The 56,303-nt window shown below is 28.6% G+C and overlaps 4 protein-coding genes and 1 non-coding gene across 6 annotated transcripts; 3 read left to right on the top strand and 2 right to left on the bottom strand.

The window, feature by feature from the left end:
• Positions 1-33,337: 33,337 nt before the first annotated feature.
• LOC148566400 (protein DETOXIFICATION 35-like) lies at positions 33,338-38,833 on the top strand. The gene is made up of 7 exons (XM_088486199.1): positions 33,338-33,759; positions 35,136-35,761; positions 36,431-36,487; positions 36,869-37,107; positions 37,207-37,325; positions 38,238-38,324; positions 38,630-38,833. The coding sequence occupies exons 1-7, from the start codon at positions 33,490-33,492 to the stop codon at positions 38,693-38,695; spliced, it is 1,464 nt and encodes a 487-aa protein (XP_088342325.1). The 5' UTR covers positions 33,338-33,489; the 3' UTR covers positions 38,696-38,833.
• A 1,003-nt stretch (positions 38,834-39,836) lies between these two features.
• LOC107644870 (protein DETOXIFICATION 34) lies at positions 39,837-43,748 on the top strand. Of its 2 annotated transcripts, none has more exons than XM_021103253.2 (7): positions 39,837-40,174; positions 40,784-41,409; positions 42,258-42,314; positions 42,432-42,670; positions 43,075-43,193; positions 43,266-43,352; positions 43,452-43,748. In XM_021103253.2, exons 1-7 carry the CDS (start codon positions 39,908-39,910, stop codon positions 43,515-43,517), a joined length of 1,461 nt encoding a protein of 486 aa, XP_020958912.1. In that variant the 5' UTR covers positions 39,837-39,907; the 3' UTR covers positions 43,518-43,748. The 2 variants fall into 2 exon arrangements, with proteins under 2 accessions (XP_020958912.1, XP_088344099.1); XM_088487973.1 differs by having other exon boundaries at positions 39,855-40,174; positions 43,051-43,193.
• Positions 43,749-47,236: 3,488 nt separating this feature from the next.
• LOC107644869 (protein DETOXIFICATION 35) lies at positions 47,237-52,686 on the top strand. The gene is made up of 8 exons (XM_016348816.3): positions 47,237-47,629; positions 48,430-49,055; positions 49,652-49,708; positions 50,068-50,306; positions 50,459-50,577; positions 50,871-50,957; positions 51,214-51,432; positions 52,629-52,686. Exons 1-7 carry the CDS (start codon positions 47,324-47,326, stop codon positions 51,277-51,279), a joined length of 1,500 nt encoding a protein of 499 aa, XP_016204302.1. The 5' UTR covers positions 47,237-47,323; the 3' UTR covers positions 51,280-51,432; positions 52,629-52,686.
• Positions 52,687-52,993: 307 nt separating this feature from the next.
• Positions 52,994-55,881, bottom strand: LOC107644868 (rRNA 2'-O-methyltransferase fibrillarin 2). Its single transcript, XM_016348815.3, has 7 exons — positions 55,722-55,881; positions 55,316-55,611; positions 54,992-55,087; positions 54,806-54,883; positions 54,535-54,711; positions 53,655-53,723; positions 52,994-53,384 (listed from the first exon to the last, which is right to left on the bottom strand). The coding sequence occupies exons 1-7, from the start codon at positions 55,735-55,737 to the stop codon at positions 53,208-53,210; spliced, it is 909 nt and encodes a 302-aa protein (XP_016204301.1). The 5' UTR covers positions 55,738-55,881; the 3' UTR covers positions 52,994-53,207.
• LOC148566399 (small nucleolar RNA snoR60) lies at positions 53,996-54,068 on the bottom strand. Its single transcript, XR_015885270.1, has one exon. It is a non-coding gene; the product is annotated as a small nucleolar RNA snoR60 (small nucleolar RNA).
• Positions 55,882-56,303: the final 422 nt, after the last annotated feature.

The following is a 56,303-nucleotide window of genomic DNA, read 5'->3' as shown; positions in this document are numbered from 1 at the left end:
AAATAGATAAAAATTAATATAATTTACAGAATTAAATATTAAAAACTAACGAGCTAATTTATTTTAATTAAAAACTAAAATATTTGGTCTAAAATTTATTCGAAACTAAAATAGATAAATGCTCTAAAACTTAAAAATTGAAAACAAACGATTAAATTGTGGTGATTGAAAGGAGGAAAATATCTAAAAGAAATAGGAGGGGTTAGGGAGGAATAAAATAAAAGTGCGGAATGTTTTGGCATCAGAGTTTGTAAGCATTGAGATCAGGGCCGTTGGTAGGAATAAGATTCGAGATATGAAGGGGAGATTCAGGGAGAATGGACGGTGATTAGAGGATGACAGCCGAAAACGCACTCGTCCTTTTTGTGTTGGTGTTATTGGTTATTTAATAACGAACCTGAATTGTTGGCAATCCAAGGACTCTGGTGAGGTAAGGCATGCGCTCACGCTCCCTCCACACGCGCCTTGAGCGTGCGCATTGCATTTGCCTTTTCAAATTACATTTTTTTTTAGAAAAAGTCTAGAGTCAGTAATTTTGTTAAAGTCTGCCAAGCATATAACCAGTAAAAAAAAGTGAATCATTGGATGAAATTTCACACCAAGTTCACACCATTAAAACCATCATTGATGGCTATTTGATAACTACAAATCACAAAAATTGTTGGCCCCGTAATATTCCTTTTTTTTTATTGTTAGCATTGATCTAATTAATTATTTATTGTCAAAATATTAAAAATAATTACTTTTTAATTAATTTTATAAAATAAAATTTTATATTATATATATATATATATATTATTATCTCATTTAATTAAGAGAATCTATTCTCTTTGTCTTTTTTCTTGTAAAACTTACCAATATTAATATGTGACTTGGATTGAAATTAGCTATAGAGTGTTGATTAAGACAAATATTGCCTTAATCTCTGTTTTCATTCTATTTTAAGTTGGTAATGCAAAATTTCCTTTTTAATATAAACTTTAAGAAATTTATGTCATTTATTGTTATTAGAAATTTTAGAAAAAACTTATTTTACTATGAAATTATTATTTTACATTATATTTGAATTAATATCAATTAATTCTCTATTTTTCTAAATTGAAAGTATTAACTCCTTCACATTTTCATTTTATAATAGTAAGTAACTAAGTGAAGTATCTTATTATTGTGACAATAGTCACAATACAAGCTTGATTGAGCTTTTTTGGGTCAAACAAACTTTAATCAAAGTTCGAAAAAAAGAAGTTCAAATTAAATCCTTTTGTACACTCTTGACGTAAGACATTAATTATTCTTTTCAGTTCTCCTATCAAGAAGAGAGGGAATTTCATATTTTATTAAGGTAGTACCAATTAGTTTCTTAAAATTATTATTCAAGAAAACAAAAAATAATTATTTTAAATTTTATGTTATTAAAATTTTTAAATAATGATAAATTTTTAACTAATATTTTTAGGATATTTATATCAATTTTAAATAATATTTGTAAAACTGGTATGTCAACAAATATTTATAAAATTTAACAAATAAAAATATTTTTATCCAAAATATGTGATAGGCATCTAATTAAGGGTAGAAAAGACTAGGCAGCTTGCTTGAAATCTTCGAATTAGTTTCATACTTTCATATGAAAGAAAAGGAAAAATATAAGTATCAATGAAAATAGAGGAATGTTAGAGAATCAGTCATTTTTGTGATTTATAACCATTAAATAGTTATTAATGATGATTTTAATGGTGTGAGATTTCATCCAATGGTGTGGGATTACTCACTTTTCTTTTGTTGGTTACATGCTGGCCAAAATTTAATAAAGTTGTTGGTTCCTAGACTTTTCATGAAGATATTAAACAATGTGAACAATGAATGTATTGAATGTTTATTTCACTAAATGTATGGATGGTTATTCTAATATTGAGATTTAGGTGGATAATTTAAAGGTGTAATATATTTTTATTTGATTGGTAGTTATTCAAATTGTTCAAAAAAAATCATTGATTACCTAGTATAACTCGAAAAAAAAATCCGGCCCCAAGTTATTTTAAAAGTCTAATAAGCCAAATACATGCTTATAAAATAGTCTATTAAGATATATAAATACATAACTTTATTATATTAAAATATATAATAGTAAGAGTTTAAAATGTCTAATATAAACATAATTTTATTACTTAAGAGGTGTTTTGAAATGTCTATATAATCATTTTTAAAATGATTGATTATGTTATGATAATTAGTTTATGTTTGAAATATTTGATATAGAATATTTTTTATTTAATGTTTGATAATTGAGATTAAATTAGTAAAATAATTATATTTAAAGAAAATTTTTATATAATCATAAGCTTTAAAATATCACTTTATTAGCTCATAAATTATTTTTTAACTTAAAATTTTAGTTTCAATTATAATAAAAAAAAATTTATCAACACATAACTATTATTTTGAAAAGAAAAACACTTTTTTTTTCCCAATGATTCCTAAACATGCTTTGATAGTTTGTTAAAGTGTGATGTGTGTAATGTTGTTTTGGTAAATATATGGTGGAGAGCATATGGTAACATTTAAGAGAATTGTCCTTTTGGACCCACGTCAGTAGAAATGGTCTGACTTGGGAATAACACAATTTGTCGGAACAATATTATTACATGTAGTAATTGATCGATTCAATTTTTCTATGTGTAAAGTGTAATCAAACCAGAGAAGTCATAACTTTACCAAGGAGTGACAGAAGTAAATTTAGATACGGAGTTCATTCGTTAAAGATCACAGATTTTGTTTTTGATATTGGAGTAGTAAGATATTTTTTCTTTTTAATATTGGAGTAGTAAGATATTTTTTCAAAATGTAGATTGATGGGATATTATTCTCAAATGTGAAATCGTTTAATTAGATAAATAAAAATTGGACTGTTTGATTTGTAAAAGTACAAAAATCAAATCATTCGATTTGTAAGGATACAGAAATTGGATTGAGAAATTTGTGAAATCGTGAGAGAAAAGAAATCAGATCGAGAGATTTCTGTTAAAAAAATTAAAAAATTTGAAGTATAGAAGTCGAACCCTCCGACTTGTGTATTTTCTACACTTTTAAAAAACGCCAAAAATTATAATGTTAAGATATATCACCACTTTTACTTCCATATACAAAAAAAAATCTTAAAGATCGATGTTTTTTATATTATATTAATTTTTAAAAGAATTTTTTAATTAAATTTAGTCTTTAAGAATTTTAAATTAATTATATTAATTTTTTTGTCACTTTCATTATTTATTATATCAAAATTTTTACGTTAAGTAACACTACATTACATACTTGATAATTCTAATTAGTCGCTAATATAATAAGTTTTTGAAATTAGATCAAATTAATTTTAAATTAAAAAATTTTAATGCCTCAATATTTTCTTTAATGTAAGATTAATTTAATCTAATTACATAAATTTATCGTGTTAGCAACCAATTAGGACGGTCAAGTGTGTACTGTGGTTAGTATGGTGCTATTTAATGTACCACATCAATAAATTTTGATATTAATAATAAAAGTGTCGAAAGAATTAATATGACTTAGGACCGTTTCAAAAATTTCAAAAGTAATTTTTTTGAGCTTTTGAAAAGTAGTAATATTAATGTCTCATACAATTTTTAAAATTAAAATACATCTTTTTAAAAAGCTATTTAGGAGTTTATATAGAAGTTAAAAAAATAACTTCTCTCATAAAACTACTAATTTTTATCAAATTTATTTTAAAATAAATACTTTTAGAACTAAAAACTCAAATATAAAATAATTTATTTATAAACTACTTTTAATATAGCTATTTATTATTTAAACTATTTTTTTAAATAAACTTCATTAAGCTGTTTATCTAACTGAACCTTAATACATAGCTTATTATTCCAATTCCTCTATAAAATATTTTATTCTCTAGATTGATTTAAAAAATAATAATAGCCGTATCAATTCTCAAAAAATATAATTGTAAGCTAAATTAGTTTTTTTTTTATATAAATTAACTAATGATAGCCATAGGAATATATCTTTATATATAGAAAGATAGGATGAACGGTTGAATGGATGCGAGAACTATAACCGTTGTTAAATTGCATCAAATATATGATATATTACTTGCATCAAGTGTTCATGAAGTTTAATTTTGGCCACTGAAAAATAATAAGTGGTAAATTTTGGTTTGAGTTTGTCCAACTATATAGTAGTGATTTAGTGATAACTCCATAATGTGATATGTCTCCAATAAGTAGCGGAAATTTAGGTGAAGGGATCATCATATCTATTTTCCAAAAATATAAATATAAACAAACAAAAAAGGAAGAAGAAAGCTTCTATTAATCTTGCCATTAGTCTAAAGCTTAAAGAAATTTTTTTTTTTTAAATAAAAAAAGCTCAATACAATAGAGTGGAGTATAAACAATCAGAAAATAAAAGATATCTGCTTATAAAAATTATCAATTTTCTTAATACAATAGAGTGGAGTATAAACAATCAGAAAATAAAAGATATCTACTTATAAAAATTATCAATTTCCTTAGCATCTTCGATATTACTATCAACACCTAAAAGGATTACTGTAAGTCTATTCTTGGTATTCTTTGTATGATCTCAACACTTGCTTCTTTATTTTTGAAAATTCTGTCCTTCTGTTCCAACCAGATATTTCAAATTACTGCAAAGAATTCAGTCAGCCACGTCCTCTGCTCTTGTTTTTTATTGTGCATGCTAGTCCAACTTTCAAACAGCCCTTTCATAGTTCCAGGAACAGCCCAAGCTGTACCAAAAGACCTCAACTAAGTGCACCACACTTGCCATGTAAGCTCACATAGAAGAAATAAATGCTGAACAGATTCTATCTCTTTTTTACACAGAACACAAAAATTATTACTATGAGGAATAACACCCAATCTACTAAACCGCTCTTTGGTATTAACTCTACCAACTAGCATAAACCATCCAAAAAGCTCAACTTTCGGAGGTACCACGCCTCTCCAAATTGAACTTGTGAAGCTATAGCTCGTGATCTCGTTCGACAGAGTTTTCAATTGTATGACATGCATAAAAGAGTTAGTAGAAAATACACTTTTTTTTTTTTATCAAACTTCCAAACAACATTATCCTCTCTACCAGTTGATAGCTTCACTGGCCTTAACCTATCATGAAGTTGATGGACAAGTTCCAACTCCCATTAGAACAACTCCCTCCTCCAATGAAAATTCCAAATCCACTCTAACCCATCCCAAAACCCATAATCCCGTATCACATATCCATGTTGGTTTGAAATAGAGAAGAGTCTTGTAAAACTCGCTTTCAGATGACCACCTTAAACCTAGTTATCTTCCTAAAACAGGGTTTTGCTTCCATTCCCTACCTCCATTACCAGGCCACTAACTATTTTTTCTCTTACCCGATGTTCTTTTATATTCAATTGGCATGTGTCTTTCCAGGGCCCTCCATTTACCGGTAAGGTCTTATATGCTAGCATTACATTCGGGTTCAAATTATTACACGAACAAACAATCTTTTTTCACAACGGGCAATCCTCCTTTGAAAACTGCCACCACCACTTAAACAAGAGCGTTGTGTTCCTAAGCACTGCATCTCCAACCCCGAAGCTCCCAGCCTTTTTCGGTGCCTGAAACAGCTCCCACTTAACTAGAGGTAGACCATAGTTTCCGTCCTCCTTACACCACAAAAAGCGCCTCTGTAATGCGATCAGCTTCTCTGCAACCGTCTTCGACATCTTATCCAGACTTAGGTAGTAAATTGGTAGGCTATTCAGCACCGATTTAATGAGGACAAGCTTACCTACTTTGTTTAGAACCTTCGCTTTCCATAAACTAAGCTTCTCTTCCACCTTATCTATGATCGGTTTTCAAGTCTTTACCAGGCACGGATTTGCTCTTAAAGAAATCCCAAGGTATCTAAAAGGTAAGACAGCTTGCTTGCAGTTCACCGAGATCAGATTCGACTTATCAAAATTGATGCTCAATCCAGATATCAGCTCAAAACACCGCAACAGCCTCTTGTAATTCACAATCGTCTCTGTCTCCGGAGGACAAAACAATTCGATATGATCTCCCCCGACCAGTAGCGGAGCAATGCATCCGCTCCTGATAGCTTCCCCTAACATCCTATGTAAAACATCGACCACAAGTACAAAAAGAAGTGGTGAAAGAGGATCTCCTTGTCCCATGCCCCTCTCCATGTTGAACGGCTTGGATGGTGATCCGTTAACCAGGACGAACATAGTGGCTGTGCTGACACACTCACTTACCCAATTTCTCCATCTTTGGCCAAAATCCATCTTCTGTATCACAATATCGACAAAGATCCATCTGGCTTTATCATAAGCTTTTCAAAAATCTAGCTTGATTATAGCCACTTTCTTTCTCTGCGTCTTAAGCCAATGGACCGTCTCACAGGCTATGAGCGCGCAGTCATGAATTTTTCTGCCCTTGACGAATGCAGTCTGAGACTCTCCTACCAAGTCCGGCATAACTGAACTCATCCTTCTTACCAAAACCTTCAAAATCACCTTATACACACACCCCACCATACTAATCGGCCGAAAGTCCCGATCTCCTTAGCACCCAGAAATTTAGGGGGCTAGCGTCACCCACGTGATATTCACATCCATTGATAGCTTAGCACTTTGGAAGAACCTCATCACTGCTGCAATGAACTCCTGACCAATGTCTTCCCAGCATTTCTTGATGAATTTCAAATTGTACCCATCACTACCGGTGCCTTAAAAGAGTCACAATCCCACACTGCCTCCCTGATTTCCTTCACAGACGGCAAAACCTCCAAAGCCTCAGCCTCCGCTCTATCAATCTACTTCACCAATCCTCGAAGCATATTCCTGCCTATACAGATCCTTATAGAACCCCCTAATTGCAACCTTTATTCTTGCCTGATTCCGCACAAGCCGTCCATGAATCATCAGCGCATCAAATTCTTTTACTCCATCTTCTAGCCGAGGCAATGTTATGAAAGTATCTGATATTCTTATCCATGTTTCTAGCATGTTTGGACCGAGACATCTGCTTCCAGTGGATTTTCTTCCTAATGTACCACTTTTCACAAAAGCTCACCAACGCCTTCCTTATAGCATATGTCGTACCATCATAGATCCCATCACTAATCAGATTGTCAATCTTCTTGCTCTCATCCTCAAACCTCATCAGTCTCTTATTCATGTCACTAAAGTTATCCTTGTGCTATTTCCTCAAAGGTGTAGTCAACGCCTTCAGTTTACAGGTGAACGGGACATCGCCCAAGCTTATCCATTCAGTTTTTACCATCCTCAGAAGATCCTTGTGCATAAACCAGGAATCCAGACTTCTGAAAGGACGAGGGCCCCCTCTTACCCTTGCATCTTCCACAATCAATAGGCAGTAATCTGATAATCCTCTCGGACCACCCTTAAGTAGAATATCAGGAAACTCCTCAGCCCATTCAATGTTGACCAGAACTCTATCAATCCGACTGCATGATCGACCCCTGAACCATGTGAATTTTCTATTAGAAAGTGGTAAATAATTCATCAACTGCATGTCATGTACCCAATCCTTAAACTCTTCCGCTGATGCCGGCAAACTAGTCACCCCTTTGCGATCCTCGACTTGCAAAATCTCATTAAAGTCCCCCATCAAGTAGAAAGAAACCTAACACAGACCCACAGTATAGCTCAACTCTTCCCACACCACCCGCTTCTTCTCCCTCCCATGCGCCCCATATACCATGCAAAAAACACAATTAAAGTTGGTCTTTGTTAACACTCCTTCAATACATAACCATGTCTCTCCTTTATAAAAATGATGTTTTTGAAAAAACATGTCATCCCAAATTAGCAATAAACCCCCAACCGTCCCTACAGACTCCATAAACTCTTAACCAACAGTATTATTTTTTCAAATTCTTGCAACATCATATTTAAAAAAATTATAAAATGTAAATCATAAAATTAAAAAGACCCATGGGCCATAGAGGACTTACAAATGTTTATAAAGTGTAATCTAATTCTATATTATTAGAGTTTTCTACAAACTCATCAATGAGTTTTAGAACATTATTGTACATATAAAAACGATAAAGATATAAAAAAAATGTTTGAATTAAGAATGAAATGAATAAATATAGAGAATTATTTAATTATTTTTAATATTAGTTAATTTTAAATTCTTATTTTTTTTGAGAATTTAAGGTATAGGATTAAAATTTAGGATGTTTAAAATTTAGAATAAAAATAATTTTTAAAAATTAACTAATATTAACTAAAAATTTGAATTATTAAAAAAGTACATTGATTTTGATAAGCAAAATAGCAAATTGAATTACGATTAATTTTATATTTAGTATTTATTGAGTGAAGTCTAAGTTTCACATTCCTTAAACAAAACTCTTCGTGTGCCTTGTAATAATAAGGTTATAAAATACTCGTTTTGATATATAGTTAGCAAGTAATAAGCATATATCTTATCTGATCTCTCGATTAAATTATATTTGGTATTTGGTGTATTTATTTCTTTTTTTCTTATTTATTTATTATTGTTTTCGTTGTAAAAATCTATGGCATCTTATTCTCTATGACTTGTGTACACACCTTAGAGTTTAGAGTGTGGATGCATGAACTACAACACAAAATCAATCTATCACGATTTGTTTTCTCAATATTGTTCTATAAAGTTTTTTTTTTCTTTTTTTTCTTTTTGCATTGAACTAACACCCCATCAAAGGAAAACCTAAAAATTAAATATGTAAAAAAAATTATACGATCAAATTAATTAGTATATATGTATTAACATAGTTGTCGTGATAAATAGCATTTTAATTTTTTTTCTTAGTTATTGTTCAGTTAGAATATACTTAATTAAAATGTTATAAATTAATTAGTATAATATCTAACCGCATTCCATCTATATCACTAATGTGTTTTTGCTGTCATGAAGCAACAGAAACAATCACTCATTGTTTAATCGATTGCTCTAGAATTAAAGATATATGGTCTCAGAGTTATCTTCGTGACTGTCTTCCCTCTCAGAGTCCTAACGACTTTTGGACATGGTGGATTGCATCAACAGAGATGCTTAACCCGTTGAAAAATGCTGACCGTAATCCTCAATTGCTTGCCATCATTTGCTGGAACTGCTGGAAAGCTCGCAACCAGTTGATTTTTGAAGGTTCTACTTCAATGCCCTCTGCCATTCTAGCAAGCTCTGTCAAGTTACTCCGTCAAATCCAAAGAACTCCCAGTTTAGGTCGTCACCTCCATGAGGCAAACTCTTAGTTGCATTCAATTTGATTTATCATTCTTTCTTTTTTAAGATTTTTCTTCGTTTTTCGACTACGCACTGTTGGATGAATGCCTTCAGTGTAGTGTTATTGAAAAATTCCCACCTTTTATTATGCTATCCTGCTTTTGGACATCTTTGTATTTTTTTTTCAATAATTAATGAAATATAACTTATTATCTTAAAAAAAATATCTAAATATATATCTCATTAATTTTATATTAATTTAGTTTAATATTACATTAATTTTGTCATATATATAACTAAATTGTATTATTGATTTATAAATAAACATGTTTCTTTATACAACAAACTGAATTTATTTCTTGCTTTAAATCCCTTCTATCCTATATTGGAGTTGGCCCCACTTGAAGTCGTCCTTATTCAGAATATACTAATTAATTAATTCTTGCATATTTTTTTGTTTCCATATTTGTTGGTTATAATAATGTACCATATGAGAACATTGCTTTTAGGTTAGAGTATAATTCGGCATCGTCCTTCAACCAATTTTAATTAGGGGTGTACGCGGATTGGATATGGTCAAAATTTCGATTCAATCCGCACTAAAATTATCGGATCGGATCGGATCTAATATCTACATTTTTTAAGGTCGGATCCGATCTGCACATTTGCGAATCGGGTCGGATCGGATCGAATATCGAATATATTCGCAAAACACAAAAAATATTTTTAAAAGCTTATTTTTATTAAAAAGAATATCAATAAAATTTATTTTTCTATTCTTTTAAATATGTTTACTCTTAAAATAATATTAAATATATTTTTTTAAATAATAAATTAAAATAATACAACATATATGATAATTATTAGTTGAAATAAAACATAAAAAGAATATTAACTTTTTTTTTTTTTTTGCGGATATGCGAATATACGGATACCAACATAAAATCCGCAATCCGATTTAATTAGTGTGCGGATCCGATCCGAAAGCCTTGCGAATTGGATTCGGATAAATATCACGAATATGCGGATCGGATTCGATTCATGAGCACCCTTAATTTTAATGACTTAATGAGATGGGAGGGATATATATATATATATATATATATATATATATATATATATAAATTTTTTTTTTCATTTTATGTGGTTAGAACGGGTTGATTGAGGTTAGAAAAAAATATTTTTAAATATTATATTTGAAAATATTATGTCTTGTAGGTAATTATTGTTAAAAGGTTTAATTTGTTTAATTAAAAGTTAAAATTTATCGGAATTGATTATAATATTCTCAAAAAGAAAATAAAAATGTATCGGATATTTTTTTTTATAAATAACCAAACAGAAATGTTCAAGAGAAAAAATAAATTACACAATTACTACTTAGTAAATATAAATTAATAAAAATTAAAATTCTCCTATATATTAGTGTGTATTTTTAGATAATTGAAATATAAATTAATAAAAATTCTCATCCTCCTATATATGACATGTGTGCCCAACATTTGGAAAATATCTGTAAAGGTTTTGCATATATGGTGCAACTCTGTTGGTGAATTCATGTGCTCACACACACAATCAAATTATTCCTGTATTTTGGGTTTCATTTAAGAATATTCTCATTTTATATATAACTTGAACTTCTAATTAATTATATATATCACTGTATTCTTTTAGTTATTCCCTCAAATACTAACTTGACATTGAAGTGTCAGTTATTCCCTTAAATACTGATTACCAAATTAAGATCTACCAACCCAATAATACTAATATAACTATATAAGAATAATCTATCATCTACTTAGCTTGTTGAATTGAGCAATTTTAATTCAGGTGATTGATAAATGAAAAAAATTCTAATTATTATTGAATTTATAATTTTTATTAGAAATAATTATCATTATTTTAATTTAATGATGATTATTTAGAGTAATATTATTTTTTTTAATTTTATCAACTTATTTATTTTAAAGTATATTTTAGTTAAATTTTATATTTAAATATCCAATCTTAAATGTAAAAAGTGCATTAGAATTAGAATTCTCATACCGCTTAATATATTATAGAATTTTAGTTCAGATTTCTTAAACTAACTTTTATAAAACATGTTTTAATTCGAAGAAAATTGAAACCCACCATCAAAGAAAACATACACTACAATAGTCTGAAATAAAAAATTGTTTAATTTTAATATCCAATAATGCCAAATTCTTTTCACTTGTATATGTATGTGGACCGTTCCTTTTTTTTTTTTTTTTTCTGAGAGGATTGGTGGTTTGTTTATTGAGAATGACTTCTCCATTTATTGTATGGTCATTTTGAGAAAAGAATGAGATCTTTTCCAATCTCCTTTAAGGCTTTAACACATTTACACTTTCAAATTTATAATCTAAGCAATATATTTGTGACATGGGAGAATCCGCAGGTTTTGTCAGTACTACATACACCACGCATTATTTGGCTTTAAGACTAAGTCATTCCCTTAAGTTTAATTTTATGTATTTAATTTTTATGTATTATCAATATAAAGTAATTTTATATGTGTATTTAATCATATAATATTATATTAGTAAAAATAATTATTTTTTATATTGACGGTATGAATAATTATTTAAAAAAAATAGATGTGATTGTATGATTATGTAAAACGTTTTATACTGTCAATATATTAAAATTAAACTCAAATTCTATTATTATTATTATTTAGAATAAATAATACCCATAAAAGATGAAAATGCTGACATATGTATCCACACTAGATCGAAACTAAACTTGTACCCATACAAGATGCCCTCCGTGTGACAAAAGTACCCTGTCTTTGGAGGGTTAGAGTGCCACATAGGGTATTTTTGTCACACAGAAAACATCTTGTATGGGTACAAATTTAATTTCGATTTAGTGTGGATACATATGTCAATATTTTCATTTTTTATGGGTACAAATGATCATTTATTTTATTATTTATGCATAGCATATTCAAATAAAAAAAATTTTGAACAGTTTTATTGTTTAATTTAATAACCTATTTTTTTTTTCTTATGCGGTTCAATTTAAATTTAATTTCTTCCTTTCATAGAACGTCTCTCCAGTCTAAGTATTTGACCATGTATACAAACGTCAAATACCATTTCAAACACCTTACCTTCTAGATACATATAACTGAAAATTCTAATTGCTTTTTCTTTTTTGAGGAAAAAATTGTGTGGAGAAAAAGAAATAAAAGAATGGTACCAAGCTATTTGGAAGAATTGGATTGGGTCAATGACTGCCCTCAACAAATTATTACCTACAAATTCAATTGGTCACACAGATTCACAAAACTAAAAAATAACAAGGGTGATCATGTAAAAAAAAAAAAAACCTTTTTTCAAATATTAGGTTGGGGATGAATAAATTAAATGAAATAATTATCTTATGAATATTTAAATTAATATTCATGGTTCGTTCTTCTTAAACCTAAGGTATAAAGAAACCAAATATAATTAAGGACAAAATAAATAAATAAAAACTACAGGTGTTTAATACCATAAAAAAAAAATGAAAATGTGAAGCATTATAGTATCTTACTGCTTTTATATAATGGCTGTGCAATGAATCTGAAAACAAAAAAAAAAAAAAACACGGGCAGAGATTGCGTGTGGGCAAATATTTATTAAGGAACTGGTTTGGTTGCCAACTTAACCATCCAAACTATTTTTTTCAATATACTCAAATCAGTTTTTAATATAGAATACACATTAAAATATAAAATATATATTAAAAATAAATTAAATTATATATACATCTAAATAAAAATATATAATAATTAATTTTAATAATTAATTTTAGTGTATAAATAATATTTTTATTTTATTATTATTTAATTAACAGATGTCTTTAACTCTTTTTATACTTTTCTACTATTATACCCGTTTAATATTGCATATATGATGTAGGAAAAATTTTAAGTGTATCAAAAACATCGATATTTCAGTTGTTTTAACTGTTGATTTTAATTAATATATATTATATATTTTTTATAATTTAGGTCAACGGGTAAAACAATAAATTTTAAATGTGTGCTATTTTTTTTTTTACGAAAGATAGCTAGGAGATTCGAACCCGCAATTGGCTACTTTTTTTTCTTATTGAAGCTATTGGTAAAAATTTAGAAAGATAAGAGACTCAAACTCACAATCTCTTAATTAAGTATAGGGAATCTATGCCATTTGAATTATTACTCATTGACACATTTTATATAAGTTATTACTTTTTAACATTAAAGAAAAGAATGCACCTTCATCAAATAGAAGATAAGAAGAAATTTCTTGTACCAAAAAGAAAGAGATTGCTTCTTTTATAAACTCTTTTTTTTTTTACAAGTATATAAATCTCAGCCATTGAAATTGCGACGTGGCAGACGAAGAAGAGATTCGCCTCTTGAATATTTGCCTAACCAACTCAACCACCTCCATTCATTATTATCATTCCAATTATTAACTGTTATATATTTTATTCCCAAAATGGACAATTCAAGTTCCAAATTTACCTAACCCCTTCTGCATGCTATTGAGCTATGTATAAATTGAAAATTCCCCTTATAAGAGTTATTAAGATCCACCATTAAACTTAATTACTTATTGAGTAGCCATGTAATTTATTTTATGGTAAAATACTGCTGTAATTTATATAATTGATATGAACAATTTTCAATGCAGTTTGGATAATAACTTAATTATTAAATTCTTAAAAAAAATAAAAAATAAAGATATATATTAAAAATAATTTATAAATAAATTATTTGTTATTTAATTTATTAGTCACAAAAATATTCATTTTAAAAAGAAAATGAAATAAAAAAGTCTTTTATTTATTTTTCTATAAGTACTTTAAATAATTTTTAAAAAATTACAAATTAATTTTAAAAATTATACCAAATATTAATACTATAATTTTTTATAAGTTAAAAAAATAAAAAGACATTTATAAACTTATTCAAATTGATCCTTAATATCAATGAACATTGAACAATTTACTGATATGAAAGTTTGGAAAAGTGAAATCACAGACAAAAAATAATCATATTAAATATATATATAAAAAATTACTAAATTAATTATTAATATAAAATATATATTGAATTTTAAAATATATACTGAAAATAAATTTAATAATATATATATTTATATATAAATATGATGATAAATTTAGTAGTTTTTTTTGGTATAGGTAATATTTAAAAAAAATTAATGTGCAAATAATCTAATCGATAATAATAAAAGCTCATTTATAAATAATCAAGATATAAAAACATTAAAATAAAATGCTGCATAGTATAATGGTATCTAAAATCTTCCAATGAGATTTGACGAGATTTAGCAAGATGGGGCCTAACGAAAGATTCTATAAATACTTATGTGGAGAGAGGGCAAAAGAGTCATTACACAGTGTTCTAGTTATTCACCACTTTATCTAGAAACTAGAAAAGCCGTCAGTTTGGCTCAGAGTTCGTGTGTCCTTCTGCCTAACAGAAAGCAGCTTACTTAGTTTGAAGGTTAAAATGGTCATTTGAGCTCGTGGGACCCATGTTTGGTGGCAACCGGCTTTAGCGGTTTCCCATTGCGGATCACACTAGACGCCGACACGAAGAATTCAACGCGCTTCCCGGGGCGAAGGTCTTGCACGCGCTATACAATCTGCATACGGAAACCATCGCACTCTTCCGTTTATCAAAAAAAGTCAGCACAATCAACGGCTCGTATTCAACGATCATCTCCATTATCAAAAAATCCATTTATAATTTTATAGATATAGGAACATTTGGCTAACACGTGTTTTTTTTATTTTTAATTCACAATATTTATGCTAATAAGTAAGTGTCTTTAATCTATTTTATTACTTATATCCTTATTTACCAGCTGAAAATTAAATAACAACTAAACGTTAATGAATATGAATTTATTATATACACTTTGTTTGTAGGAGACTCGAACTTGCAACCTCTTAATTGAGTATGGAGAGACTATGCCATTTGAACTATTACTCATTGGCTATATATTTATTTACTAGAGTATATACAGATCAACGTATGTATATATACTAGGTATAGTACATAATATAAAGTGCCAAAATAGATTTAATTTATTCTAGTTACTTTAAATATATATTTTTTTAAATTAATGAGTTTTTATCACACACATATATTTTAAAAATTAAAAATGTAAAGCTGATATTGAGCCTTATTAATATTTGGTGGGAATAGTTTGTTGGAAGCTAGTTAGTGAGAACCAAGAGGAGACATTGACCTAAAAGAAGGTTCACCATTCACATACATACAAAGCATGCAACATAAAGTATTGTTAAAATATTATTAATATGTAGTTGGGTAATAGATATTATATTCTCCATTCATATAAGTATATATTCTTTAATTTATATATAGCTCATGTAATTTTAAGAAGAAAAAATGATGCTAAGAGTCTTTACATTAGTTTAAATACTCCTACATAGTACATACCATTGATGTGTTAAAGATATAAACTAATTATTTATGTATCTCTTTTTACTAATTTAAAATTTTAGAAGAAATAATTTTATAATATTATATCAAAATTTTTATAATAAAAAATATAAAAAATTTGATTTTTATTAAATTCCAAAAGAAAAAAAAATTTAAGTATGAGATAAACAAAAAAGAGAAAAAAAATATATGCAAAAGAATAAGAGTAAACTCAAAAATAATTTTTTACTTGAATGATATGTTAGAAATATATAATTATTCTTTTTTTTTTTTTTTGTGATTTGAAATATAATTGTTTATATTCCTCTTCTTGTTATTAACTTAAGTTTTTAGAATAAGTAAATATGATTATATAAATTATTTTTTAGTATTTTATTATAAGAATAGAAACATATTAAATTGCCTTAATTACTTTGTAATTATAATTATTAATTTATAATTAATACATGGTTGCGGTATCTCATCAATTCTTAAAAGTGATACATCCACTTTGATGGCTTCAAAATTTCTAAAAGATATTACCGGCCAACACTTTGATAAAATATTTTGAACAAAATAAAGGATATAATAATGCATAGTTTGAGTCCCACTTTTCAACTATAATAACAGTAATAGTCAAGAGATTACATATAATTAAATTAATATTTTTTTAATATATATTCATTCCCTAATTTAATAATAATTTTTTTTAACCAAATTCGAAGTTGAAACTTTTTTTAAAAGCAAACCAACCGTAAAACACGCCCCAGAAAATACCTTTGAAAAAGTAAATTTGGTTCATTAAGATATTTTTAATTATATAGCCATGCATAGGTTGGGCCATATTTAGACCTAACCTACCCAAAACGTATGTACGCGGAGCTTTAATGCTATCAACTTGTAATTTTTTAACTTATTTTATATATTTTAATTATGCTAGCTATGCATGCATCAACTTTCAATCTATCATATAATAATGATATAATCATATGCTTGTGTTTATAAATTATGTAATATAATTATTGTTTGGTATTAAATTAAACGTCTTTATTAATGACTTACTAGGTATGGCTGGCAATGGGTAGGGTAGGGTAGAGTTTGGATCCTACTCTAACCCTATCCGCAGGTTTAAAATTTTATTAAAATTCTATCATATCCTACTTGCGGGTTGAGAATCTCTCAATCTAACCCTACCCGTACCCTAAAATTCTAAATTCTACCTTATCCTACTCTACCCGCAGAAATATCAATTTTTTTTAAAGTAAATATAAAATTCAATCATTTCGAATTTTATACATATTAATAACATAAAAAATAAAAAAACTAATGCTCTAAATTACTAAATTAACTAACTAGTTTTAGTAGTTGTTTATTTATTGTAAGTCATTACATAAGGGAGGTTGTGGGTTCAACTCTCACTTCCTTCACTATATACCTAATTTTTATAAAATATGTGTTATATATGAGGTGCGATTAGAGTAGGATAGGGTACACCCTAAACCTGTACCCTATTCTATCTGCAGACATACCCAAACCGTACCCTACCCGCAGCGGATTGGGTAATCTACCCTATTCGAACGGATGAATTGCCAGCCCTATTGCTAGGATGGATCCACTTTTAAAATTTAATTTGGCATTCTCATTAGTTGTATGTATGTGCGTAGATAAGTATTATATAATTTTAGATATAATTTTTTCATAAGTTTCTAATTATCATATATTGTGTATTATTCTATTTTTTGTAAATTTAAAAATAAAATATTTTAATCCTTATGCAAAAATATATCATATAATTCTTTTTTGGTGAAAATGTATAGGGTTATTAGACACTAGCAATATATCAACCGTATAATAAGTTAACCACATAAAATTAATTAAATGACCCTATAATTAAATTATATCCGTATGTATATTAAATTCTTATATTAACATGTACATACAAGAAGGCTTACCTAACTTTTTATAGTTAATTAATAATGGAAGAGTTTCTTATATTGTACCAAACTATATATATAGTTTTGTGATATTATTAAACTAGTAAAATCACTAATAAAAATGAAAGAAGGGGTACTTAGGGTTTCTGGTTAATTGTGTAGCAAATTAAAGCATAAAGAGAAAAAACTTTTGACCATTAAAATTACTTGAAGGAGAGAAGTGCTTTGCAATTTTAAAAAGAAGGGTCCTTGCTAAAGGCACTTATCTTTAATTTGTTAATTTTTTTTATGAAATAATTAAAAAAAAAAAAACAAAACACATAGACACATTTGACTTAAGCTAGAGAAAAAGTTAGTGGGATTTGAGAAGATTCTTACATTTCATTGTTTGATCTTATGCATGGTGTAAGAGGCACATTAAATTCAATTAAGCTAATTAAGATTATTCATAGTTTAATTTCTCAATCAACAATCATAAATAAAATGTTGTCAAGTAATTAATGTTAAATATCAAATATAAAGCATCCAAAATTTTGTTTGGTTGCCAAAAGAATATATATGATAGTGTATATTATATAGTCAATAAAGATAAATAGTAGAAAGTGCAATAATCCGAGGACCAAACACTTAGTTTGGCCAATGGTTTGGCTAAGAATATGCATTGAATTTCAACCCCAATAACCATTGTATGTGATAGGATCCACCACACAAGAAAACCCTCCTTGACTTCTCCTACTTGCATTAATAAATAATAATATAATATATTGATTGTTGACACATACTTGATACTTCTATAGTTAAAGCTGTGTCGGCCAATGGGGTCATTCTAAATTATAATCTTCTATGCTTATATAATAATATGCTTCATGATGATTATGTATGTTATGAGAGTTTTCTTGTTATTATTATATAGGTAATCAATCTTAAATGTATTATTTTTTGTTTTTTTTTTTGGTGACTGTATTATTTTTTTGTTTAGTTTCAAATCTGATATTTTTTCTGCAATTTGTAAGTGTCGTTTGGCTATTTTTTAATTGAAAGTTTGCTTCTGTTAAATTTTTTTTAAAATGTATTATTATTGTTGTACAATATTCATAGGATTTAATTTTAATTTAATACATTTATAAAAAAATTTAAGACCAATCAATCTTAGCTTTATAAAGTCAATTAATGAAAATTATATTTTTAAATAATTTTTTAAATAATAAATTTAAAAATAATTATTTTTATTGATGTGATAATAACAACCGAAGAATGTATGTAAAATTCTTTTACTCTATCCATACATAAAAAATTAAATTTACATTTAAAAAAAAATAGGTTATTAATAAAGTTAATATGTATTATGTGAGACATGTAATTTCATGGAGTTTCCATTTTTGTTATAAAGTTAAACTTGTTCATCTCTTTATTAGTAATATATGGTATGCTATAAAGAAAATGTTAAAAGGGCCAACATATTTAATGAAAAAAAAGGAAATTAGTTAGTATTGGTTCAAATACAAGATAATATATATACTGATCTTAATATTTTTTATTAATAGTATTATTTTGTTAATTTCTATAATATTTAGGTTTAATTATTTTGTTAATTTTTATAATTTTATTAAATTTGTAATTATGTCTTTATAATTTTTTTTTTCTTTCAATTAAATTTTTATATTGTTTTTTATTTTTTAGTTAAGTCTTTCTTAGTATAAAAAATATTAGAGTTAACAGAATACTTTTTTAAAAATTAAAAGTATCCACAATTAAAATTTTAATTAGATTTTTTATCACATATTTTTTAAGAAGAACATTCTGTTAATTTTAACGCTTTTGAGACGGCAAAGACCTAATTACAAAATTAAAAATCAACTGAAAGGAAAAAATATATAGAGAGACCTAACTGTGAATTTGATGAAACTATATGACCAATATAATAATTAAACCTAAGACTTATTGTTGAATTTATTTTTTTTTCCACGTATCTTTTTTTCCGATAAGTTAAGGTCTAATTCGTCGACAATTTAAACTCTACTAGTTAACAATTTGTCGCTAGTTAATAAATTATTGCATACACAAAAAAAATTCAAAATTGCAATAAGTGAACAATTGAATTGATGATTCGACTAATCCATATTAATTTATATTATTTCCAACTATAAATCATTGTCATCTGGACCATATTTTTTAACACAAAATAAGCTATTTCAATTATATATATTGTTAAAATGACAATGATTTCTCCCTCTAAAAGAAAATAAGATGTAGCATTTATAATTTTAAGCCTGCTACGTACTGTCACATTATATATAGTTATGGGGTATGGATGAAGTATATATGCTTCACTCGACTTGCCAATTTATGAAATTGAAATAAATGATAATGACAATGATGTTCTTTTCGGGAGATAGAGTTGTAACGAGTAATAACGAGGCTCATCAACTTAGATTGAGAGAGACCCCAATAATCCATAAATTGTTTTATGAACTTTAATTTTAATATTATATATATACATTGGTCCATCTATCCCATCCACCGGGCTCCTTGTGAACATGGAGTCATGGAATTAATTAATATTCTTCTTTAAGCTTTATATATAATTTCCAGAGAAATTAAAGAAGTTTATACCGTGACAAATAAAAAAACAAATATGTGAAAAGAGTCGTCTATCTATTTAATTTGTTTCGAATTATATATTAAAAAAGTGACTGTACAAGCTAAGTTAACTGTTTTATAATTTAAAAAGTTTATTTTTTTAGACACCACTTATATATTTTTTATCAGGTTATACTAAAAGCCTTAAATATTCTGATTAAATAAAAATCATAAATTTATAAGATTCAAATTTTTAACAAAAGAGTAACTTTTGACAAACAAAAAAAAAATCACATAAATTTATGAATAACCAACATTGTTTAATGTTACTAAAAGAATAAATAATGACTACTTAAAACGATCTTAGATATATTCTATGTTCTGAAGTTTATTTGAGATCCAAGTTTTTTTTATGAGATAAAAATCATCCAAATTTTTTTATGAGAATAGTGGATGGTATCTGTAAAGAATTCTAATGCTTAAAATTAGTAAGAATTTAAAGCAGTATTTATTCTAAAGATCATAATATTTGTATAAATATGTCATTATGAATATGTAGATAATTACTTTTAAAGTTATTATTTTATTTTTGACTGTAGATAATTTTTTCTTTCATCAGAAAAATTATTGTGATCTCTATTTTAAATTAGTAAAAAAGATTGTAAAAATTAATTAAAATTCATCTTATTTAAATAATTCGGATTGAACTGACTCCATTGTAACTGATTTCTATGAAGTCAAATATAAATTTAGATTTTTATTCCGTAAATTGTAAATTGAACTTTAGTCATTTTAGACCAGAGTTTTAGCACTATCAAAAAGAAGGGGTTTAGCCATGGAAAAATCCGTGGCTAAACTCCAAAAAACTGTGGCAATTATGCTTTTGCAACAAATGAACATCCGTGGCTAGGGAGGGCGACGCGTTTTTAGTTAGCCACGCTTTTTACTCCAATAGCCACGGTTTTAACACCCGTGGAGACATTTGGTTAGCCACAACTTTAGCACGTTTATACACACTCTTTTCCGTGGCAAAATAAAACATTTACCTGTGACAAAGTTGACCAGGCCGGGCTTTTTTGCCATACTTTTTTCCGTGGCTAACGATAGAAGTTAAATTAAAAAAAAATATCATAATAAAAATGCTCTTTAATATAAAATTACATCATATAATATTAAAAAAATTAATCACATTCCTATACGTATTATCCATAGTATAAAAATATAAAATTAACAAATACTTAGTATTGAAAAGCAAATATCCTAGATTAATGGATTTAATGTTAAAAAAATATTCAAATAAAACTATTACAAAATAAATATCAAACTTTGCTAAAATGATACAAATCTTGAAAGTATCAAAATAATGAATTTATCAAGCTCTCCATTTCTTGTTACACAGACAATCTACATGCAAAAATATTTTCAGGTGAATAGTAAAAAATACACATAACTTCGGCCATTAAATTATACACCACTGAATTATACACCCTGTCGATACTCCAGTTGCTTTGTGTACTCCAATAAAATCTGTTAAGCAAAATAGAGATCAAGAATTAAGCTAAAAAATTAATAGGTCATGATTTGACTCCTTCGAAGATGATAAAAAATTAAGGTACAATACTTACTTTTCGAATGTAATTTGCAGCTACTTTGCGGCCTTCAATTGTCAGTTGCATAACATCTTTCAAAATGCTAATTGGTGATTTAGAATCTATCTACACAACCAGTAACAAAAGAAAGAATGCATGTTGGAATAAATAAAAAAAAAAGGTCTAAAATTAACTTTCATTGTTGACTAAAAGAAATATAAAAAACAAAATGATGTCATGAAAATCTTCTTCGCGATTCGGGTTTACAGATAGAATTCCGATTCCACCGATTTTGCTTGCTTCTTCGGCGACTCAAACTGAACGGTACTCGAACTGCAAATCATGGTCCCTGCTCTTTCACAGAACGTCCGATGTGATTGTACCTAGAACCTAAACAGGAACGTCTTGAGCGAATTGCTCTTAAGGTTAGCTGAATTGATCTGAGTGCAGGAGTTAAGAAATTACGATCGGGAGAAACGGAAGAAAATGTTATTAACGAAAGGGTTGGCCGCATGTTATCAAACTTGAATCAATTGCAGGAGCTAACAAATAGGGATTTTGGAAGACTGGGTGAGTGGGCTACTTAATAAAAGTTGCGCTTAACATTGCCGCTCAAAATTTCATTCATCTTATTATAGATGTTAATTTGAATTTTGTTTAGTGAACTAACTATAATTTTTTAATTTAGAGTAAAATTTAATTTTAATAAAAAAATATCAAATTGTAAAATTTACAACTTTAAATTATATTAAAAAATTTCACGTATTAATTAGAATTTAAAATTTTTACTCGTTGAATTTTAAAAAAATGGGATCGGTAAAAATTAAAATAAATAAACTTAAAACTTAAGAATTTGATACCTTTAAATTGAAGAAAAAAAATTTTGTACATAATTAAAAAATGAACTCCCATAAAAATAATTTTAATTTATTTTTTAAATTAAATTAATAAAATATAGGTATAAAACTAATATTCTGAATTTTAAAAGTTAAAATTCTGTTTATTAATGTTGCCATAAATTAAGAGTGAGTAATTAAATAATGAATAATTAAATTAGTTATTATTTCAATAAAATCATAGTTAGTATCTTTTACTTTCTAAAATTAGTTAGAACTATTTTATCAAAGATAAATATGTACTCTTTTTATAAGTACTCTTTTTTATAATTTTAACATTTATTTTCAATTGAATCATTTTATTCTATCACCAAAGTCTTTAAATAATACATACGGTAAAATTGGACACTGAAACTGCATTTGACCAAAAAGAACACGCACAAAAAAATGTAACAACTAAAATATAAATATTAAAATTGTATGTATATAATTTAGTCTTTTTGGTTACATTACAATCTGATTTAGTAACAAGTAATGAATAATACAACCACGTTAAAAAACTACAGTTAAATTAAAAAGAAAAAATTAATCAAATCAGCGCATAGCTAATACTAAGTAAAAAAATACATGTTTCAGAGATATGGCCAAATTCAAGGATCATACGAAGTGAGAAAATTGCACATCATCAACAACATCTAAAATCAAACCATTAGCATACTTTATTAATTTTTCATGGCAGCACTCAAAAGAGGGAGAAGAATTCAACAATTGAAGAATTGAAAAAGCCTGCACATGATAAATCGAATTTACTTTTAAGTTACGGTTTAAATTTTGAAAAAGTAAAAACTGCATAAAAATATTTTGAGAGGGATGGAGGACAAAACCAAATTAAACGCGGAATTTAAAAGTGTCGTTCGATTTTGTCACGGTAATCATTAAGTCTGTGGTCATTGAGAGAACTCATCTCAAGTTAGCCACGAACAAACAAAATCGTCGAAAAATTTCACAAAATTTGGCCACGGAAATATAAGACGTTGCAAGTGATTACCACGATCATATAAATTTGCCATTCTTTTTAGTTCGTGGGTATCTTTCCGTTGGTAATGTCCGTATTTCTGGTAGTGTAGGATAAATTATAATATAAACACTCTGTATATAATCTTAATAATTTATATAAAATCTAACTATTTCAAAATATTTCACATCAATTGATCAATGGTCTAAGTTAAATCCTCCTATACCTGTATGGATCTCACAAGATTTAATGGTAACTGTAGCATCATATTATTATTCATTTATGCCATTATATATTATTATTTATTATGGGGAAAAAAATTGGATTTTCCAAAATGAATGATGTCGTCATCAGTACTATATTCATTCAAAAATCAAAATGGACATATATGGATATAGATATGGACATATATCTTCCAATATTGGACATGAGTTTATGTTGATGACCAATGTCAGGTGTTATCAGAATCATGACACCGCAACCACACATCTTATAAGCGTGTTTAGAAATTTGGAATCTCAATCTAATTTTAAAGTCGTACCACATCTAAATTTATTATATAAAAAAGGTTAATTGTCCTGTCTACATGAATTTAGTGAATTATAATTTAGGATGCATTATTTCACATGTAACATGATGTAAGATATTTTTAGTCCTTCATCTCATCATTCATAAAATTAATTAGTTTTAACTATTAATTTTAATCATAATATATATATAATTAATAGTAATGGCTAAAAATTTTAGAACACCTAATACTATAATATAGTACATTTAAAATATTTTCTATAGTTTATAGTATAAATTAGTAAGATATTTCAGTAATTTTAATTATTAATTTTAATTATAAAATTAATCTTAACTATTAATCTAAATCAATGGCTAAAACTACTAAATTAAAATACTTAATTTTTTGATACAGTTGAAATAATTCTTATAATATATGATATGAAGAGTGACTAAATATTTATGCAAATTACTTTAGTTTAGTAACCACACAATATCAATTTTGTTTTTGTGTTTTGGATTCTCTTAGTTTTTCTTCCCATAAGCAATGCTTCTATTATCTAATAAAAAAATTTAAGTGATCAATATTTTTCTTTTCTTATATTTAAACTAATATTAGTCCATTTTTAATTTTTCACACCAAAAATAAATTAAATTATTTAATAAATTTTAATTATCAATTTCACATAAATATAACATTCTTCTTCTCGGTTCAAAGCAATTTCAATGCCTACTTCACAATAAAATTTCTTGCAATGTATTAATTCCTTTGTCTGCTTCAGCCCCTTTTTGTCCCAACATAAATGCCTAGTAAACTCAATGCAATGCTGAGAGTAAAAATTAATTTAATACCTAAAATTGTAATTTGATCATTTCTCAACTTTCATTTAAATCAATTTGGAGAATTTCGTGATCCAAGATTAATAGGAACTTTTGTATATTTTGTTTATGATAATCCGCATCAGCAATTTGGGTTATTTTATTGTTTAAAGGTAAATTTGTAGAATTTAAAAATTATTGTTTTTTGAACAAATTAACTCCTTTTTTTTCCCTCAACGTTGCTAATATATCACAATATACGCATACAATAGAATAAAAAGTTGGGATGCTCCCATAAAGATGCGTAAAACGTCTTTTGTAAAGACATTTACGTGTTGAATTATTATTGAACGTATTAATGAACCAGTTATTTTTTAATTTTTTAACAAATTAGAATAAAACCGATTTTTTTATAACAATAACAATAAACCTAATTTTTTTAGAAATTTAATTGTATTTTTAAATTTTTAGGGATTTAAATGTCCGAAAAACAAAAAGTTAGGAATATAATTATCTTTTTATCAAAAAATTTAAAGATCTTCAATTTAAATAGTATAATTCGATCCGATCAAATCGAGTCAAATAATTATAATGCAGACAATTGAGTTTATTATTGTTGCTATAATAAACCGATTTTGTTCTAATTTATTTTTATTAACCGGTTCAATAATAATGTCCAATAATAACATGACATGTGTAAATATCTTAAAAAAAAAGACATTTTTAGTATCTTTATTAGAGTGGTCTCCTAAAAAGTTTAATTTTTCTTAAAGTACCTAAAAGTAATTATATTAATAAAACGTTGTCTATTTGACCAATAAAAACAACCAACAAATGTGAGTAAAAATATCTTTGGTTTGGAAAACTTTTAACATGTAATTATTTAAATGAAGATGATAATTTAAAATTATTTTTTGACATATTTAATTAAATTTCTTTTCTGCAGGTGTCTAAATTTACTCCTAAAAATAAAAAATAAAAAAAATAAATTGTACTTTATTCTATCTTTATGTTTAGATAAATTAAACAAAAATTTTATAAACACTAAAAAACCCACCTTTAATTAAACTAATTAATATAACATGTATTTCTATGATTATATTTTAACTATTACTTTCTTAACATCAATCACTATAAAAAAACAATATTTTTATTTTAGTAGAATGAATATTTTATTTAAACAAAAATTTACATACAATTATTTTTATATAAAATTAATAAAAAATTATTAAATAATTTAAAATTTAACTAAATTATTATCTAACAATTTTCTTCCATTAATTTTAAATAAAAAGAATGATTGCATGCGAGTTTTGTTTTATTTAAATAAATTATAGAATAAATTATGATTTGTACTTATGAAAGATATAGATGCTGATAAATGTATCCATATAAGAATAAAATAATAATTATAACCATGAAAGATGACTTTCGTGTGCTAAGAGTATCCGGATATTGGTTAGTGGTTACACAATTGGTCCATTAAGGTATTTTTGGCACACGAAAGCTATATTTCGTGGATACAATTGTCGTTTTATTTTTATATGGATACATTTATCAGCGTTGGTATCTTTCATGGATACAAATGATAATTTATTTTAAATTATAGAGAAAAGGACAAATAGGTCCCTGACCTTTTGTCCCGCAGACATTTTTATCCCTGAGCATTTGAAAATACTTTTAAATCTCCGACCTTCACAAATCTTGGACGGATGAGTCCCTCCGTCCAATTGCCTCTGTCAGACCCAACAGAAAAGTCTGACGTGGCTCCGTTCTGATGATGTGGCATGACGGATTGACACGTGAACTGTTGACTGGAATGGTACTTTCAAAAATTGGACAAATAAGTCCCTGTACATAAACACTACGTCATTTTGCTTTGGCCCTAATTCTTAAATTGATTGCGTTTCTTTCTGGAGGCTAGTGGTAAGGAGCTCTACTTGCATCAACCATGGCTGCTAATGGAGTATCATCAACATCAAATCAGGCCAGGAATGACAAGGTGCTCCACCTGGCCCATGTCAAGGCAACTTGAAAACAACACGTCCATCCTTAGTTTTAGGAACAATTAAGCCCATCTCTCCGGAGAATAGTAATCAGGGAGTGTGATATGTACACACCACTGCTGGGAGCAATCATTTCTTGTGCCTTTTCGTTGGCCATTTTCCTTACACCGTCACAAAATGGGCCAGTCGCATTCACAACATCTTTTGCATATATATCAAACTCTTCCCCTGAAGCATTAAGAATTTAACATATAAATATCAAACTATAAGTGACAATTTGATTATGATTTTCAAAAATAACTCAAGAGACACAAGCAATATAAATAATCGCCACATGACATTGAGTAATAACTTGGTAAATGAACCAACTTTATGCATAAAAATAACATCATAAGAAGATTCAAATGAAATGTACCAAATTAGATTTAACAAATCACCAACCGGCAGCTACTGTGTTTATTGTTTATAGGAGTGAAGATGTAGGGGAGGTTCACTGTGAATATGCCGTTTAATCTAAATATTCATTAGGAATGAATTTGAACAATCTTGTTGTTGCTGTGCTTGATGTTGCCAATGTCTCCTTGGTAGCTGCTGTACTTGATCCTGGCCTGACTTGAGATGGTTGTGAGTTAAGTGGAGCACCTTGTCATTCATGCATGGTTGATGATGCTCTGTTAGCAGCCATGGTTGATGCAGGTAGAGCTCCTCACCACTAGTCTCCAGAAAAAAAAACAATCAATTTAAGGATTAGGGCCAAGCCAAAACAAAATGACGTAGTTTTTAGGTACATTGACTTATTTGTCCAATTTTTGAAAGTACCCTTTCAATCAGCAGTCCACGTAGCAATCTGTCATGCCACGTCATCAGAATGGAGTCACGTCAAACTTTTCCGTTGGGTCTGACGGAGACAATTGGACGGAGAGACTCATCCGTCCAAGATTTGTGAAGGTTGGGGATTTAAAAGTATTTTCAAATGCTCAAAGACGAAAATGTCTGCGAGACAAAAGGTCATAGACCTATTTGTCATTTTCTCTAAATTATATTATGTTGAGAAATATAGTAGGAGCCAAAGAGGGAAGCGCGTGGGGCAAGTGACGTCATCTACCCTTACTTTTGAAGAGTGTACCTGACTGAGGAATGAAGAAGATTACGTCATACTCATACATTGATACATACAACCCCAAAGGCTTTGAAAATCAATTAGTACGTACCATTTTATGAGTTTGATGATTACTTACTACTTAAATTCTGAATAGCCTCTCATCTCATGCATGCATTTTAATAATCATGATGAATCATAGAGTCCTTGATGTGAGCCTCAGGTTTATATCATCACTTGCAGCCTTTTCATTCCTTAATTAATATGTATTCTAAAAAATATGAATGAATAAAAAGTAATAAATTTTTTTATTCATTGAACTTTTAAAATATTGATAAATTTACCTATATAAAAACTTATTTTTATAAATATAAAACTAATTTCATTTATTATTAATTGATAGATTTATAAGTCTTTGAAATTTTTATAATTTATAAATAGTAATTTATTCTAAACAACCAATACAAATATTATTTAGGCTTGATTCGATAAAATTTTTATTTTTTAAAAATATTTTATTAAAATTGATTTTTAAAATATAATTTTCAAAAGTTGCATAATTATGTTTTGATGACTTAAAATAAAATTAAGTACAAATAAAATAATTTACAACAATTATGTTGGGTAAGATAAAAAAAAGATTGTTAAAATTTATAATAACTTTAAAAAAAATAAATATAAAATATATTAAATTATATCAAAATTTTTTATTTTTTTAAAAGTACCTCAAACTTTAAAAATTACAAATATAAGCACGTAAGTTTTATCAAACACAGATTAAATTTTCTAATTAAGAGACGATTTTCTCCTTATTAGATTAGCTTGCATGTAGTAGTATTGTAAAAGAAAAAATATTACATCATCAATTTTTAATTATATTCATAATTATATTTAAAATATAGTTTAGTTGTCTATATAAATTATTGATATAATATTTTTATGATAAAATTACAAAATTGTTTAATTTGACACATGGATTTGCTTATTGTATATAGATGTTGCGTTTGCTTTTCTAACTATGCTTTTGCTGGCAACAACACTGAGACAACTACCACAAGCTTACGTTATTAGATTTTTCATTGTTTATTGTTCTTTGAGTTGCTTTTGACTTTAATTTAATTTATTATGTAACAATTTTATGAAAACCACAAAATCCTACATTATACAACAATGACTTACTATCATAGAAGTTAATTGCAAGTCCAAGCTCAATTCTGATGTTTAAAATATTTAAGTTGAAAGAAAAATAACTACATACTACTCTAAAAAAATTACTATAATTAAGAATTATCAATACAAAATATTATATTGTAGAATTTAATTTTTATGTATTAAATGTATACATCAACAAAAAACAATTAACTTTTAAATTTATCACTCAAAAAATTATTTAAATAAATATAACTCATTTGATGATTAAATTATGGTAAAAATTCACATGCATGCTGTTATCTTTTTTATGAAGTTGATAGTAAAAAATCGTTTGATAATAATTTAATTAAATATGTTAAATTATTTAACTATTTTCAACTAATAATTTTATAAGAAGATAACTGAGTTTACCCCTTAAATTATTTATCAAAATTAAACTTTTTAAATATGAATTTTTTGAAAAGTTAACCGTATCCATGCAATAGGTGCAACTTTTGATTGATGAGGCAAAAGGCAATTTGAGCAGTGATGATTTATATGGCTAAGAAAAAGAGAGAATCAATAAAAAAGGAACTAATTTTTTTTTTATATGAAAAAAAATAGTGGTGTTTTTATTAAAAATAGTATTTTTTGGTGTAATTACAGGTAAATAAATTTTGCAGGTGGAGAGTCAATAGACAGATGCGTGTTGAACATCTTTTTTTACATATTTATAATATTATAATATATTTTAAATATCAATATTCAAATAAAATATCATTTTTATTTTCATATTAAAAATAGTTTTTGTAAAAAGGGTTAATATAGAATGAAGGAATGAGTGGAAAATAATAACAATAATAAAAAAGGATTATTGGTTGTTAGGATATTTTTACGTGAGAGAGATTCCAATATTCTCCACTTTGAAGAGATGTTTATTAACTTAAGAAACTAGGCCTGCCGTTTTGTTTTATATATTGTGTGTAAATTTGCAAGTGGAGTCATTTACACTCAAAATATTAAGGATTGGTGTTTTGCATTTGAATCAAATGGATTACGCAATATTCATCTTCATATAGTTCTGTGACTCTCTCTCTCTCTCCGCTTTTAAATTTAAAATCTGATTGCTTAACTTGTGTTAGCCTTGTTCATCAGCACAATAAAGTTGGGTTTGTATTTATTCAAATTCGTCTTATATTTTGACTGGAGCAATTTTTTAGATTCTCTTATTCGATTTAAAATTCAATAAAATTTTTATTGTTTTTGAGTCACAAATATATTATGTTTAGATCGGGTTTAAATTAGATTTAAATCAATCATAACAAAAAAATTAATTTTAAAAGTTATTTTATCAAACATAATTATTATTATTTGTGTTTATTAAAATATATTTTTAATTTTATTTATCAAATATCAATGTTATAATTTTTAGAAAATTATCTTTAAAAGTTAGTTTTTATAAGTTATTTTTAGAAAATAAAAATTTTATCAAACTAAACCTGATAATAACAAAAACAAATCAATTCGATCGGAGGGGTTCACCAAAGATCGAACTCTTGATCTTTCGGATCTAAAATTCTAACATCATATCATGATACCACTCATCCCAACAACTTACGCTAATAAGAAAAGATAACACTAATGGTTATATCTCTAATACTCTCTAAACCTTTATTATATGCATTGTACAAATATTTCATTGGCTTCCATATTTTCTCATAACTAATTTGTAGCAGATTGAAGTTCCATTTAAAAGTTAAAGTTTATATTTAATTCAATATTATTTAAATCAGATGGATTTGACCTAAACAAACTGGGTCGGTGCCGTTTTTTCTACCCGGACCGGATCTTGAGTATGAAAAGTAGGAAAAAAGAAAATGAAGTGGACTTTTAAATCATTGGATTCAACAACTGGAAATTTAATATACTAATAAATCCTTGAATTTTGTTCACGAGAGCCAAATGATGAAACAATGTAAAATTATCAAAGACATAATGAAAATAAGGCATCTTCATTCCCTTTATATCGGTCACGTGTTTTTCTTTTACTAACTTCTTTTTTTGTTGGGTCATGTTTTATTGATAGGTCTGAATTAAATAATATTTTCTTATAAAAAAAATGATTGCAAATGTTCAAATTGATCCTTCAAATTTAATGCGTGAATTTGAGATACTAAATTGATGAGCAATTACTAGTTTGTTATTCTAATATATAGCAACTCCAAAAATAAGTTTTCAATATGGTCTTTTTAGTCAAATCAATAGTAGAATCTTCGATCAATAGGTCATGGAATTAAAAGTCATAGATGTTAAAGGTATATTTCTCAAGGAAGATACAATTTGTACAAATTATTTATTAGTCTATTTAAAATAATAGTCATTATTTTTCTGCCATTGAACCTGTTTCTATCAATCAATGAAATTCCTCTTTTGAAAGTGAAAAAATATATTTTTTTTTCCCGAACATAAGGAAAAAAATATTCTTATTTCTGACACCGAGAGAAACAAAAACGTATCTTCAAATATATTGGTGCATGTAAAACGTATAAAAATTTATTGTGCAAGATGGAAATGGAAAAAAAGAAAATTGAACAGAAGAACGAAGAGTTTTTTATTTTTGGTCTGTTTTTAATTTTTTTAAAAAACTGGTGTAGTGGTTGATAATCCCGTCCATTTGGCCTAAGAAGTTTTGATTGGGCCCAATATTTTGCCAAGAACAGATACCCTTAATGGGCCAAGCCCAATAGTCTGGCCTGTTTTGTAGTTTGGTTTCTGAAAGAAACTCAGTGCTCTGCTCTTTTTTCAGATTTGTTTTTGTCCTTCTTGGCATTTCTTTTTCTTCACCCAAGAAAAACAAATCCAGACAATTTAGGACAGCTCATTATGGGGCACCGAACCAGATCCAAGCTTCACCCAGAACAAATATCGTGAACAACAAAAAAGAAAAGCTCTCCCCTTATTTTATACTATGTTGATTTTTAAAATTTTATTAAATTTATAATTAAATTTTTATATTATTTTTAATTTTGTAATGAGGTTATTTTCATATCAAAATTGTTAAAATTAACAAAATATTTTTTCAAAAAATATGTGATCAAAGACCGAATTAGATTCTTAATTGTGAGTATTTTTAATTTACCGAAAAAATATTCTATTAACTCCAATATTTTTTACATTATCGATCTAATTACAAAATTTAAAACAATATATAAATTCAATTAAAAAATATAAAGACATAATTACAAATTTAATAAACAATCTATTAGAAAATATAATTGCTGACAAGGAATTAACTCTATTGGCACGAGTCTTTCTTTAATTCTAGAAAGAGGAGTGCTATTCAACAACTTTTGTAATTTGTAGCCGTCAATATAAAATTACATTTAATGGTATAGGATTACTCACTTTTTTTTTTGTTAATTAAGAGCTTGTTTGGGTAAACTTATAAGAAAAGATCTTTTTTTGACTTATCTTTTTTTAAAAGATCTTATGGAAAAGTAAAAGTAATTTTATGTTTGGGTATTTCATGCAAAAAGATCTTTTTATCTATCAATTATGTTTGGGTATAACGATATAAAAGTACTCTTTTGTTTATTTATTAGGCGAAAAACATCTTTTTTTTAAGAGAAAAAGATCTTTTAAAAAAAGATGTAAATTACCGCTTCTCAAAAAAGATCTTTTTTTTATTTTTCTAGTACTTTTATTTTTAATACTAGAATTTGTCAAACACATTAAAACACAAAAAAAGAAATGAAAAAAGATTTTTTTTATCAAAATAATAGCGCCCAAACAAACACTACTGACCAAATTTTAATAAAAATGCTGGCTTTAAACTTTCTCCAATTGGTGTACCATCCTCTCTAGGTATTTTTTCTAAAATTCTTACTCACTTAATCATTCATGTCCATTTTTCAATTCTCTATTTCAGGTAAACTTAGAAACACCATCCAACCACGCATAAAAAAATCTTAATTTTCTTCACCATGTTTTTGGCAATAACAGTATTTTAATTACACATGTTTCACAACTTCATCTCATTTATTTATTTAGTGTAACATACTATTGTGAGAATTGTTTGCTTCTCTAGTTTTCTAGCTTTATTTCAAAAAGAGACAAGACTAATCATACCCCACTAGTGTTGTGTGTTTGTGTGCTAATAATTGTAGGTTGAAGTAATCATGTGAGAGTAAGTGAAGTGTGAAGAAGTTATCTTCAAAGCTCCAACCATGGAGGCACCATTACTCATGAGAGAGTCAAGTCCTCCAACAGAATCTGATGATTACTTGGAAGTGAAGAACTTGAAGGATGCAAAATTTGTGTTGTGCAGTGAGACAGTGAAGTTATGGAAGATTGCAGGGCCAGTGGCACTCTCATCACTCTTTCAGTACCTCACAGTTTCTTCACTCAACATCTATGCTGGTCACCTTGGAGACATTGTTCTATCTTCCATCTCTCTTTACCTTGGTGTCATATCCTGCTTTTATTATAATTTCCTGGTTCGTATATCTCACTTCAACCTTTGAATCTAAAACTCTAATACCATGTTATGAAACTACTGGTCCCAAAAGTTTAAGTTGATAAAAAAATGTAACACTAATAATTATATCTCTAATACTGAATCGAATATTCCTAAATCTCCATTGTACACATTGTACAAATATTTCATTGGTTCCTATAATTGTAAACTCCTACTATTTCTAAATCAAACATGGAAATTAATTCGATACTTCAATTATGATTAAGGTGCGAACCATTTTTATTGTTTTGTCGAATTAATCCAATTTTTTTATGAATACCAAGTTAAGTTAGTTTAGATTTTTTTTTTTTAACCAAGGTAGAATTTGCATTCATCTATGATGCACGGTGACACGGACACGGGACACGACACGACACGGGACACGCCGACACGCGAATTTTAAAATCTTACATGACACGGGGACACGCATATATATAAAATATAAAGTATTTTTTAGATAAATTGTAATGATATTTTGATATTTTATTGATATTAAAATATAAATTAAAATTTTAATTATTTTTAATGTCTTATTTTAATTATATCAAGTATTTAAAATATTTTTTATTTTAATAAATAATAATATATACTATATCTAAATTTATTTTAAGAATATATGTTAAGAATAAGACTGGATATGCGGACACATGATGGTATTTAGGTGTGTCCAGGCGTGTCCGAAGAATAATTTTTTTTTTTTTATTAAGACACGATTGGACACAGCAGACACGCGTGTCGGACGAGTGTCGATAAGTGTCGTGTCTGAAATGTGTCCGACATGCGGACATAATAACTCAGCGAAGTGTCCGTACTTTATAGGCATTCATTGATGAAAATGAGTACAAAAAGTCCATTAAAAACACACACAAGTTTAGAAATGGGACAACCTAATACCAAGACATAAAACAAATATATTATATAAAGAAAAGAAATGTAGGCTTGTCTTGAGAAGAAACTCTTCACTTAATTCAACTTCTTATCTCTACACAAATTTACAAATAGTTTTTTTTTTTTTAATCCAAATTTGCCAAATGAGGACAAATAAGTCTTTGACTTATTAATGTCATCACAAAAATAAATTAGTCTCTGACTAATAAAAAATACAAAAGCATCATGATCACTTAGAACTTAAGAAGATGTTTTTGTATTTCCATTAGCCAAAAGAGATGAAAAGTCTGAAATTTATTCGTCCTTTTTTCTTCTATTTATTATCCAAAAATTGTAGTTATTAGGATTGTATAACATGTATTTGGAAAATGTGACATAATAGACAGAAATATAGAGATATTACATGACAGTGATCTAAAATAAGTGTTAAAACAAACCAAAATGTGTATGTTTGAGCAAAAATTGCAGTTTGGCATGTCATCAGCACTGCTAACACTATGTGGACAAGCTTATGGAGCAGGACAAGTTAAATCCACTGGAATCTATCTCCAAAGATCATGGATTGTGCTAACTATGAGCTGCATAATCCTCTTACCAACCCACATTTATGCAACTCCAATCTTAGAGTTCCTTGGCCAAGACAAAGAAATATCAGAGCTTGCTGGAAACTATGCATTAAAAGCAATTCCATCCATGTTCTCCTTTGCTTTCATACTCCCCACACAAAGATTCCTTCAAGCTCAAAGCAAGGTTATGGTGATAACATGCATAACATTTGTGGCCCTACTTGTACAAAATTTGCTTCTTTATGTCTTCATCTATGGATTTAATTGGGGATCAACAGGGTTGGCTATGGCTCATAATGTCTCACATTGGGTTCTTGCTTTGGCTCTTGTTGTGTATGCTTCTTGTTGGTGTAAGGAAGGTTGGAGTGGTTATTCTTTCTTGGCTTTCAAAGATTTGTTGCCATTTACTTGGCTAAGTCTTTCTTTATCTGTTATGACATGCTTGGAGCAATGGTATTCTACTTTCATTGTCCTTCTTGCTGGTCACTTAGACAACCCTGTTATTGCTCTTGCTTCCTATTCTATTTGGTAAGATAATAATCAAACTTCATTATTTTATCATGACTTTAATTTTAATGATATTATTACTTATTAGATTTGTTCATTTTAATCATTTTTAAGTAAATATCTAATGATATGTTAATACATAATTAAATATTTCGAATATTTTTTTTTTAGGAAAAGTATAGATAACCAACAAGATTTTTGAACAATGTGAATTAATAAGGTTAAAAAAGTAAATTTAATTAGTAGCATTAAATTAGAGTGTAGTGTATTTTCATTTGATTGGTGGTTGTTCATATTGTTCAAAATTTTCATTGTTCCCCTAGCACTCTCCTTTTTTTTTATTCTGACATAATGCAAAAGACAGTTTGATGCACAAACATCCTGCGTTAACACAGGATCTAAAAAATGATCGTATCCAAAAGGATATAGACAACCTAACCTAATAATTATATCAGTAATAAATTCCATAATTTAAATCTATGATCGCTTAATCTTTACTTCAGGTTTCTATTCTGTTATGACATAATGCATAAAAGTTAGAAGTAATAAATAAATTCTTGAGAAATTATAGCTCTGGGCTAACATATTAACATTTTGTGAAATATGATATTTATTAGTTCCTTTTATCAATTATTTTCAGCTCTTTAATTTTCTCTTGATTTTCATAACTAAGATGCTTTTGTGTTTTAGCATCAATATTCAGGGTTGGTACTTGATGCTGCTACTTGGAATAAGCACTGCCATAAGGTGAGTTATATATAAAAATAAAATCCATTGGTGTATGATTGATGTAACGAAAAGAATAGGGTACCAATATATTATCTGTCAACTTATTGTCAACAATAATTAATTATTATATTTTAAACACATATATAAAAAGACACTTCTATTAAACACAGCCATAAAAAATGTATTTTTATTAGACACATCCACGAAGACACTTCATTAAACACAATTATAAATAAGAGTTGGCAGAAGTTGGCAGAAATACTATTGGTAACGTAACAGAACCGTTGATGTAATTATTATCTATAATTTAGAAGCATTTTATGCATAGAGTAGTAAATTTTCTTAAAATTGTTACACTTGATTGTTGATTTTATTGGTTTGTATGAATTGAATTTGAAGTGTTCGAGTGTCCAATACGCTTGGCATGTCACATCCAAGAGCAGCAAGATACTCATTCATTGTGACAATGTGTGAATCTCTCTTCATTGGAATTTCATTCATGAGTGTTGTTTTGTTGTGTAAACAAAACCTTGCCATGATCTTCACCAACAGTGAGGATTTGATCAGAGCAGTGGCTGATTTAGCTTACCTTCTTGCTCTATCCATGCTTCTTAGTAGTGTTTCACAAGTCATATCAGGTCAACTATATATAAATTTGCTTTAATTTGGTGACTTAACCTAAGTCACAACCCATAATAAATTCTAATAGACTTGTGTTTATATAATAATGTTGATAGGTGTTGCAATTGGAAGTGGATGGCAAGTGATGATTGGATACATAAACTTGGCATGTTATTATATTGTTGGACTCTCTCTTGGCTATTTTCTTGGTTTCAATTACCATTTGGGACTTAAGGTAATTATTAAATGGTTTAGTTATTCTGTGGTTTCTTATAGTTTTATCAAATTTTTAATTAGTTTTTTATATTTTTTATTTTTAATTAAATTTGTATATTGTTTTTAATTTTGTAATTAAGTCTTTTTTTATGTAAAAAATATTAAAATTAATCGAATTTTTATCTAAAAAAATATGTGATTAAAGATTTAGTTTGGTTTTTAATTATGGATATACCTTTAATTTACGAAGAAATATTCAGTTAATTTTAATATTTTTTAAACTAGAAATGACCAAATTACAAAATTAAAAGTAATGTAAGAACTTAATTAAAAAAAATATAAAAATTTAATTAAAAATTTAATAAAATTTGTCGACTAATTAAATTTTATTAAATAATTATATCTTCTTGCAAGCATAATTAATTTCTCAAAATAGCCTATATGATTTTATAACCATAAAAGGTATATCCAAAACATTATCTATTAAATTAATCCTTCGTATAAAATATAGTAAAATATAAAATATATATTAAAAATTATATAATACATATATATTTACATATAAATAAATAATTATTAATTTAATGACTTATTTTTAATATACACATAATATTTTTGATATTTTACAAAAAGAAATATTTGTTGAGTTACTTAAAAAAATTATTATTATACTCTTAAAATATATTTTTAAAACACAATTTAACTAAATTTTTTGAATTAAAATCTTTTAAGGTAAAAAAGTTAAAAAATAATTATTTTTAAATTAAATTAGTGAGACATATATTTCATAAAAATTATAAAATTAATAATAATTAACTCTTTATTTTATTATTTTACTAATTTTCTCTTTTTAGAGAATTCAAATTCTAATAGTTTTATATAAAAGATTATGACTAACATTTGTTTTTATTTTGATTTCGTGTGAATGTAGGGTCTGTGGGGTGGCACACAGTGCGGTAGTGTCATTCAAATATTTGTCCTTATAATAATTATTTGGAAGACCAACTGGACCAAGGAGGTAGTAATAATAATAATAATAATAATAATAATGTGAGATCCGATTATGTTATATGCACATAAAATCAGTTATTAAAATTAGTTATTAGTATAAAATATTTGTTAAAATATAAATATATATTAAAAATAAATTAAATCATATATATATTTATATACAAATATATTAGTAGCTAATTTTACTATATAAATATTATTTTTGCAATGGATCTTTTTCTTTAATTAAACAAGTGATTAAAGTTTTAGATATAGAATTAGCGATTTATGATTTACCAACCATAATTTAATTTATAATAAATATAATTGCAGGTGGAACAAACAGCTAACCGTATGAGAATATGGGGCTCTAGCAACCACCACAAGGAGATGATATAAGATGTGAAATTAGAAAATATATTTATTTTGTTATTAATAGAATTGACTATTCTAATATTATATTAGAATTTTGTAAAGTGAACTCCAAAAATATTGTTATTATTATTATTATTAAATATATTTCAAGATTCTCGACTATATGATTATTGTTAATATAGTTTTTTTCAAGTTTATTTTCTACTATTTTCACCACTTATCTATCTTTTATCTGATCTATTCTATTAAATGTTCTGATGATTTTCTCCCCATATGTTCCTACATGAATTTCTTAACACACTAATAAAAATTTAGTCAAAAATGATAAATATTTTGTGTTTTGCAAAATAATTAAATAAGAATTTAAGTTGAATGTGTGGTTGAATCTGGATGAATAATCCCACCACATTTTTCTATTTATAACGGGATCAACTATTCATTATGCTTTATGCAATCAATCAACGATAGTTGAGTAATTAGTTAAGGGATTAAGCATACTAATTATGTAAATTAGTTCATTCTAATCCTAATTGCTCTCACTAAAATCTAAAAGAACAAAACACTATATCATGATGATGAAGGCCCAACTTCCATGATAAAAACACTTTGAATAACGTGCCACAAAGTGCTTTTAATTAATTGAGATAAGACGTATGATGCACGGATAATGACACGGACACGGGACACGACACGAGACACACCGACACGCGAATTTTAAAATCTTACATGAGGACATGCATATATATAAAATATAAAGTATTTTTTTAAATAAATTGTAATGATATTTTGATATTTTATTCATATTAAAATATAAATTAAAATTTTTAATTATTTTTAATGTCTTATTTTAATTATATCAAGTATTTAAAATATTTTTTGTTTTAATAAATAATAATATATACTATATCTAAATTTATTTTAAGAATATATGTTAAGAATAAGACTGAACATGCGGACACGTGATGGTATTTAGGTGTGTCTAGGCGTGTCCAGAGAAGAATTTTTCATTTTTTTATTAAAACACGATTGGACACAGCAGACACGTGTGTCGGACGAGTGTCGGTAAATGTCGTGTCCGAAATATGTCCGACACGCGGACACGATAATTCAGAGAAGTGTCCGTACTTCTTCATAGGATAAGACTATAAACAAATTATGATCACATAAGGTTTGTTAGTTAGTATTGTTTGCAAGTTCATAACAAAATATTCATCACCCCTTTACTGAGTTCCAAAAATGGAGGAGGCACCATTATTGGTTATGGAAGAATCTACCTCAGAGGCTGATTACTTGGCAGTGAAGAGCTTCAAGGATGCCAAGTTTGTGTTGTGCATAGAAACAGTGAAGTTATGGAAGATTGCAGCACCAATGGCACTCTCATCACTCTTTGATTTTCTCACAATTTCTTCACTCAACATATATGCTGGCCATCTTGGAGACATTGTTCTTTCTTCAATATCTCTTTACTTTGGTGTAATCAGTGCCATCTATTTTACTTTGCTGGTTTGCTTCTCCCCATTCTTCCCACACTTGCTGCTACATCTTTTAATTAATTAATGTCTATGTTCCAAAAACACACAATTAAAGATAAGGTTAGAACTTAGAAATGTGTAACTTTACTCCCTTAAACTTTAGTCCTCATCTTATACTAATAACTACACTTGAAAGAGTAGTTAGTACTAAAATAGGGCATCTTGCGTTAAAAATATCGCACCCAAAGAATATAATATAGACAGTCTAACTTGATAATTATATTAGTAATTGATTTCGGTTTGAATTTTGTGACCTTAAAGTCACAAAAGACAACTCAACCGTTACTCCAGGACTCGCCTAACAAATAATAGTTATAAAAGTAATTAGACTTACTTTCAAATACTCTTTTTCTTTGAACATAAAAATTTTGAATTTTTTATGAGATTATAGCCTATCTCACTATCACAGCCATAATTTAAAAAAAATGAAAGTGCCTTTTTGTCTAGTGGTTAAAACCAGATTATTAAATTAATTATTTAAACATATATATACCATAATAAATTAGTCCTTGATATACCAATGTTTATTGTTATATATTATTATTATTATTGATGAACAAATTTAATGGAAAAATTGCAGGTTGGTATGTCATCTGCATTAGCAACACTATGTGGACAAGCTTATGGAGCAGGGCAAATTCAATTCACTGGAATTTATGTCCAAAGATCATGGATTGTGTTAGTTATGACCTGCATAATCCTCTTACCAACTCACATATATGCAACACAAATCTTAAAGTTTCTTGGCCAAGACAAAGAAATAGCAAATCTTGCAGGCAAGTATGCAATGCAAGTAATTCCCACCATGTTCTCCTATGCTATTAGTTTTCCAATTCAAAGATTTCTTCAAGCACAGAGCAAGGTCAATGTGATCATGTTCACATCACTTGTGTCACTAATGCTACAAAATCTGTTGCTTTATATATTCATCTATGCAATGGAATTGGGTACAACAGGGTTAGCTATGGCCAATAACATCACATGTTGGTTCATGGCTTTGTCTCTTGTTGTGTATGTTGCTGGTTGGTGCAATGAAGGTTGGAGTGGTTTTTCTTGGTTGGCTTTCAAAGATTTGTGGCCATTTACTTGGCTAAGCCTTTCTTTATCTCTTATGAATTGCTTGGAGCAATGGAATGGTACTTTCATTGTGTTGCTTGCTGGTCAACTAGACAACCCTACTCTTTCTCTTGCTTCTTATAATATTTGGTGAGACAATCAAACTTAGATTGCTTAGGAATTAGAGATAGTCAATAATAATGTTCTAAAGTTGGTAATTTGAAGAAGTTTATAATCTTTCAATATTGAAAAAGAAAATAATAATAATAAGTTATTTAAAATAAGGTTTAATTACTCCGTTGGTCCCTATAGTTTTGCGAAATTTTCAATTAGGTCCCTATACTTTTTTTCCTTTTAATTGGGTTCCTGCACTAAATTTTTTTTTCAATTGAGTCCTTACACTATTTTTTTCCTTTTATTTGAGTCCCTGCACCAATTTTTTTTAGTTGGGTCCCTATACGATTAAGCTAATTACTATCAAGAGAGACCTAATTGAAAAAAAAAATTGGTACAGGAACCCAATTAAAAGGAAAAAAAGTATAGGGACCTAATTAAAAATTTCGCGAAACTATAGGACCAACAAAATATTTAAACCTTAAAATAACAATATTATTAGATTAGATCTCTTTTATTCTCTTTATTACAAAACAGTTTTAGAATAGTGCTCGATTTTGCGATAAATAGGATTTATGATAGGAAAAAAATGTTAGAGGGCTATCAATTTTTTTTCAATAATTAGCTATTAATGTTTAAAAGTGTGGGTTAAAAACATGTTATTGAATTACTATACTTAAAAAATTAGATTAATGACTAAAAACAATAAATTTTGATGGCCCTTAAACGTTTCTCTAAAAAGAATGGTTATTCACTAAATTTTAATTAGACTCAAATGACCAATACCAAAGTCATACTAGGTGGTTACTGAATCTATTGCTAAGGGTTTTAGATAATTTCTTGTAGTGCATGCTTTTCTCTACTAACATGTATTTATGTTCTAGCTTCAATATTCTTGGTTGGTACACCATGCTGATGGTTGGAGTCAATACTGCTATAAGGTGAGGGGACAAGCTAAGATTAGATACTAATATGAATGTAAATATTCCCTTTAATAATTAGGTACTAATTATAATTAATCACTAATTATGGATTTTTTCTATGGCTCCAACATCAAGTGTTCGAATCTCTAATACACTTGGGATGTGTCATCCAAGAGCAGCCAAATACTCATTCTATGTGACACTGTCTCAGTCTCTCTTCATTGGAATTTTATTCTTGATTCTTGTTTTGCTGAGCAAAGAGCATCTAGCTCTCATCTTTACCAACAGCGAGGATCTGATTAGAGCTGTGTGCGATTTAGCTTACCTGCTTGGTGTAGCCATTGTTCTTAGTAGTCTCTCACAAGTTATATCAGGTATTTAATTACTTGCTTTGGTAAGTCCAAATTAAACCTACAAAGTACACAAAAATTAGTGTTTTTATATTTTATTTGGTAATAAATTAAAACAAGTTATAAAAGTTTATTTTTTTATTTAAAAAATTTGAAAAAAAAATATAATAATAAAAAATATAATTATAAAAAATTATTAAGAATAATACAAAATAAAAAATAAATTATATCTCTTGTTAGTGTGTCTGTGTCCTGTGTCTTTTTTGTCAGAATAGATACAAAATACACTAATTCAATCTCTCTAGACACAATATCTCTATTCATATCTCATTTGCCAAACATAATTTTATGTCTCTGACTCTCTGTATCAGTGTTCCGTGCATATATAATTAGAAAAACAAAAGAATACTGTGTGTGTGTTTTATTAGGTGTGGCAATTGGGAGTGGATGGCAAGTTATGGTTGGATACATAAACTTGGCATGTCATTACATTGTTGGACTCTGTCTTGGCTATTTTCTTGGTTTCAATAAACATTTGGGGGTTAAGGTAATAATTAAGGATCTTCTAATAGCACATGCATATAAAATGTGTCTTCCTTTATTAAGAAATTTCTCATAGGGTCTGTGGGGAGGCACAATGTGTGGCAGTATCATTCAGATTTTTGTGCTTATAGTCATTATTTGGAAGACCAACTGGACCAAGCAGGTAAATCAAATTTGGATCTTTTTATGTAATGCTAATTATCACACCAAGTTATTTATACTATATACGAGTTTAATTAACGTCAAATAAATGTGATTATAGGTAGAGCAAACAGCTAATCGCATGCGAATATGGGGCTCCAAGAATTTCCAGAACGACATGATCTAAAATTGAAAGTGTGTTGGATATGGGTGATGAGAGACAAGAAGCTGAATGTGGTTACTTTGTGTATAACTGTAATATAAATTGAGTTCCACTAGGGAAACAATGAGATATCTATACAATATGTATAATAGAATTTTAATTTGGCCCGCCAATGACCGAAGCCTACAATGTGTACAATGGATTAAATCTTTGGTCCATGAATAAAATGAACATCACCTATACTATTCAGAATAACCATCCGGATACCAAGGATAAAGAATCGAACTCTTGATCTTTCGGATCTAGAACTCTAATACCATATCATGAAACCACTCATCCCAAAAAGCGTAACCTGACAGGACAATGTAATACTAATGGCCATATCTTTAATACTTCTTAAACCTCTATTGTACACATTGTATGTTTAGGCATTGGCTCCCTATACTTTCTCAAATCTTATTTATCAAGTGTCTAAAGACACTACTAATAGTTAATAATACAATAGTAAAAAATTTTTGATAAAAATATAAATTAAATATTTTAAAATCTTTTCTTTTTGTTCTCATGTTCTTAGAATTATGAAATAAACAATTTGTTTTTAACTACGTGAGGATAAATTCATTTTTATTTTATGTGAATGATTTTAATCTCGATAATGACACGTGCCTTACGCCACTATCTATTGGCATGTGTTGAAAATCATAAAGATATCCAAGAAGATTAAACTTCATTGCTTCTCCTTCCTTCATCTTCTTCTTTGGGTCTCTTTCTAACTTTCTTTATGCCATTTTCTGAAGAAGGAGGGACCAAAAAAAAAAAGAAAAAAAAGTGTCCTTTATCCTTTTTATAAGTAGTGCAATTATTCGTTTTTGTTCATCCACATGTTCCCACTTAGCTTCTTTTCTTCTCTAAATTGTCCATTTCTTTCTCAGTTATTATTCATTTTAGTGCAATCAATGGAAACCTAGACTTTGAAAAGAGAGAGAAATGCTTTGGATTTTATTAACCAGTGTCGGCAATCCAAGATAGATAGATATTTTGCTAATATATGCATAATGAATATTGATTAAAATTTTAAATGTAAAATAGCTATTTACTTAAAAGCTAAGAAAAAATTGGCTTTAATTAAATAGCGTAATTGAATACACATATAAAGCTATTTTATATTGATGGTGCATGAGTGCATCAAAGTTAAATTTATTTTTTATAATTTCTAAATTTTTTAAATTTTAGATTTCAATAAAAAAATAGAAAATAAACTTGTTACGATGGGTAACCGGAGATTAATGGGCTGAACTCGTTGGGTTGGCCCAATAATTGTCTGAGAAAGGAAACCTCCGAGCAGGTTTGTGTTCCAGTACCTCCGTCTGACTTATGTGTATGAGAGAATGGGGAGTGGTACCTGCAAGGACACTCCGATGCCTAAGTCAGCAAAAGTGTAAGCAGGTCTAAAGAGTATTGGGACTTAGTAATACCTGAGGAGTGTCAATGTATTTATAGTGGTGAGCCAATAACCACCGTTGAGGTAGTTCCACTTTTAAAGGAGGATAACCGTCCATTTATCTTAGAGAAGTTGGGATATAGCTCTTGAAAGTGGGTTGAGAGATTTCAAAGGCAGTTACTTGTTTGAATGAGTGTTATCTGCCAGCTAATCTTCGTCCCCGATTTCTTTAGAGCAAGTCGTGGTAAGAACCGACTTCTTTGAGACAAGGTCGGTGTAGAGTGAGGGTGAATCCTTTAGATTGGACCTCTTATTGGGTTATGAGCCTTAACGTTGGGACAGGATATGAACAAAACTTGTTATTCAAATTAAAACTCATAATAGTTATAATGAATACCTTAAGATAAGAATAGAAAATAATTTTTAATTAGTTAATATTAGTAAAAAAATTTTATTGTAACTTTGTTTTTTAATTTTCATTTACTGAAAAAAATTAGTTTTTGAGTTGAATTCATAAATATTTATAGTAAGAAAATTTAAACTTATTATACATTTATTAAATTATCCAAATTGTGATGAGTATATAATTCCTAGTACCTTAATTAAGAGGGCCCGGAGAACTACTAGAACATGGAATGGAATCATATTGAGATTTGAGCAGAATATTGACCACCACTACGTTAAGACACATGCATCTATATCCCCCTTAGATATTCCCAGAAGAAAAGTCACAAGTCACAAGTCACAACAGCAATTAATGAGAAAGCTAATTACTAATATTTCGACGCTGAATTTTGTTTGGACATCTGTTAGTAGTGTACTGTTGTTTTGCATAAAGATAAAGATATTATTTAAATAAGATATCTATTCAAATGAAGATGTTAAAAATATTTTTTTATAAAAATTCTTATGTTAAAAGTGTGTTTTGTATATTTAGTCATATTTAAAAAAAATAATATTTTTACAACATAATAAAATCAAATATTATAATTTATTATATAAAGATAATTATAAAATCTTTATGATAATATCTACTATTAAATAAATATGATTATATAAAAATATTTCCCCTAAAAAAGTCTTTGTAATAAACGTTTTTTTTTTTAAATTAAATGTTAATGTACACAATTACACTCGATATAACATAGGATTTTTTTAAAATAAAATTCAAATACTTTCTTATTAAAGTAATTTTGAGGACAGATATAGTGTGTGTGTGTTTTTTTTTTTAATTTAGAAAAAATAAAATATAATTTAAATAACCTATGTTCTTAGAATATATAATAAGACTATATTATTAATAAAATGTTTTAAATATTTTTATGTAATAAATAAAAAATAAATATATTAAATTTTAAATTTTTTAATTTATCATGTTAATATGTATCCTTAAAATATAAATTAGATAAATCCATTAAAATATCTAACATTGAGTGTTGGCCATGCAAACTAATGTTGTTAGCTGTTAAAAAAAAGACAAGCGCTATAAATTAAACGTGCCATACTTGTGTCTTAGTTGAGTAAAAGACAAATAAGAAAAGGCTACAACATTGCATATGAAAACAAAGGACTTGTTTCGTACAATGCAGCATTCTAAAATCGAAAACTCCGGTTAATAAAATATAACAGTCCAAAATAGAGTGTTAATAATTTCCTCTACACTATTTTCTTTTGTATGGCTGTGAAACTATATCAGCAAATTAAAGCGTTTGTGTAAAGGGGATGCTCCCGTAAAGATATAAGAAAACGTCTTTTTTTAAAGATATTTTTTAATAATTAAAATTTAACACATATAATTACTTAAATTATATTATTTTTGTCAAAATTAGGTCAGACAAATTAATTTGACCGAAAAATAGTGAATCAAATTTTGAATTCGTCTAAATTAATATTATTTTTTCATAAAAAATTACTACAATACCCTTATTATATAAAATGACTAAAATACTCTTATTATATATATTAATTTTAAGAATTCTAAATTTTAACCCTTTTCTTCTCTATCGTTATAGGATTAGAATTTAAAGTTTTCAAAATTAATATATATATATATAAAATAGGGATATTTTAGTTGTGTTTTATAATAGGGATATTGTAGTAATTTTTTTATAAAAAAATATTAATTTATACCGGTTTAAAATTTAATTTATTAATTTTTTTGCTAAACTGATTTATCTAGTCTAATTTTAATAAAAATAATACAATTTAATTAATTATATGTGTTAAATTTTAATTTTTAAAAAACATCTTTAAAAAAAAGACGTTTTTGACATCTTTATCTAAGTGGCTCCTTTGTGTAAATATCTTCATAGAGATAAGACTTACATACATATTAATTTATATATTAGAGTGTTATCTTTATATATAGAATTTTGGGGAAGAGGGTGGCATGCTTGAATTCAAAATGGAGGCACCACTACTAGTTGATGTGAGGAAAGAATCATGTAGTGATCATCATCATCATGATGAAGAGAATGATTACTTGGGAGTGAAGAGCTTGAAGGATGCAAAGTTTGTGTTGTGGAATGAGACAGTGAAGTTATGGAAGATAGCATTGCCAGTGGCACTTTCCTCACTCTTTCAGTTTCTCATAAATTCCTCAGTTAACATATATGCTGGCCATATTGGAGACATAATTCTCTCTTCTATTTCTGTTTACACTGGTGTCATCAGTTCTATCTATCTTTGTTTGCTGGTTTGTACCTTCATTCCTTCTCAATAACTCTCTTCTTACTTCTTCATTCTTATATTACTCATAATTCTTCATCCAATAACTTGGTTTTTCTTCTTTCCATTTCTCAACATATAGCAATACATACAGTGCTATGTGTTTCAAAAATGCTATAAAAAATGAGAAACTATTGGGGTTAACAATATTTAGTATTTTTGGCCATTATTTGGCCAACACAAATACTAAATTGTTTTTAACAAATAAATTTTATTAATTTATGTATGCAAATTTTGAAAAATTTGGGTGCAAATTGTATTGATTTATGTGTAAAATTTTGATAAATATAAGTGTAAATTATATACTTCTTGTATATAAAATGCCTGTAAATATAGATGTAAATTATTGCTGATAAGATACTTGCCAAAAATAATAATATTTGCTGGTCATGTAGCATTGCTCCAAAAAAAAAAATACTAATCAGTTACTAAATATTTCTATATATTAATGTGATATTTCATACATTTTCAATATATGTTTTGCAGTATAATTAGTGATCAAAATATTTTTTACCTTAGTCAAAAGTTGGTTTCTAGTTGAATATATATGTAATCATTTGATATTTTTTCCTTCTTTTAAATTATTTATTATACTCAAATTTTATATAAAACAACTATCATGGAGATTTCAATAAGATATTAACACAATAAATTAGTTAGTAAACAAGATCATTTTAGTAAATACTTTTATAATTAACCCTTGATTTTAAATTCATTGAGAACTATCTAATAATTATCTAAGAGTTCATGGTTTCAATAAAATTGCAGTATGGTATGTCATCAGCAGTGGCAACACTTTGTGGACAAGCATATGGAGCAGGACAAATTCAATCCACTGGAATTTTTGTTCAAAGATCATGGATTGCATTATTTGTGACATCCATATTTTTGTTACCTACACACATATATGCAACACCAATCTTAGAGTTTCTTGGCCAAGAAAAAGGCATAGCCAAAATTGCTGGAAATTATGCCTTACAAGTAATTCCAAACATGTTTTCCTATGCAATTAGTCTTCCAATCCAAAGATTCCTTCAAGCACAATGCAAAGTCAATGCAATCATGTTCATATCATTTGTGTCCCTAGTGATACAAAATTTGTTGCTTTATGTATTCATAAATGCAATGGATTTGGGTACAACAGGGTTAGCTTTGGCCACTAATGTAACAGGTTGGGTTTTTGCTTTGGCTCTTACAATCTATGCTTCTTGTTGGTGCAAAGAAGGGTGGAATGGTTTGTCTTGGATGGCTTTTTCTGATTTATGGGCATTTATTAGGTTAAGTCTTTCATTTTCTGTGATGACTTGCTTAGACCAATGGCATGGTAATTTTGTTGTGCTACTTGTTGGTCAACTTCAAAATCCTGTGATTGCTCTTGGTTCCTATTCTATTTGGTAAGATAATCAAATTAAATTTCATTGTCTGTTGTTATGTAATTAACTAATTATAGAGTTTAATTTTAATATACTGATAATATAAAAAGTTTACACAATCATCAATTTAGACGGTTGAAAATTAATTTGAGTAAACATCTAAACTGATTTTCAAGACATTTTTTATTGAATATTTTAATTACTAAAAAAAATTATTACACTAAAAATCCTTGAGATATATTGGTATTTTTGCAGAAAGAATAATTTATTTTATAATAAAATTTGTTATATGCTTTTTTTTTCAACACACATTAAAAATTTTATTGAAAGTGATGAAATAATTTGTCTTAAGAGAATTATTTTTAGAATAATAAAAATTTTTCGAGATCAAAGTATCAAATTTAAAATTTGTTGTGATCAAATTGAGTATTTATTTTTAATATTTTTTACTGATATGTAAAATATTACTTTATACTTTCCGTGTATAAAAATTAAATTCATACTTATATTGCTTGGAATACACATTTTTTTTTCTATTGAGTTTTTGTTGTTTAAAATCTAGCGTGTAATTCCTATGTTATCTTGGTTTACTTCACTAATGTTACTTTATGTTTCAGCATGAATATTCTGGGTATCTACGCCATGCTTCTCTTTGGAATGAGTATCGCCACCAGGTGAATGACGGATTATACTAAAAATCAAAATGACAATTATTATTATTATTAACAGAAAATAATATACATAATGGCGGGGAAATATGACTTTAAGAGAGTGTGTGTGTGTGTTTGATCTCTATTACAATATTATTTTTAAATAAGTCCTTACAAAAAAGTTTAATCTCTATTATACAAAAAAGTTTGTAATTATATTCTTACAATATTATTTTTAAATGATAATTATTTAGAGAAATTTGATTTAAAATTTATATCTGCAATAAGAATCTAATTTCTTTTAATGATAATTTGTGTTCATTTTTCTTTGTTTTGTTCTAATGCTTATTTCTTAATGTGATTTTTTATTATTGTACTCCTAGTGTTCGTGTGTCTAATACACTTGGCATGTCACATCCAAGAGCAGCAAGATACTCATTCTTTGTGGCAATGTTTGAGTCCCTCTTCATGGGGATTTTATTCATGATCGTAATCTTCTTTAGCAAACAACAAATTGCCACAATCTTTACCAACAGTGAGGATATGATCAAAGCTGTGGGTGATTTAGCTAATGTTCTTGCTCTAGCCTTGATTATTAGTAGTGCTTCGCTAGTGATAACAGGTAATTAATTACACTTCCTCTTTTAACCTTATATAATTATTCACCAAAGGAAGAAAAAAAAGGAAAGAACCTTGTGTTTGTGTAGAGTTATTCCATTTCCATTAACTATTAGGTATTAACCTTAGTTTGTTTTTTAATTATTTTGTCCATAGGTGTTGCTACGGGATGTGGATGGCAAGTAATGGTTGGATACATAAACTTGGCATGTTATTACATTTTTGGACTCTCACTTGGCTATTTTCTTGGTTTCATTCAACATTTTGGTGTGAAGGTATTCACCTTGACCTTGTTTCTATACCAATTATTTTTTCTTCCTTAATCTTCAAAGCGTCCCTTTAAAGAAAAAATAAATTTAATTATGGTACATTTATATAAAAAATTAAACACCAATATAGAATATATATTAAAATATAAAGAATAAATAATTTATTTATATTTATACATAAATACATAATTTACTGATTTTTAATGTATCCAATAACCAATAATGAAAGTACTACAGCATGGAAAAGCATCTTCTAGGCTTTATTTACATTATATTATTTGATACCTTGGTGGATGTAGGGGCTATGGGGAGGGACACTGTCCGGAAGTATTATTCAGATTTTGGTCATCACAGTTATTATTTGGAGAACCAACTGGACCAAACAGGTAACACATTGTTATTGTTATTATATGTAAGCTAGTTATGTCAACGTCTTAATCAAGCATCATTAAGCGAGCCAATTAAGTACTTTTTGTGTAGAATTTGGAAGAATCATTGTCCATCAATCATTATGCATTAAGAGCTATTACAACACAATGTTTCTTTTCCCCGAATGTTTCATCCTATTCAACCTGTGCTTTGTAATTTTCTTTTTAATCATCTAATGTTACCTTGTGATAAAATCATAAATACAATTTGCAGGTGGAGCAAACAGCTAATCGCATGCAAAAGTGGAGCCCCAAGGGAATCCGAAAAGAGATGATATAAAATATTAAAATGTAACATCTCCCAAGAACCTTAAAAGACACAAGAAAAGGACTCTGTTCTTCCCATTTCATATGGTGTGGAATTGTAATTCGTTAGTATAAAAAAAATTGTTGATATTGTAATCATATCTCAATAGGGTTAATATTTTGTAAAGTTAAGGGGTAAGTACGATTTTGGTCCCTTAAGTTTAGTGCCAGAATCGAATTCGTCCCTCTTGTTATTTTGCCATTAAAGTCGTCCTTAATGTTTTTTTTCGTATTAAAATCGTCATTTTCAATAAAATTTTTTGTTTTATTCCTAAACTACCCCTATCCTATTTTAATAATAAAAATTATAAAATTAAAAAAAAAAAAAAGAAAACGCGTAAAAACGCGTTGGGGGTGGGAGAAGAAAAGGGTTACAAAACGAAGGGGGAGGGGAGGGGAAGAGGGGGACGGGGACGGCGCCGGGGAGCCTCCGTCATCGCCGCCGTCGTCGCCTCCTCCTCCTCCAGAACTCTGATGATGATGACGATGAAGGGGAAGGGAAGCCGCCGTCCCGCCGCCGCAGTCTCGCCGTCCCGCCGCCGCCTTGCCGCTCTCCGGCACCGCACCGCACCACCATCACCTTCTTCTTCTTCTTTGTTGATTTGTTGCTTTCTATTTTTGCTTGTGTTAAATTTGTGTTGGATTTGTTGATTTTCTGCTTTGTTTCTGCTTCTCTGGTGGTGGTGGAGGTGGAGGGTGGGGGGAAGGGGATACGGGGAAGGGGTGGGGCCGCCTGGTGGGAGTGTGGGTGCGGGGAAGGGGAGACGGGGAGGGGGAGGTGACGCGGGGTGGGAGTGTGGGCGCTGGAAAGGGAAAACGGGGAGGAGGGGTGACGCGGGGTGGGAGTGGGGGTGCGGGGAAGGGAAAACGGGGAGGGGGAGGTGACGCGGGGTGGGAGTGGGGGTGCTGGGAAGGGAAGACGGCGAGGGGGGGTGACGCGGGGTGGGGGTGCGGGGAAGGGAAAACCGGGAGGGGGAGGGGGAGGGAACGCGGGGCGGGGGTGGGGGTGGGCGTGGGGGTGCAGGGAGGCAGGGAGGCAGGGAGGGGAAAGGGGACAGGGGGGAGGGGGAAAGCGGGGAGGGGGACGGCGGCGGTGTTGGTGGTGGTGCTGGTGGTGGAGGTTGTGGCGGTGGTGTTGGTGTTGGTGGTGGAGGAAGTAATTATGTTGGTAGTGGTAAGGGTATTTTTGTCCAAAAAAAATAAAAAGGACGATTTTAATACGAAAAAAAACATTAGGGACGACTTTAATGGCAAAATAACAAGAGGGACGAATTCGATTCTGGCACTAAACTTAAGGCACCAAAATCGTACTTACCCCTAAAGTTAATAATCCCTTCTAAGAGAGGATAAGTTATAAACTGTTACTAAAATTATAATCCAATGGCTGTTAACACTAAAGAACTTCCCAATTCTATATCAAAAGAAAAGATAAAATTCAAATCAAAATGCAGGGATTCAACCAGATAAAATTCATACATATGATGATGATATGAGAGCAACTGAATGCAAGAACCATATGGAGAAAAATGGCACTCGCAAGCATGTGCTCAATCATCAATTTTGGCAACCAAAAGGGCTGAATACGCTATTCATATAACGCATCAGTAACGCAGAGGATTGCCTTTTCTCCCTTTAAAAGAAACTTAATTGAAACATTAAGAGAAATTGCTTCAACCAAGCAAAAAGATAACAAAATAATCACTTTGATAACACTATAAGAAGAAACCCAACCATGAAATTACAAATTTACATTACACATTCTTTTGAAAAGCTTCTATCGAGTAGAGACTATCAGAACAAGGTGTAGGTATAAAAATCTCAAGATTTCTTTATTCACAATATATCACTAACATCTCAAGATATTGAATATTAAAACATGTAATGTAATCTTAAAAAACAAGTTTACTCGGCATCTTTTTTCTTCTTAGGCATTCTGTATCCACCAACGACACAGGCATGGTCCCGTTCGAATGGTTCAAGGGTGACTTGCTCAAAAGGCTTAAACTGCTCCGCCTTCAGCTTATTGACTTCACTTGCAAACACCGACTCCGCTGGTACTGTGGAATCTATGCAGTTGGCCTATTGCATACAAAAAAATTAGATTATTGATCACTACCCCTTTTTTCCAAGTCAAACAATCCAACACATTAAGGACTCGTTTGATCCACATAATCAAACTGCAACCATTAGGATAAGGTTTTCAACTGTTGCTGAGCAACTTTAACCATCTATCTAATTCATTCATAAATTATATTATGAAAGGACAGATTTCAATTAAGAATATATGTGAATTATGGATGTACTCCACATGAGAGGCATCTTATCAACAAAAATCTAACGTAAACAAACCTTGATTGAAATAACAAAATGACCCCCTGCTTTGAGATAATATGAGGCATTCAATGCTAAAATCCTTGCCTGCAAGGGTGATCAATATAGCATAAAGTTTTAGGGGGAAAATATTGATGCATAATCTAATTTATAATCCAGACTGTTGGTAACGTAAGGAAATAATGTTCTCATAGAACTATTATCCGGTTAGATTACAAGTCCACAAATAAAGCAGACTACATGCTCAGAGAAGACCGGAACATCGAAAGAAAAACCAACTTATCAAGGAACTAAATACTGCAAAAGCAAGTTTACTGTTCTAGAGAGAAAACATTGGGATAGAAAAAAAAAATAAGTCGTGCATCAGAATCTCGAATCTGCATCATCCAAGATGTCCTGAAGGGGAATCCGAGTATATCTCCTCATGTGCACAGATGTAACATATAGAAGAGGAAATTGTTCAAGTGAAAAAATACTTTGTATTTGAGAACTATTAACATCCATCAATTACTGAAAACAGGAAGCTTTTAAGAGAATTTTAAATGGAAAGTACATTGCATAAACATATAAAAAAATTTGAAAGAAAAAGACTTTGCCCTATGCAGCAGGTTATCACTAAAAGTTAAAAAAAAATAAATAAAGATAATAATAAAAACATCATTTGATTGCCTCAATGAAAATTTTGACATGCAAAAACTGTAGAGCATGAACATACAGAATTGGAGCAAAGAGATACTTACCTGAAGTTTGACAGCCATAAAAAGACATGAAAAGAAGATAAAAAATGAATAGGTTAAACAGTCAAAAGGAGGGTGGAACCATCCTCTAAAACTTCAATATTTAACAGATATATCTTTCACAATCGAATTGCCAAGAAGCTTAAAGCCTTAAACCACACCTGATCAGGCTGCGCAACATCAGAAAATATCACATCTACCATGCCAATCAACATCCTGTACTTAGCTGGATGTCTAGCATCTTCAATAATGGGTATAACATTGGTGCGTTTCTTCGCCATGTTGACCAAGTCACGCCCGCTACGATGAGAGAACTCCACGGCATAGACAACTCCATTCTGCATACATCAATCACAAACAACAAATTCTTAGCAGCTCTTGAAAACCATAAAATCACTTGAAATGATTATAGAATTTTGAATTAGTACATACCGGACCAACAACATCCGACACATGTGAAACAGTTGTTCCAGAAGCAGCTCCTAGGTACAGGACTCGAGCACCAGGTTTCTTTATAGAACACAAGCGAAGCCGATCAGAATATGCAAATTAATATACAGGATTCAAAGCAAAGGCTAAGACACAACACATGTTATTAAGACACCTGAAACTACTTACAATCCATATGTTGTCAACCCCACCGAGAATGGCAGCAGCCAACTTGGAACGGAAAGGGTTCCAAACCCTGTACTCATCTTTTGAGCCATCCTCCTTCTGCAGAATGTAATAATAGTTCATATGCAACATAACAGATGCTATGTTTAAGTACACTAATCTAATTTTTTCTTTCTTTTTGCAAGGCATGAACAAGATAATAACAGATGCTAAAACCAACAGCTCTCAAGCATTTCATTACATAATGCAGCATATTATAAAAATCAACAAATTATTTACACACCAAAAAAGAAAAAAAAATTGGTACAAGCTGAAGAAGAAAATAACCTGCACAGTGATCCTCTTCTCATTATAAACAGCTTCACCAGGAACCAAATTCTTAGTAACAAGAGCATCTTCTTTACCCTTTGCAATGAAAATACCTTCATGTCTGTGAGGTTCAACCACAACCTTGCTGCCTCCCTTCATTCCTCCACGGCCACCCCTACCTCCTCCACGACCACCACCACCTCTGCCGCCGCCACCTCGAGCTTTGAATGGCGTACCTCTTCCACCACCACCACCTCTCCCTCTGCCTCTGTCACCTCTGCCACCCCTGAACCCTCCACCAGCACCACCACGACCTGCAGAAAATGAAATTTCAAACTTATCAAACATTATGAAGAACCAGTAGAATCAAGCCAAAAGTACTAGAGATTGAATTACGAAAAAGGAAACACGATTTGGCAATAACCTCGGGGAGGAGCCATCTTCGAAAGCTTAGATTATAGAAGGGTTTGAATGAATACGGATCGGAATGAAGACAAAATGAAGTGTGGTAATGAAGAATTTATAGCTAAACTTTTAGGGTTTAGGGTTTTTGACAGTGCGAGTCTCGGATCAACGAGTTGCTTTTTTTTTTTTTTGGTCATGGATCAACGAGTTGCTTGGTTACTGGCTCTGCGATCGGGAACTACTTTGTGGACCGAAAAAACTTAATGGATCACAAAGCCCAATTAATATTAAATATTGAATTCATTTTAATTTTATTATTTAAATTTTAGTTGGATTTTAAATAGACATGTGAATAACTTCTTTTAGCATTTAAGAATGGTTTAATTAGTGTCCGAAATCTAAAGCTTGTTCAACTATCTTTTAATTAATGTTGAATTAATAACTTTTTAAAGTAGAAATTCTAAAAAAATATAATTAAAGAAAAAAGCTCAAAATTAAAACATTAATTAATAAATTATAAAAATAACTTGATTAAAAATATTTTTGGTAGCCGACTCTATTTACATTCTTAAACAAAGGTCGAAATTCTGGGAGGCACTTA

Source organism: Arachis ipaensis, chromosome B5, assembly GCF_059453495.1.
Source record: "Arachis ipaensis isolate K30076 ecotype BB chromosome B5, ASM5945349v1, whole genome shotgun sequence".
Lineage (NCBI taxonomy): Eukaryota > Viridiplantae > Streptophyta > Magnoliopsida > Fabales > Fabaceae > Arachis > Arachis ipaensis.
This window is presented reverse-complemented; position numbering and strand designations above follow the sequence as displayed.

Coding starts and splice junctions, on each gene's coding strand:
- LOC148566400 (XM_088486199.1), top strand. CDS start 33,490: ATGGAGGCACCATTACTCATGAGAGAGTCAAGTCCTCCAACAGAATCT. Junction 36,488..36,868: donor GGAATAAGCACTGCCATAAG/GTGAGTTATATA, acceptor TTGAATTTGAAG/TGTTCGAGTGTCCAATACGC. Junction 38,325..38,629: donor AGACCAACTGGACCAAGGAG/GTAGTAATAATA, acceptor ATATAATTGCAG/GTGGAACAAACAGCTAACCG.
- LOC107644870 (XM_088487973.1), top strand. CDS start 39,908: ATGGAGGAGGCACCATTATTGGTTATGGAAGAATCTACCTCAGAGGCT. Junction 41,410..42,257: donor CTTGCTTCTTATAATATTTG/GTGAGACAATCA, acceptor TTTATGTTCTAG/CTTCAATATTCTTGGTTGGT. Junction 43,194..43,265: donor ATAAACATTTGGGGGTTAAG/GTAATAATTAAG, acceptor AATTTCTCATAG/GGTCTGTGGGGAGGCACAAT.
- LOC107644869 (XM_016348816.3), top strand. CDS start 47,324: ATGCTTGAATTCAAAATGGAGGCACCACTACTAGTTGATGTGAGGAAA. Junction 50,307..50,458: donor TGCTTCGCTAGTGATAACAG/GTAATTAATTAC, acceptor TTTTGTCCATAG/GTGTTGCTACGGGATGTGGA. Junction 50,958..51,213: donor GAACCAACTGGACCAAACAG/GTAACACATTGT, acceptor TACAATTTGCAG/GTGGAGCAAACAGCTAATCG.
- LOC107644868 (XM_016348815.3), bottom strand. Junction 54,712..54,805: donor TGTCGGATGTTGTTGGTCCG/GTATGTACTAAT, acceptor TGATGTATGCAG/AATGGAGTTGTCTATGCCGT. Junction 53,724..54,534: donor ATGTTGCGCAGCCTGATCAG/GTGTGGTTTAAG, acceptor TCACCCTTGCAG/GCAAGGATTTTAGCATTGAA.